General features: G+C 37.5%; 1 pseudogene across 1 annotated transcript; it reads left to right on the top strand.

The window, feature by feature from the left end:
• The first annotated feature begins 17,795 nt into the window (after positions 1-17,795).
• LOC309808088 (ferritin heavy chain-like) lies at positions 17,796-52,655 on the top strand (annotated as a pseudogene). Its single transcript has 2 exons — positions 17,796-17,885; positions 52,057-52,655. The product of its transcript is annotated as a ferritin heavy chain-like (transcript).
• Positions 52,656-72,089: the final 19,434 nt, after the last annotated feature.

Genomic DNA, 72,089 nt, shown 5'->3' with positions numbered 1-72,089 from the left:
TCAAAACTCCATAGAAAGTTTAAATAACATATTTGATAAAACTGAATTTGAATTTTATAAGTTGAAAATAAGCCAGAAAAAATTATGAGATTAAGTGAAAATGTGAATGATAAAGGAATAAAGGATAAAACGGAAGACCCACATTCATCTAATAATATTTTTAGAAGGTGAGATTAGAGTGAATTTAACAAGTATTTGAAGAAATAGTACTTCTCAGAGATTAAGTTAGAAATAAATCCTCAGATAAAAGAAGTGCATGGAGTCACCGGTAAAAGAAATGAAAACAAATATATGACTATATCCTGTATCGTATACCTCACCTCAGCCTGATCCTTCCTTTGTTCCACATTAAAAGAATGTGCAACACTGGCAGACTACTTATATATACAATCTGACAGTGTCTCACTGTGTTCATGATTCCAACAAATCTATCCGCCACCTCTCTCTTTACTCCAGCAGGTGAGAATATTCCTAAAGCAACCCTTTCAGTTCCCCCACAGGCTAAACCCATGGATGAATTCTTTCTCCTTTCTTCACATTCCCTCCCCATAATTTTGAGATCCAGTTTACAGAACTTCCAGAGGTCAAATCCCAGCTTGATCATGCATTCTCATATTGAATCGCCAGCCTCCCCTGCTTCACTGCTTTTGCCCTGCAATCCTGTTCACTTGCATTGTACTCTCTAATTAAATAATAGCACATAAACTCTTGGCCTGAGGCTCTGCTTTCTGGGGAACCAAGGCTAAAAAACAGCTGGTAAACCACATCACATAATGGCAAAGAGGAAAGTCTAAAAAACAATTTGGAAGAAAGAAAGAATATCAAATAAGAAGAGCCATTAGACTGGTAGCAATCTTCTCATCAGTAACAATAGATGCCAGAAGATAGCTGAAAGCACTATCCTTAAAGTACTAATGGAAAAATCACTCTGAACCTAGAATAGAACATTTAACTAACCATATTAAAAAATGAAAGAGAGGACATTTTCAGACAAAGACAGAAATTTCTACCTATAGACCCTCAATAGTAAAACTTCCAAGGAATAGGTTTCTTACTGAAGGGAATTAAACTCACCGTGAAGAAGTGGGATTAAAGAACAATACTGAGCAAAGAAAGTGATATACATGTAGATAAATCCAAGAAGGATTAACTGTTAAACACTGTGTAATTGTGTGACTAATTTGGGGGCCAAGTCAAAAATAAAGTGCAATTCAATGGAATATTACTCAGCCATAAAAAGAAACGACATTGAGTTATTTGTAGTGAGGTGGATGGACCTAGAGTCTGTCATACAGAGTGAAGTAAGTCAGAAAGAGAAAAACAAATACCATATGCTAACACATATATATGGAATCTAAGAAAAAAAAAAAGTCATGAAGAACCTAAGGGTAGGACGGGAATAAAGACACCTACTAGAGAATGGGCTTGAGGACACGGGGAGGGAGAAGGGTAAGCTGTGACAAAATCAGAGATTGGCATGGACATATATACACTACCAAACCTAAAATAGCTAGCTAGTGGGAAGTAGCTGCATAGCACAGGGAGATCAGCTCGGTGCTTTGTGACCACCTAGAGGGGTGGGATAGGGAGGGTGGGAGTGAGGGAGATGCAAGAGGGAAGAGGTATGGGAACATATGTATATGTATAACTGATTCACTTTGTTATAAAGCAGAAACTAATACACCATTGTAAAGCAATTATACTCCAATAAAGATGTTTAAAAAAAAAGAAAACTTTTTCTCTTAAGCTAGCAGCAATTGGGTAAGATACACCTTTGTAAACAAAGATGAAACATTTACTTTTTCTCCCTACCTGACCCTCCAGATTTGGGAAACTCTTGAGTATTCATCTCACGGCAATACAGTTAGTTATCTGCATAAGTGCAATAGATATCTGCTTTTCTTGTAACAGGACACAATAGGGAACTGATTATATTAACCAAGGCTTTGACTGGAATGTAATATTTGAGAATAATGTACATAGAATCAAATATGACCAGACAACTTTAAAAAATTAAGGGTGACTTTATGGAGCGAATAAAAAACCTTGAAAAGACAGCCTGGAACCTTGCTTACAGGGTTCCCAACAGCCTAATCAGGTGAGTAATGAACTTCTTGACAGGTGCAGTAATCTCAGGAGAATTGGGGAACCTCGAGAAGAGAAGAATTCACCTATATCTATAGGTATTGCAAGTGAAGTCAGATAGGAAGTCTTTGGTTTGGCTTCCTACCCTCGAGAGGCTTTTACAAGTTCAATCTGGGGAATTCCCTGGCGGTCCAGTAGTTAAGACTCCGTGCTTTCACTGCTGAGGGTGCAGGTTCGATCCCCAGTTGGCGTACTAAGATCCCACAAGCTGCAGGGCATAGCCAAAAAAAAAAAAAAGTTCAAAAGTTCAATCTGAGATTCCCTATGAAAAATTCCAGCAAAGCATGTTTAAAAGAGCTTATGTGGTCAATCACTATTCTTGTTGCACTTCTGTACAAAGTCAGGACAAGTTTTATTGAAATTAGACTTACTTTGCAAACAAATTAGTCTTATTTTGGTTTCTTTGTAAAAATGAGGGTGTAGAAATTTTTTAGAGAGAAAAAGTATGTTTCAGCAACACACCTTTGTGGATATTAGATTCTAGAGCTGTTTCTTGTCTTTGAGGTTTTATTATTTGCCTGTAAAGTGGACTGGATCTTTAATTCCTTCAGTTCCCTCAAATACCTGGCTACAACTCTCCAAACTAATATTTCTGATTTTCTCCCATCCTTAGATGGGAGAACAAGAGCTTTTTCCTGCACCCCTGCAAACAGAATGTGAATGACTTGATATAAACTTCAGAGGAATCACCACAATAGCTTGTTTAGACAATCGCCTTTGTGCCTGTTACTGCATGGGCCACTCAGACTGGTACACCCAGTACCCTCATCAGAGACATTCAAACTGCAAACCAGGAAAATCCATCAGATTCCCACTGTCTGTCTGCCCTCTCTCCATCTGAAGATGTTTCAAGCCTGATATCTAGATCTAGAGGTCTTCTTGACTGGCAGCTCTCAGGACTCAGACACTGGGTTCATAATTTGCTCCAACCATTAACCTTCGTTTTTCTTTTTCTTCCACAGAAACTCTCTATTCCATGGAAATCCTCTGATTAAATATCTGTTTCCTTGTTTATGCAATACAAGTCTAACTTTGGGAGCCCACCTGCATCATCCACCGCCTGAAATGAAACACAACTGTTAACTCAACTGACCTATTCTCAAGACTGAGACTGGGTCAACGAGATAGGCAGCAATCTATCAACTTAGCATCTGGGTTGTGAAACTTATTTGAAGTTTCAAAGGTGGAACTTAAGGGGAGCAACATTTGCCACCCCAAAATATGCTGCTTTGGCAGGAGGATTATTTTGAGCTATAAACAATCAAAACCCAACAGATTCAGGAAAAGCTCTTTACCTCTACCTCAAGTTCCTAAATTTACATTGGAAAGGGAGCCTATACAGGAAGAGAGCTATTACCAGAGATAACTTTTTACCTAAGAAACTTACCTGCATAATAGGATAACCATTGTTTTCTAAACATCTCCTCTGCATTCCTGTGAATGCCTTCCTTCCTTTTGTATCCCCAGACCCCTACTCCTTTCCTTAGCTCAGGATGTTATATAAGCTTCAATTACCTGGCTGCCTTTTGGGTCTCATATTTTATGGGACTCTCTTACATACGAAATTAAATTTGTCTTTCTCCTGTTAATCTGTATTATGTCTATTTGTTTATTAGACCAGCCAAAGAACTTAGAAGGATAGGAGGAAAGTTTTTCTACCCTTATAGCATCTTAGCCAAGAATCTAGAAGGGTAAAGGGAAAATTATTTTTCCTCCCATACAACACTAAAACTTTTCTTATTTTCCCCAAAATGTACTCTTTACTGCTCGTAAATTTCCCCATGATTCAATCTAATTCAACCATCAACCATCGTATTTTGCTATGATCAGGGAAATCTTCCATGATCTGGAAGAGTTGATCTATTGTCCTGTACTTCTAATTACATTGAATACTTTGCAGAGTCAAGGCCAGCTGTTCTTCAGTATGTTATACTTTCAGGATTCATCAGAGTGTGTTCCCATGTTTAAATTCAGACAAAATATTTCTGGCAAGGACACCACGTAGGTAATATTGTGTAACTTTCTCTGCATTTCATTAATGCCAGGTCATATCATAGTGATTTATGAGAGGGCCACTGATTTCTCTGTTGTAAAGACATATTTTCCATTTGTAATTAATTCGTAATTTAAGGGATTGTAAAGACCCTGTTCTCCACATTTCTTTACCATATGGTTTCAGCCATTGACCCTTAACTGAAAATATTATGACATCAGGAGTTACAAAACAGTGAGTTTCTAATTCTGAAATTCTTTTTACATTTACTTGCTGAGATCATTTGGTATGATCTTAAATCCTATATTTAAGAGATCATTTCCTATCTTTCCTATCCCTCTCCTCTCTTTCCAAAATAATTATGAAATTTTCTTTACTCTTATTCATAGATATTTATTATTGTTTAATGTACTACCATCATTATTCTCTGTAATGCTCACACTGTACCAAATGTATTCATTGGGCCCAACTTCAAGGCAACTACTGAATTTTTTGGATATGGTCTCATCTGTGTTTGAGCACTTCCTTGCTTTCTGGTTTACCCTGTACTTTCTCTGACCTTTCCTACAACAGGCCATATCTCCAAGGAATCCTGGTTCCTTTCAGCAAGGAATGATTTTTAAAAACCAAGATCTCAGTATTATTTATGCTCTTTGCTACTGGCAGGTCAAAATGTCAAAACCCTATAATCATGTATAACTCTCTCTTTTTCTTCCTAATTACTTTCTAGAGTTAGAATAGAATTGCTATAGTGAAGTACAGTTTCTTTAATGAATGACACAATGAAAAGAGGGTTATATATTCTGATTATGCATTATTTTGTTTCTGTAGGACCTCTAATCTCCTCCATATACTTTTTTCTTTCTCTTCATCTTCAAAAGTCCAGGGGATGCTCATCCCTTCCAAGTTGCTCCCTTTCTCCCAGAAGCAGTGCCTTTCTATGACTGTTACCTCTGGTCCCACACTTTTAGGTCCCTTCCTTTGGATTCTTAGTACCCAGTGTTTTCTAATTCTTCTCGTCTCTTACTTGTTTTTGGTATTTTTCCACTCAGGGTAAGACCTCATTTTTCTAGGAGAAATTTATCTGCGTTCTGGCACCAGTTTTATCCTGCTGCATGCTCGTGATTTTCAGCAGTCTCATCTGAATCTCCCCTTCACCCTGGGCTTCAAAATGAGTTTTGTTGGTTTCAGATGTCTTCCTATTAGACATAAACCCAAGTTGTAGTATTCTCTGACTTCTATGCTTTTGGCATAAGTTTCTCATGGTTTTATTTTCTTTCCTTGTTGACCTCTATGGGTTCTAGAGCATGTGTGGAAAGATTAGGATTTAAGAAGCTGCTATCATCCTATAGAAACTCAGAGGTCAGAAACAATCATTGTACGCTTGGAATTATTTTTATGCTTTATTTAAATAAGCTTTGCCTTGCCTTCTGAGCTATTCCGTATTCATAAAGGGGAAGCACTTTAAACACACATATAATACAATTTTATTATAAGATTAACAGTAACCTTAGGCTTAATTCCAGCAGGGCTTATGCCTCTGAACCAAGTTACCTGTCACTTTTGAGGTTTACTTGCACTGCTCTGAAAGTTTTAAAAACAGAAACACACAAAAAGTTAAAGAGCTTTTTCTTAACTTCTTTGGTCCAGCACTCCTGAATTAACTAAGAAAATAATCACTTGCTTATGTGCCTACTGACTAATGATGTGTTGGACATCAAAAATTAATTTTAATCTGTTTCTCATTTCTTTTCCTGTTTGGTCTGGTGTTTAGCTGGTTAGGCTGTCTGTAATCAGATGTTTGCATTCTTTTTAACTAAGAAACAGTGAATCAAGTTAGAATACAAAAAGGAAACAAATGACACTGGACCATTTAAAATTCCCAATAATACATTGTCAGTGTCCTCTTAAAATTTAATGAGTATGTTTTCCATTATGTCAGCCAGATCATTAATAATCAACTGCCTTTACCTCCAACTAGTATACAAGCTATAGTGACACTTCAGTGCTTGTTCAGAGAATCAAGGTTACCTTAATCCTGCTGTGGACCACAGACATATGGTTCCTTGGCTGGGAGGTGCTCTAAACAGATCATTGTAAAAGGAACAATGGGAACGTAAAGTTATAATATACTTTGTACCTACCTTTCCAAAGCTTACAGTCTTATGGGAAAGCAACATTTAAACAACAATACCAAAAATATGCAATTATAAATATCAACAGTTGTTTGACATAAAAAATGGGCTACTATGAGACACATAAATATAACACTGGTCATGATTCAGATGTGGGGTTAGCAATCTCTCTGAAGAAGGGAGAATTTCACCAGGTCCTACCAACAGGAATTAGGCAGAGGAAGGTACCAGGGGAAAACAGGTAAGCAGGAATGTAGATGACATGGCATGCATCCAAACTCAATCCTCCTTACTTTCTATCTCCTATTTGAGTGGCAAGAAGAGGCAGAAGAAGAAAAAAAAAGGACTATCTAACAGAGTAGGTCATCGGTTTGCTTAATGTTCCAGCCATTTGAGTAAAAGAGAAAGAACTACTATGATAAACTAAAATTTAACACATCCAATTCCAAAAGTAAACAAGACATTCATTCTAACCAATTCCTAAACTATCCTTCTCCCTTCAGACGTGTTATGTGAGGGATTAGGAAAGGGTCAGAAAGTGGACTTGAATCACTTCTCATGGAAGTAACATACCTGATTTCAAGTGTTTCAGCAAGAAACACTGCCTTTTCAGCCAGGCATAGCTCACCTCCCTGATCCCTCTGTAATGTATCTACAGTCATATCCACTTCTCTTACCTGTCCCACTAAAGGAAGTATTCTTCCTCATGACTGTGACAATCCTTCCATCTGTGCTCTGGATTCCATATGCTTTCATTTCTTCAATCAGCATAATTCATCTGATTTATATATCATTATCTTCTTCCTATCTACTGGTTCTTTCCTCTTCAGAATTTAAGAAAATATTCATTTAAGCCACTCAAATCTTCAAAAGCAACTCTCCATCTATTCTGCATCTCCCTCACCCTGCCAGAAATCTTACTATTCCTTTCATGTCCCTCATACTTTAGTTCTTTTGAAATGTCATCTAAATTCTCTACCTCTACGTTTTTTGTTTTTTGTTTTTAATAAATTTATTTATTTATTTATTTATAGCTGTGTTGGGTCTTCGTTTCTGTGTGAGGGCTTTCTCTAGTTGTGGCAAGCGGGGGCCATTCTTCATTGCGGTGCGTGGGCCTCTCACTATCGCGGCCTCTCTTGTCGCGGAGCACAGGCTCCAGACGCGCAGGCTCAGTAGTTGTGCCTCACGGGCCCAGTTGCTCCGCGGCATGTGGGATCTTCCCAGACCAGGGCTCGAACCTGTGCCCCTGCACTGGCAGGCAGATTCTCAACCACTGCACCACCAGGGAAGCCCCTCTACCTCTACTTTTTAATCCCCATGCACTTCCCAACCCACTGGAATTTAGCTTCTCTAGTCACTCCACTAGAAGGAATTACTAAAATCACCAAAACTTCCAATTTGTCAAAGCCAATTGAAAATTTTTGGAAACCATCTACATTACTTCTGAAACCTACTATACTGATTGCCACCCTCCATTTCTCTGAAATTTCTTCCTCCTTTGATTTCTATGACTCCTCTCCAGATGTCCCTTGCTTATTTTTCCTGCTGCAATGTCTACTTTTGATGTTTTCCAGAGCTTCCTTCTCAAAGCTTTTTAAATGTCAATATAAAAGAAATATTGTTCTGTGAGCATTCCCAATAATTTCCTATAAAAGAGGTTCTGATTCTTCTTTATTAGTGTTTTTGCTGATATCCATTCTCTGAAAGGGTTTGAACATTCACAGCCTAGTTCTTTGAGTTGCATGGGACATAAAATTAGGGCAAGAGGAACAGTTAAACAATTAAAAGAAATATATTATTGCTTAAAGAAAAGATATTTTGTCAGAGTTTTTAAAAAGAACTGTAGAGAGGGTTGGGGTTCTACTGAAGAGTTTGGAATAGATAGCTGAGAAATTTTATGGGTGAAAGGAAGTATAAGAGAAGGAAAATGGCATTTTAATAAGGGTTTCTCTAAACTCCATATATCTTTGCTAATGTTTTGTAAACAATTAAATAACTCCAATTATTTTGAAGTTCATTTAGTTTATGGTCTGTTTCTTATACTAAAATGCCACTCTCAGACTAGAATATATGTTTCATGTGTTCAAGTGAGTTATCTTCAGATTAAAATATACTGATGATATGGGTGTTTTATTTTGTGAAAATTCATTGAGCTATGCACTTATGATTCATAATTTTTCTAACTATACTTCAAAAATTTACCAATTTTTCTCATGCTGACTCTCTTACAAATCTAAATGTAAGCTCCAGACACACATTTTCAACCACTTACCAGATACCTCCATTACAAAGCATGATAGGCAACTTAAGGTGTTCAACTGAAAAACCTCTTCCTACTTTTTTTTTCCTATTTCTGTAAGCAGAACCACAGTAGAGCCAGTTTTTCAAAACAGATTTTCCTTCTCCATATAATAAAGGTCCTGAGTCAGGGACAATCTACATCCATGCCCTCTTCTCCATAGGCACAGGTACCATCTTAGTTGGTTCATGCAATATTTCTAACCTATATACTGGTCTCAATGAGGGCAGTTATGCATCCCACTATCCATTCATCTCAGTTATTCTGCAGGGATCCTGTTAAAGAAAATCTAAATATATACCTGTCCCTTCAGTCTCTTTAGCAGAGCATAATAGCAGCCAACATTCATATAGCATTTGTTATATGATAGAGGCTACTGTAAAATCTTTGCAGCTATTAACTGATTTAACCCCTAAATAACTTTATAAGGAAAATATTATTATCTCAATTATACAGATATAAATCTGAGGCACAAAAAGGTAACAGCGGGCAGAACTTGGATTTGAACTAAGGCTACACAACTTCTGAAACACATTACCTAACTTTATTGTGGTAACCACTTCACAATATATATGTATGTCACATAATCATATTGTACACTTTAAATTTACATAATGTTTTTGGTCAATTATACCTCAATAAAAGAAACTCTGCTTTAGCCAGCTCTCAAGATCTGGTACTTTCTGTTCTTTCTGATTTTCCTTTCCTTGACTTTCTTTAAATTACCTGAAAATATCATAGGTTTTATGTCTCTGAGATCTTTCACATTCTCTTCCATTCACCTGGGATACTCTCTCCATGGTCATGTCCACACCAACCTTGTGTATCTGATTAATTCCTCTTTCAAGAAGAAAAGTATATTACCTTCTCTAAAACATTCCCCTGACATCCTTATCTTTATCTTATGAGATGACAAGGATATCTGTACCACTGCATTTGTTACCTGCTATTATAGTTTTTTCTTTGCTTATTTGTTATCCTCATTAAGAAAAAGATTATGAGGCTAATCACTGTTTAACAACAGTAACTTATACATTACACGGTACAAAATGAACACACGAACTATTTATTTACTAAACTGATGAATACAGATCCAGAGAAACTATATTTATGAGAGTGATTGATTGTAAAATGAGAACGCTGCTTTGATGATAATTTTTTTTCTTATGGAGATTATATGAACTAATATATTTAGAACATTTTTAAAGTATCTGGCAGATAGCATGAGCTCAAAAAACTATAGTAAAAATAATAGTAATATAATAATTATAATAACTTTGAAATAGACCTCTAGGATTCCAAAATCTACTTTGCTTTCTGACCCCACCTTTGCAAAACAGATTTATAGAAAGAAAATGAGAAAGAAGAAAATTAGGAGTAGGTAGGGTAGAGGTGGGAAAGAAAAGTCTAGGAAATTTGCAATAGGGATAACTCTAAGTATAAGCAACACAACGAGGATAAAGTTTTGAATAATGAATACAAGATATAAGAAGAAAGCTTAAATATGGAAATTTAATATTCAACCCAGAAGTTGTATCTAAAACCCCTTGCATTTAGTGAGCAAAATATACATTTAACTAACTGAATGGTTGATTGTAATTAAATACTGAACTCTTTAGCAGATAACCTGAATCCTGGTTCTTTCGACAGTGAGGTTTGAGAAAAACAGGGTCTTCTTACAGTCTTCTAAATAAGGCTAAATAAGCAATAACACAAACGCTTCTCTCTCTCCCCCCCACCCTTTGTGTGTGTGTGTGTGCGCACGTGCGCGTGCGCGTGCATGTGTGTGTACCCAGAGATTTTTGTCAAAGCCATTTGTTGCTAAGCAAAAGATCAAGAAAGGGATTGTTGAAACTCATCTTTAAATGCTTAATACCTATATTCTCACCCCTGAACGTGCATATTTACCTCTTCTCTTAATAAGCAGGCACTTGAGTGCAGGTCATTTTGCTCTAGATACACTATTCAGCACTGAGGAAGGGGGAAGCTTTCTGTGGAAGACAAGGAAAGATGCTGGTTATTTGGAAACTTTTCTTCTGGCACCTCTTTACCTAGTTGGATGTTCCATGATCACTCTGACACAATCTAGCCAACTTTAGACTTCATCATACTCTCTCTTTCCAGCAACCAAAGCATCCACAGCAGGTTCCCAGGTCTGTCCAAGGTGAGGGACATCAGCCACTCTGAAAGGCAGTTCCAGGGACACAAAAAGTATCACAAAAAGAAAAGTTTCTTGATGATAGAGACTACTGAGGTCCAGATTTTTCTTTCTTTCTTTCAATACTTAAAAAATTTTATTGAGGTATAATTGATATAACATTATATTAATTTCAAGTGTATAACATAATGATTTGATATTTGTATATATTGTGAAATGATCATCCCAAAAAGTCTAGTTAACATCCACCACCATACATAGTTACAAAAGTTTTTTTTCTTGTGATGAAGACTTTCAATTGGTAATTTTATTTTAATTGAATTAAAGACTATTTGAACAAGTACAAAGTTTATCCTGTTAAAGATCTCACCTTCAAGAAGAACACAAATGGAGCAGTGAAAAGGAAAAAGAATAGGAAGTTCGGTCAAATAAATCTAAGAAATTAGGGGTAACAGAGGCACGGAGCAGAATTTCCCTCATATTAGATGCTAGGGGCTCAAAAAGGAACAACTCCACCAATGCTGTATCACTTCCAGTTCTTTGTAAAAAATAAGTAAATACATACATACATACAAATACAAACAACAGAATTTATTAGTATTGTGTCATTTATCCTAAAGATATTTAGAAATTCTTTTAGAAAATAAACTATTAATTGTTTAAATTGAAATCTGAGCTTTACCGGAGCCCACACATCTTATTGTTGCCTTGTATCTATGGATTACATACATAGCATGTGTTGTGAGAAATTTCAAATAATTTATTTATAAAGTCATAGTTTTAATCGTTTTTAAAACTCAATTAAATGCCACTAATAAAAATTACCAATTTCAGAAAGGCAATCTGGGAATGTAAGTGCAAAATTCTTGTCATAAGACACTAAAGTAGAAAAGAATATATGATCCCATCTTAAAGAAGTATTCTATCTTATTTGATGAATTTGTTCAAGCACAGATTTAGGTTAAAATAAGAAAAATGACATTAGAATAATATTAGGAAGATCCTAAGAATTTCCTTATTTTCTCTTATTTGTATTTTTCTCTGTATGTGTGTATATACTCAATATATATGTACTCATATGCCCTGTTGTAATTCTCTGTCATATATATATATATATATATATATATATATAAAATTCTCTGTCCTATATATATCCTAGTAGATGGAAAAAACCAAAACAACCAATATGAAACAAGAATTTTTAAAAAGCCATCACAAAATATAACATAAATTTGAAATGAATCATGCCTTATCACAGAAACAAAATGTACAGATCGGAAAACAAGTCTATAAGATTGTGCAAGTATGATATTCAAATTGTCCATTATCTTTTGTATTAAAGAAGAAAATGGATTCTATGCTATCTCATGGCAAATCTAAGGGCTGTTTACCATCAAGTCCAAATCTCATCTGTTTTCAATTTCACAGTTCCAAAAAGCTCTAGAAAAAAATATCTAAATGACTATGAATGCTCATAACACTTCTCAAACCACTTTTCATGCTCCTAAATTATCAAATCAATGCAAATCAGTGCTATTAATGCTACCCACTCCTTGGAAATTTTACTTTTTCATAAGTATTTATTTTAACCAAAATAATGTAAATATAATCTGTTAAAGCTCCTAGGAGGAAAAGATTTTATTTTCCCCATAAGTCAGTGAAGCCATTGCAAATAGAAGCAATACTGGGACCTAATATGACCAATGAGCAGAGTATACACAGTGTTGACTAGTCCACAAGTCTCCATTTACTTAGCAGTAAATCAGTGTAATCTACACTGTAATCCATGGTGTTGCTGCAGTCACAGTAAAGACTGAAAGGCCAGCTTTGTTCCTTTTGCTAGATCCCTTAATTAGAAGATGAAATATAGCGCTTTAATGGTCCAGTAAAAGAATTAAGAGATCAAATTTAAATTGCTCCATGATCAATTTTGAATGTTTTTTTTGCTGTTATTTATTTATTTATTTATTTTTGGTACGCGGGCCTCTCACTGTTGTGGCCTCTCCGGTTGCAGAGCACAGGCTCCGGACGTGCAGGCTCAGAGGCCATGGCTCATGGGCACAGCCGCTCCGCGGCATGTGGGATCTTCCCGGACCAGGGCTCGAACCTGCATCCCTTGCATTCGCAGGCAGATTCTTAACCACTGCGCCACCAGGGAAGCCCCTTGAATGTTTTATATATAGAATTCTTTAAGGGAATAAAAGCTGCATAGTACTTTGACACAGAACACATTCACTTGGATTCAGCAAAAATTTGAGATCGTATTATATGAAAGGAATTGGGCTAAGTACTGTGGAAGTGAACTAATAAAAAGGTAAGAAATCTTGCCTACAAAGAGCTCATGGAATAGTATATTAGAAAAGTATACATAAAATGACTCTAGAGCAAAGTTTAATGGGATAAGGACTATGGAAGAATTTCAAATTGCTAATATAGGCAGATGATGGAAATGCTTCTTTTGCCTCCTGAGAATGCAAAACGATTCATGAAGGAGAAGGTGGTACTTGAAGGATCCTTCAAAGACTGAAAACTCTTTGACAGAGGTAGAGGAAAGAGCCATGTAAAAAGGTTCATTGTAAAGGTAAAATTACTAAAAGGTACAGGGGTTTTCAGGACATAGTGAGTCATTCTCTATGTCCAGATTATCATGGAGAAAAAATGAAAAACAATGCTTGTAAGGCAGATGGCACATCACCATATTTAGAAAATGATCATTCATTGTTTAGAGGGTAATAAGAAAGCAATATAATTCAAGGAAGAAATGGATGCAGTCAGAATCAACCTCAAGATTATTCTCACGTTAGCACTTATGGAATGATGATATGAAAAGCAGACCCATTCCCCAGCAAAACAATCATAGCTGGTGAAAATGATTTTTTTTAAAACCACTTAAAGCCTCTACTCATAGGGCAGAGGCTTATAACAAAAGAATATACTCTGAAAGTAGCATTACCTTGCTGAAAGAAATTAAACACCTAAAGAAATGGAAAGACATCTTGGATCAGAAGACTTCATATTGTTGAGGGAGAAATATTCCTCAAATTTATCTACACCTTAAACACAATCCTTATCAAGATTCCAGTTAGCTTTTTTGCACAATTTGACACATTGACCCTAAATTCATATGGACATTTAAGGGACCCAGACTAGCAAAAACAATCTTGAAAAGAATGGAGGACTCACACTTCCATACGTCAAAACTTAAAACAAGGCTACAATCATCAAGAGAGTTTGGTACTGGCATAAGGCTAGACATATAGATCAGTGGAATATAATGGAGAGCCCAGAAATAAATCTTCACATTTACATTTAATTGATTTTCAACAGCACTGCTAAGATAATTCAATGGGGGAAAGAATAGTCTTTACAACAAATGCAGCTGAGATGACTGAATATTCATATTCAAAAGAATGAAGTTGGACCCATCTCTCATATCATATCATAGAAAAAAATTAACTCAAAATGGAAATGTAAGAGCTAAAGCTATTAAACTCTTAGGGGTAAATCTCTGTGACCTTGGATTAGGCAGTAACTTTTTAAATATGATACCAAAATCATAGCACAAGCAACAAAAGAAAAAAAATAGATAAATCAAACTTGATAAAAATTTTTTTAAAAAGACTTTTGTGCTTCAAAGGACACCATCAGGAAAATGAAAAGACAATCCACAGAATGGGAGAAGATATTGGCAAAGCATATATATAATAAAGGGCCTGTAATCTAGAATATATAAAGAACTCTTACAGATCAATAATAGACAAATAATCCAATTATAAATGGGCAAAATATCTGAATAAGCATTTCTCTGAAGAAGATATACAATGGTCTGTAAATTCATGAAAAAATGCTTAATGTCATTAACCATCAGAGAAATGCAAATTGAAACAACAACGAGATACCACTTCACACACCCTGACATGGCTATCATCAAAAAGACATAACAACAAGTGTTGGTGAGGATGTGAAGAAATTAGAACCTTCATATACTGCTATTGGGAATGTAAAATGGTACAGCTGCTTTGAAATGATCTCACACTTCCTCTAAAAGTTAAACATACAGTTACCACCATATGACCCAGAAATTCCATTCCTGGGTATATACCTAAAAGAACTGAAAATGTATGTCACATAAAAAAAGTATATGCAAATGTTTATAGCAGCCTTATTCACAGTAGAAAAAATAAAATATTGTATATCTATGCAATGGAATACTATTTAGCAATAAAACGAAATGAAGTATTGATATATGCTACAACATGGATGAGCCTTGAAAACATCATGCTAAGTGAAATAAACCAGCCACAAAAGACCACATATTCTATGTAATCATTTATATGAGATGTCCAGAATGGCAAATCTATGGACAAAAAGTAGATTTGTGGTTGCCAAGGGCTGAGGGAGATGGGGGTAAAAGGTAGTGGCTACTAATAGATATAGTGTTTCTTCTGGGGATGATGACAATATTCTAAAATTGACTGTTGTGATAGCTGCACAACTGAGTGAACGTACTAAAAGCCATTGAATTGTTCACTTTAAATGGGTTAATTGTATGGTACGTGAATCATAATCAAAGTAAAGCTGTTATTTAAAAAACAGAAGAGTAATATTCTACCATCAGTGTAGAAAGTGGAGGGTACAAACCTGACGTAAGAGAGAGCATGAGAATGGTATTTTTTTTGTGGTGAGACACACTGAAAATCTGATCCAGGAAAATGAAGGAAAACTAACATGTATCAGACTTATATTTCTGAAAAGATAAAAGGTGTTTCCTCTTTAAGGAATCAGAAATGAGTCTGTACTTTTTTATTTTTCCCTATATAAAGTACATTATTACAGGAAAGAATCAGTGCCTCTCATGATAGTTGAATGCTGAACTTCATCTTTTAACACTTTAATTTCTAAAATTCACAAAGTTTTGGTCTGTGATTAGTCACATTATGCTTTCAATGTTATAATGGCTGATACTTTTCTCCTATATAGTTAAACTTTACACAACACAGCTTCTTGGTTGTGTTTCCGTTTGCTAGGTCAGAAATGAATCTACAGTTTCACAGTCATGTTCTTTTCATGTGATTATTCAAGTAATAAAATATGAAGTTTCTTGATATTTCAGGAAGAACAAACTTTGCATGCTTCCACAGTGAAAATTAAGGGCAAAATTAGATGAAATTGAAGTTCAGAGAAGATGAACATAATGATGCATGCCTGGAATGATTTATAAAGAAATATTAAACAAGGGAGACGAAATTTGGAAAACTTGGAAAAGCAGATGACTAAGTAGAAACATCATTATATACAAATATTTGATCATATCAAAAGAGAGAGAAGTGACACATAGAAGCCAAGCATATAGAGAATTAACAATGTCATGTTGATAAAAAAATGGAAAATCAAAATGAAAACTAAAAGAGGAAGCTAGTATAATAATCTGATATTGAAAAGGTTTCCTAGACAACAAGGTGTCAAAAATGTTTTTATTGTGCGTTGGTATAAAAAACCAAAATTATGGTAACAATTACCTTTAAGATACAACATTAACATGCTCCCTAATACTTCAAGAAGCAAAACATGGGGCAATTGAGCAAACAGATGGGATCCTACATCGATAATCACTTTTCAGAAATATGGCTTTGAGAGATGTTAAACAACCTCAGCAGGCTCCTTTTCAATAGCCTTATCTCCTGATATTGACTTCCATGGCCAGAGTAGGATGGATAATTGGAAGACTCTGATTTTCATACAGTAATGTAATCTCTTTCATTTGAGTGAAGTGAGCTCTGAAAGCATTACTTGGAACACATGATGCTGATTCATTACATTTCACTTGATAATTGTAATAATGGGTGTGTGTAATTTTAATTGTACATCTCTCATCATATGGAAAAAGTATATGCCATATCACAAAGTGGGGAGATAGTGAACTTTCAAAGGTATCTGATTATCAGATGTTTTCCTAACTGGCCATTAACTGTAGGCAATTTGCTAATCATCTTTTCTTCTTTAAATGAAAATGTCACGTTGTCCTTGACCTTAAGTGGAGATGTCCTGCCTGTGATTCATACTGCAGGGAATAATAATAATAATAACAGTTACACACAATGGTCACTAGACTAAACCAAGTTCCCATTGAATCACGGTCACCTAAATTTTTATTCCTTTGCTTCATACTTTAGCTTCTGCACACCAATCTTAGGTCATCCTGGTTGTACTGACACATCTAATTCTATTTCACTGATTTGCAATCTTAACCTGCCCCACTCAAAACTTACTCCAAAAGAATGTACTTCAAGGATGAAGTTTGAACAAAATCTTTGAAATAATTCATATGACAAAATTTATTTCATCTGGCAAAGAATTGGTAGAAATTTTATTATAGGAAAACATAATGTTTGTATCTTTAATTGCAATAGTTTGAGGATACAGCACACTGTGACACAAAATGGGAACTTAACAAACATGTGTTGAGCAAACAAATGAAGAAAAAATGGATTTTAAGAAGAGATACGAGTTGCAGCCATGGTTGAAGAATTATATCTAATATGTAATTTGTGTATTGGAGTATTACTGGCTATGGCAAAAGAAGAGCTATGCTGCATCAAACTTGTAAAACACCTAATGTTGTATGCTAAGGAGTTTGGTATTTATTTCATGGATTTTAAAGTAGATAAATTTCATGAGTATTGGGGGAAAAGGAAAATAGAATGGGATGGATGTTAAGCGAGAACTCGGTTTCAATGATGTGAGTGTGAGCTACAATTTCTAAGGATGGAGATCAGTAAGAATGTAATAAGGTACAGATCTTCCTCAACTTATGATTGGGTAATATCCTGAGAAATCCATTGTAACTTGAAAATATCATATATTGAAAATGCATTTCATAGACCTAACCTACCAAACCACATAGTTTGTTAGCCTACCTTAAACAGGCTTGGAACACTTACACTAGCCTACATTTGGGCAAAATAATCTAACAAAAAGCCTATTTTTAATAAAGAGTTAAATATCTCATGTAATTTATTGAATACCGCACTGAAAGTGAAAAACAGAATGGTTAATGGGTACAGAATGGCTTTACGTGTACCAGTTGTTCCCATTCATGATAGCGTGGCTGACTCGGAGCTGCAGCTCACTCCTGCTGCCCAGCATCACGAAAGAGTATCATACCACATATCGCTAGCCTGGGAAAAGATAAAATTCAAAATCTGAAGTATGGTTTCTACTGAATGTGTATTACTTCCACACCATCACAAAGTCGAACCACGGTAAGTCAGGGACTGACGATATTTGATGATTTGGAAGTCATTGGTGACTTTTGAGAAGGTAGATTGACAAATAGGTGGAGACAAAGCAAGAAAAAGTCAATTACATTTTCTGTTCTGGCCAAAATAGAGTAACAGGGATCAGAGTTACCCTCTGGAACACCTAAAAAAAAAAGGGTAGGGAAATAAGACAACAGTTTGCAAGACACTGGACATCAAGGAGCAGAGACTCATTCCTGAGAGACAGGAAATAAATGATGTGAGCCTTATGGTTGCTTCATGTTACCTGAGTTTCCAGGCCACAGCTCAGGGAGGGGGATCCCAGGCAGAGACCAGCAGTCTCACTAAATAAAGGAGAAAGGGCTGAGAGACTCTACAGAACACGGTGGGTAGACTTTTCAAGACAGAGTACCAGAGAGGAGAATGATTCACAGAGAGGGAACTCCAGAATCTTGCACCTAACTATTCAGCTGTTTACTGTTCACTGATTGGCAATCTTAACTGTTCAGCTGATTACTGTTCAGCTAACTGTTCAGCTGATTACTGATCAGCTTATGTGTGTGAGTACATTACTAGAGGGCAGGAAAGGAACCACTTAAATGGACTATAGAAAAGAGTGCCTAGTATTCATATAGGGCCTGAGATACTGACTTTTCCTATCAGCCAGACTGTAAAACCTCAAGATTAACAGGGCAATGGACAATATACATGGAAAGGTCTTGCCTCGGTGGTTGGGAATATTTAACCATATATTATAAAAGAACAATACAGGAACATTATTTAGCCATATAATATAACAGGAGACTTCTATATTTCTTTCTACCAAATCTTTAAAAGGACCTAAAAGGATCAAACCATTTCCAAGCACCTTAACAGTATCCCAGAAAAAAAGGTAAAAAATATTTGTAAAAATAAAAAGTTATCCAGCACCCAAAAAGGTAAAATTTACAATGGCTGGCATCCAATAATCAATTATCAAGGAAGCAAAGAGGCAGTCAGTAATCACCCTTGTAATGAAGAAATGAAGCAATCAAAGCCAACTCATAATCGACACACATGTTAGAATTAGCAGAAATGACCATAGAACAATTCTTATTACTATACTCAAAAGGTTCAAAAAGTTAAGTTAGAGACATGGAATATATTTTTTAAAGTCCTAAATCAAACTGCTAGAAATGAAAAATGCAAAGTGTAAGATAATAAAAAAAACACACATTGAATGGCATCCATGACATTATTAGACACTGCAGATTAGTGAACTTGAAGACTAAGCAAGAAATATTAACCAAAATAAAACACAAACAAAAAGAAAAGATTTTTCAAAATGAGCAGAGCATCAGTAAACTGTTTGAAGAAAACTTCAAACAATCTAATGTATATATATAAAAAATTGGAGTCTCAAAGGAGAGGAGAGAGAAGGCAAGACAGAAAACATGTTTGACGAAATAACGGCAACTTTTCCCCGATTTTAATGGAAACTATGTCCCCAAATCCAAGAACTTCAACAAACTTCAAGCACAAGAAACATAAAAAAAAAAGGACAAGTCATATAGCAAACAAATTGTTCAAAAACCGTGATAAACAGAAAAATTTTAAAGCAGCCAGAGGGAAAAAAGACACATTACATACAAAGAAACAAAAATCAGGATGAAATCAGACCTCTTATCTGAATAATGCAACTGAGAAAAAGTAGACAGCCTCCTTAAAGAAAGAAAAAAAATTGGTAAACTTAGAATTCTATGTACAGTGAAAACATCTCTTTAAACCAAGGCAAAATAGGGATTTTTTTCAGTCATACGAAAGATGAACAAATTCATTACCAGCAGACATAAAGTACCCCCAAAAGAGTTGAATAATTTCATTTAGGCAGAAGGAAAATTATACCAGATGGAAATAAGTATCTAAAGGAATAAAGAGTAGTGAAATTGATAACTACATGGGTAAATAAGATTTCCTATATATTAAAATCATTGGTGATTCAGTATTTAAAGAAAGGTATTTTTTTAGGTAGTATGGAATTTGTAAGATACATAAGAGCAAAATGGATGTCAACAGTAGAACAAAATTGGGAGGAGAACTCAATCAAATAGAAGACAGAAAAAATAGAGATAAATCAATGAAGGTAAAAGCTGATTCTTTAAGAAGACCAATAAAGTATATTAACCTCAAGCCAGTCTAATTAGTAAAAAAAAAAAAGACTGCTAAAATCAGCAACGAAAGAGGTGACATCACTCTACAGATTCCACAGCTATCTAAAGGATAACAAGAAGTAACATGTATACTTTGACTATAATTTTGACAAGATAGATGAAATAGATATATTCCTTGAAATACACAAACTAATAAAGTTCATTCAAGAATAAAGACAATGTGAATATACCTATATCTATTAAAGAAGTTGAATTTTGCTTCAGATTCATCAATATTTTATCAACTATGAGACCAACATTCATATATACTCCTCTCATATTTTTGTAGTGTTATGAACATTACACTGTTGTATCAATTACTGGTGAAAATGAAGCCATAAGTAAAAGCAGAATTACTCTTAAAAAAAATGATGTAGTTGGGCTTCCCTGGTGGCACAGTGGTTGAGAGACCGCCTGCCGATGCAGGGGACGCGGGTTCGTGCCACAGTCTGGGAAAATCCCACATGCCGCGGAGCAGCTGGGCCCGTGAGCCATGGCCGCTGAGCCTGCGTGTCCGGAGCCTGCGCTCTGCAATGGGAGAGGCCACAACAGTGAGAGGTCCATGTACCGCAAAGAAAAAAAAAAAAAGATCTTGCTAAGTCACTACAGCATGGGAGGAATCTCAAAATAATAGTGTTGAGTAAAAAGAGAATTGTATAGCTCCACTTATATTAAGAGTGTAATGAAATAATTATGACAATTATTTTGTTAACCAAAAATTTAAACCTATGGTCAAAACAATGTTAACTCTCCTTAATAATGAAATTATTAACTCCCCTTTTACAATTCCATCAAGCCCCCAAAACCAGATTGAATACTACTTACTTAAATTGTCGGTAAAACTTGAGTTATGCCATTTTACCTTATCTCCCAACTAAATATAATTTTTAAATTTTACAATATTCATAAAAATTCACCACAAAGGAATATTTCCATATCCTATGTCACAGATACAGAACAGCAGGGTGCTTCAACTCCCTGGCAAATGTAGTTTGCAAAATAGACATCTGTGATCAAAACTACACAGCAACATCAAATATCCTCAGAAATCTATTCATATGCTTTGCATTTCATGAATAGCAATTTAAAATTCACTCATTAAGAAATCAAGCAACTCCTTTACATTTCCAAAATAACAGCTAAAACTGTCTGGGACAGGAAAATTTGTAGCTAGAAAAATTCATAGTGCAGACCTAAAGTGTACTTCTGTTTCCATTAATGAAGGAATTCATCTATAAATGGAAGTTTATGTATATATTTCATCCTTATAGCAGAGGATATCTGTTTATGTGCAAATATTCTATTTCAAATGAAGTTTGCCTGTGAGCATCGTGTGCCTGAAGAACCAGGTCCTTTCTATGTAGTTTTGGAAGCCAAAGCCTAGAATTACTCTCTAATCTAAAATTTCTCACCACAACCTTAAGTCCATAGCACTGCTGTATCTTATTTATGCAATGATTTCCAAATTAGCCTCTCTTCTTAAGTATATTTTTATAAAATGCAAATCTGGTCAAATTCATATGCTTGTTAATTCTCCAGGCTCATCTAAACTTACCTATACACATAAACACATCTCTCTCACACACACACAGCCACACAAACACACTCTTACATTCCAGATTCCAGTCAACATGTCCTTTTCATACCTCTATGTCTTTGTACATGAGCTTCCCTATTGTTAGGGTTTCACTCAGGCCACTGTGATCTTGTTTCAATGCTCTCTCCTTCGAGGCCAATTTTATGATTGGTTTTATTAAGATCTTATGTTTTTAGACAAGGACCCTCATTTGCCAGTTGCCTTCTACTGAAGAATTCATTCTAATACTCCAGACAAATGAGTAACTAACGCCTTCAAAATCTAGGAAATTGAGGCTTCCCGGGTGGCGCAGTGGTTGAGAGTCCGCCTGCCGATGCAGGGGACACGGGTTCATGCCCCGGTCCGGGAAGATCCCACATGCCGCGGAGCAGCTGGGCCCGTGAGCCATGGCCGCTGAGACTGCGCGTCGGGAGCCTGCGCTCCGCAACGGGAGAGGCCACAACAGTGAGAGGACCGCGTACCCCCCCCAAAAAAATCTAGGAAATTGAAAAACTTATTTACTCACACATCAAAGAGGCCAATATTATGCCCTCTGGCTCAGCATTATCTGGTTTCTGTGGCTCTTCATTCAAGCCTCTGACTTTGTGAAGCAGCTTTCACCCTTACACTATTCCATCCCATAAAATCTGCTTTTCCACATTTTGGTTACGTGACCTTGCATTTCACAGAACACATTTACTCAACTATAAAGTGGAAACCATATCATCAAACTCAAACTTTGGTGAGAATTAAATGATCACTTTACATAAGTCCCTAATATTACAAGCATCACAGAATGATACTCAGCAAATATTTGTAGAAGAGTAGGAGGGAGAGAGGAAGGAAGGAGAGTTCCAAAAAGGTACAGAGAACCCAAGAAAAAAAAAGCTTTAATGGGGTTTATCTTGTGTGATAGCCTTCAATTAAAGCTCAGTCAATCTTATCTATTAAGATGAAAAAAATGTATTTGCAAAATGAGAGTCACTAGAAAAGCTTCCTATTGCTTATTGGTGATGGCTACTTCCAGTGAAATAAACTTTCCTTGGAGAAATTATGTGGTTTTTTCCATTGCTGTAATTACCTGTATTGGTATAAGTTGTCATATAGAAATAAACAGGAGCAATGTTTGATCTCTTTGGATTTTTTTTTTTAGCATCAATGAGACTTTAAGAAATAACCTGCCCTCAAACCTGTAGTTTTTAGGAGAGAGAAACCAGGAGAGCCTTATATATCTGTGTTAGTGTAGCCTCCTAAAGTTTTCAAAGCCCATTCACAATCTTTGGGGTTTTTTTTGTTTTGTTTTGTTTTGTTTGTTTGTTTGTTTGGTTGGTTTTTTTTGCGGTACGCGGGCCTCTCACCGCTGCGGCCTCTCCCGTTGCGGAGCACAGGCTCCGGACGCGCAGGCTCAGCGGCCATGGCTCACGGGCCCAGCCGCTCCGCGGCATGTGGGATCCTTCCGGACCGGGGCACGAACCCATGTCCCCTGCATCGGCAGGCGGACTCCCAACCATTGCGCCACCAGAGAAGCCCATCTTTGGTTTTTTTGAGGTTAACGATATAGAGAAACCAGAGGGTATTATTGTCTTCATTTTAATAACAGAGAAAACTCCAGATAACTTGAGTTACCTAAAGTGTGAGATCTGAGTCAGTGTCTTCTAATTGTGTGCATTATTTCCACACTGACATTCAGCAATATTATGAAAAATGAAATATACATCTTGAAACCTTGGACCCCAACTATTGAAACTAGGGCAATAACATATGTACCAGAGCCTCTAATAAAGAAAACACAAAGATATACTTTCATTTTCTGGAATGAGTTGTACCCTGCTTTTCATCTTGCCTGTTGTTGGTCAGTTATGTGGCAGGAGGGGGGATAAATTCCTTTCTGGATGTAAAAGCCACAGACAAGGTGGAAGTGGACTGCATGGCCACTCATACTCGTATCATGCTCTCCTGATCTTTCACCATTTAAAAAAAAGTTAAGGATATTGTTCTCTTTCAATCTATCATTAGAGTAAATAAGGAACTTTTATTGTGCATAATAAAGACAATGCCTTTAAGTAAGCAAATATTTATGGCATAATTTATTCAACACATATTTCCATCATGAGGAAGAAACTGATAGTACATGGAAGAATTGAAAGGTAATGAATAGCCACTCCTGTTATTTAATGTCTTACAAAATGGAAACCTGTGATTTCTTAATTATCGCCCTTTCACTGCTTCTTTTTGCGCCAAGTGCACAGCACTTAACTTTTTACATCAAATTGTATCCTACTAAAAAAGGGAAAATATTATACCTCATCCTATTTTTTGAAACATATATTTTCTATTTGCTACAACCCTAGTGAAAACAAACACTGTGTAATTATTAAACATTGCTAACCAGGTTAATTATGCTCATATTAAAATTCTTTAAAATAAAGATTTGCTGAGGTTAGGAAAATAGGTTGCAGTAGGCTGGAGCAAACTTTCTCTCTGTTAAAATTCCCTTTGGTGGTACGTGTGTCCATGTGAGCCTCCACTTTAAGCCAGCCACGTGCCTAAAGTTGCTGGTATATTATACAAATATTATAATAATCAGTTGTATTACAGTGTCACATAAGGGGTAACAAAACCTTTGGAGAATTTTGTTCTAGGAATATGTAGTTTAATAAAGAAAAAGGAAATTGCTTTTCATTTCTGACACTCTGCATGAAACAGCATTAAAAGCCCAGCCTTTTGAGCCAGGCAGAAATGAGTTCATAGTCCAGCATTGCCATGTTGTTATCCTGCGGCTATAGGCAAGTGGCTTTGCAGAATATGTTATCTCGTATACATACATATATACATACATATATATATATATATATATATACATACATATATATATATACGTATATATATATATATATATACACACACACACACACATACATATATACCTAAATATAAAAGAATATTATTCAACCATAAAAAAGAAGGATCTCCTACCATCTGTGACAGGGCTGGACCTTGAGGACATGCCAAGTGAAATAAGCCCGACAGAGAAAGACAAACACTCTATGATCTCACTTATATGTCGAATCTAAAACAAAAAACTCACAGAAACAGCAGAATGGTGGTTGTTAGGTACTGGTGGGTGAGGGAAATGGGTAGATGTTGGTCAAAGTGTACAAACTTCCAGTTATAAGGTGAGTAAGTTCTGGGGACCTAAAATACAACATGGTGACTATGGTTAACAGTGCCATATTATATACTTGAAAGTTGCTAAGACAAACCTTAAATGTTCTCACCACATACACACAAACATTTAATTATGTGAGGCAATGGATAAACTAACCTTACTGTAGTAATCATTTCATAATACATACAGGTAACAAATCATCACATTATATACCTGAAACTTATACAATGTTATTTCTCAATTATATCTCAATAAAGTTGAAAATTTTTTTAATTAAGAAAATAAAAATTGGGCTTTCCTAGTGGCACAGTGGTTAAGAATCTGCATGCCAAACTTGCACAAGCCTCTTAGATAGCCTCATCCACCAAAGGGCAGCAACAAGAACAGCAGAAGCAACAAGAACTACAATCCCGCAGCCTGTGCAACAAAAACCACATTCACAGAAAGACAGGCAAGATGAAAAGGCAGAGGGCTATGTACCAGATGAAGGAACAAGAGGAAACCCCAGAAAAACAACTAAATGAAGTGGAGATAGGCAACCTTCCAGAAAAAGAATTCAGAATAATGATAGTGAAGATTATGATGCAGGACCTCAGAAAAAGAATGGAGGCAAAGACTGAGAAGATGCAAGAAATGTTTAACAGAGACCTAGGAGAATTAAAGAACAAACAAACAGAGATGAACAATACAATAACTGAAATGAAAACTACACTAGAGGAATCAATAGCAGAATAACTGAGGCAGAAGAACAGATAAGTGACCTGAAAGACAGAATGGTGGAGTTCACTGCTGCGGAACAGAATAAAGAAAAAAGAATGGAAAGAAATGAAGGCAGCCTAAGAGACCTCTCAGACGACATTAAATGCAACAACACTCGCATTATAGGGGTCCCAGAAGGAGAAGAGAGAGAGAAAGGACCCGAGAAAATATTTGAAGAGATTATAGTCGAAAACTTCCCTAACATGGGAAAGGAAATAACCACCCAAGTCCAGGAAGGGCAGTGAGTCCCACACAGGATAAACCCAAGGAGAAAAACGCCAAGACACATAGTAATCAAATTGGCAAAAATTAAAGACAAAGAAAAATTACTGAAAGCAGCAAGGGAAAAACGACAAATAACATACAAGGGAACTCCCATAAGGTTAACAGCCGATTTCTCAGCAGAAACTCTACAAGCCAGAAGGGTGTGGCATGATACACTTAAAGTGATGAAAGGGGAAGAACCTACACCCAAGATTACTCTAACCGGCAAGGATCTCAATCAGTTTTGATGGAGAAATCAAAAGCTTTACAGACAAGCAAAAGCTGGGAGAATTGAGCACCACCAAACCAGCTCTACAACAAATGCTAAAGGAACTTCTCTAAGTGGGAAACACAAGAGAAGAAAAGGACCTAGAAAAACAAACCCAAAACAATTAAGAAAATGGTCATAGGAACATACATATCGATAACTACCTTAAACGTGAATGCATTAAATGCTCCAACCAAAAGACACAGGCTTGCTGAATGGATACAAAAACAAGACCCATATATATGCTGTCTACAAGAGACCCACTTCAGACCTAGGGACACATACAAACTGAAAGTGAGGGGATGGAAAAAGATATTCCATGCAAAAGGAAATCAAAAGAAAGCTGAGTAGCAATACTCGTATCAGATAAAATAGACTTTAAAATAAAGAATGTTACAAGAGACAAGGAAGGACACTACATAAAGATCAAGGGATCAATCCAAGAAGGAGATATAACAATTATAAATGTATATTCACCCAACACAGAAGCACCTCAATACATAAGGCAACTGCTAACAGCTACAAAAGAGGAAATCGACAGTAACACAATAATAGTGGGAGACTTTAACACCTCACTTACACCAATGGACAGATCATCCAAAATGAAAATAAATAAGGAAACAGAAGCTTTAAATGACACAATAGACCAGATAGATTTAATTGATATTTATAGGACATTCCCTCCAACAGCAGATTACACTTTCTTCTCAAGTGCACATGGAACATTCTTCAAGATAGATCACATCCTGGGTCACAAATCAAGCCTCAGTAAATTTAAGAAACTTGAAACCATATCAAGCATCTTTTCTGACCACAGTGCTATGAGATTAGAAATGAATTACAGGGGAAAAAAACGTAAAAAACATAAACACATGGAGGCTAAACAATACATTCCTAAATAACCAAGAGACCACTGAAGAAGTCAAAGAGGAAATCAAAAAATACCTAGAGACAAATGACAATGAAAACGAGACGATCCAAAACCAATGGGATGCAGCAAAAGCAGTTCTAAGAGGGAACTTTATAGCTATACAAGCCTACCTCAAGAAACAAGAAAAATCTCAAATAAACAATCTAACCTTACGCCTAAAGGAACTAGAGAAAGAAGAACAAACAAAACCCAAAGTTAGCAGAAGGAAAGAAATCATAAAGATCAGAGCAGAAATAAATGAAATAGAAACAAAGAAAACAATAGCAAAGATCAATAAAACTAAAAGCTAGTTCTTTGAGAAGATAAACAAAATTGATAAACCAGTAGCCAGACTCATCAAGAGTCTGGAGGAGAGGACTCAAATCAATACAATTAGAAATGAAAAAGGAGAAGTAACAACAGACACTGCAGAAATACAAAGCAGCCTGAGACTACTACAAGCAACTCTATGCCAATAAAATGGACAACCTAGAAGAAATGGACAAATTCTTAGAAAGGTATAACCTTCCAAGACTGAACCAGAAAGAAATAGAAAATATGAACAGACCAATCACAAGTAATGAAATTGAAACTGTGATTAAAAATCTTCCAACAAGCAAAAGTCCAGGACCAGATGGCTTCACATGTGAATTCTATCAAACATTTACAGAAGAGCTAACACCCATCCTTCTCAAAGTCCTCCAAAAAATTGCAGAGGAAGGAACATTCCCAAACTCATTCTATGAGGCCACCATCACCCTGGTACCAAAACCAGACAAACATACTACAAAAACAGGAAAATTACAGACCAATATCACTGATGAACATAGGTGCAAAAATACTCAGAAAAATACTAGTAAACATAATCCAACAACACATTAAAAGGATCATACACCACGATCAAGTGGGATTTATTCCAGGGATGAAAGGTTTCCTCAATATATGCAAATCAATCAATGTGATACACCATATTAACAAATTGAAGAAGAAAAACCATATGATCATCTCAATAGATGCAGAAAAAGCTTTTGACAAAATTCAACACCCATTTATGATAAAAACTCTCCAGAAAGGGGGCATAGAGGGAACCTACCTCAACATAATAAAGGCCATATATGACAAACACACAGCAAACATCATTCTCAATGGTGAAAATCTGAAAGCATTTCCTCTAAGATCAGGAACAAGAAAAGGATGTCCACTCTCACCACTATTATTCAACATAGTTTTGGAAGTCCTAACCATGGCAATCAGAGAAGAAAAAGAAATAAAAGGAATACAAATTGGAAAAGAAGAAGTAAAACTGTTACTGTTTGCAGATGACATGATATATACATAGAGAATCCTAAAGATGCCAACAGAAAAGTACTAGAGCTAATCAATGAATTTGGAAAGTAGCAGGATACAAAATTAATGCACAGAAATCTCTTGCATTCCTATACACTAATGATGAAAAATCTGAAAGAGAAATTAAGGAAACACTCCCATTTATCACTACAACAAAAAGAATAAAACACCTAGAAATAAACCTACCTAGGGAGACAAAGGACCTGTATGCAGAAAACTGTAAGACACTAATGAAAGAAATTAAAGATGATACCAACAGATGGAGACATATACCATGTTCCAGGGTTGGAAGAATCAATATTGTGAAAATGACTCTACTACCCAAAGCAATCTACAGATTCAATGCAATGCCTATCAAATTACCAATGGCATTTTTTATGGAACTAGAACAAAATATCTTAATATTTGTATGGAGACACAAAAGACCCCGAATAGCCAAAGCAGTCTTGAGGGAAAAAAAACGGAGATGGAGGAATCAGACTCCCTGACTTCAGACTATACGACAAAGCTACAGTAATCAAGACAATATGGTACTGGCACAAAAACAGAAACATAGATCAATGGAACAAGATAGAAAGCCCAGAGATAAACCCACTAACCTATAGTCAAATAATCTATGACAAAGGAGGCAACGTTATACAATGGAGAAAAGACAGTCTCTTCAATAAGTGGTGCTGGGAAAACTGGACAGCTGCATGTAAAAGAATGAAATTCGAACACTCCCTAACACCATACACAAAAATAATCTCATAATGGATTAGTGACCTAAATGTAAGACTGGACACTATTAAACTCTTAGAGGAAAACCTAGGAAGAACACTCTTTGATAGATACCACAGCAAGATCTTTTTTGATCCACCTCCTAGAGTAATGGAAATAAAACCAAAAAGAAACAAATGGGACCGAATGAAACCTCAAAGCTTTTGCACAGCAAAGGAAACCATAAACGAGATGAAAGACAACCCTCAGAATGGGAGAAAATATTTGCAAACAGATCAACGGACAAAGGATTAATCTCCAAAATATACAAACAGCTCATGCAGCTCAATATTAAGGAAACAAACAACCCAATCCAAAAATGGGCAGAAGACCTAAATAGACATTTCTCCAAAGAAGACATACAGATGGCCAAGAAGCACATGAAAACCTGCTCAACATCACTAATTATTAGAGAAATGTAAATCAAAACTACAGTGAGGTATCACCTCACACCAGTTAGAATGGACATCATAAGAAAATCTACAAACAACAAATGCTGGAGAGGGTGTGGAGAAAAGGAAACCCTCTTGCACTGTTGGTGGGAATGTAAATGGATACAGCCAGTATGGAGAACAGTATGGAGGTTCCTTAAAAAACTAAAAATAAAATTACCATAGGATCCAGCAATCCCACTACTGGGCATATACCCAGAGAAAACCATAATTCAAAAAGACACATGCACCCCAATGTTCACTGCAACACTATTTACAACAGCCAGGTCATGGAAGCAACCTAAATGGCCATCGACTTACAAATGAATAAAGAAGACATGGTAATACATACAATGGAATATTACTCAGCCATAAAAAGGAACGAAATTGGGTCATTTGAGACGTGGATGGACCGAGAGACTGTCATACACGCGTATGTGGAACCTAGAAAAATGGTACAGATGAACCGGGTTGCAGGGCAGAAGTTGAGACCAGATGTAGAGAACAACGTATGGACACCAAGGGGGGAAAGCTGCAGGGGGGTGGGGGTGGGGGTGTGATAAATTGGGCGATTGGGATTGACATATATACACTGATGTGTATAAAATGGATGACTAATAAGAACCTGCTGCATAAAAAAATAAAATTCAAAAATTAAAAAAAAAAGAAACTGCCTGCCAATACAGGGGACACGGTTTCGAGCCCTGGTCCAGGAACATCCCACATACCGCAGAGAAACTAAGCCTGTGCACCACAACTACTGAGCCTGCGCTCTAGAGCCCGTGAGCCACAACTACTGAGCCCATGCACCACAGCTACTGAAACCTGCAAGCCTAGAGTCCATGCTCTGCAACAAGAGAAACCACCACAATAAGAAGCCCACACAACACAACAAAGAGTAGCCCCTGCTTGCCACAATTAGAGAAAGCCCACGCGCAGCAACAAAGACCCAATGTGGCCACAAATAAAATAAATAAATAAATTTATTTTAAAAAATAAATAAAAAATAAAAACCACTGAAATCTACTATATATTGTATGTTTGCAATCTTTCCTCTAATTTTTTTAAAAAGCAAATTTAGCATGATGAACCTTCAAAATTTTCACAGTACAGTACAGTGCATCAGTACCAATATTTAGTGGATCTGTATTCAGTGGACTAAAAAACTCCATAAGATCTACTACTTATTACACCATTATTATTGAGCCTCTGGGAGAGAAACATCTGTAATGGAAACACAGACAATATCTAAGGTTCCTTTTCTGCTGTTTTTAGAGAGACAAGACAGTTACTCTTGAAATTAAATAAAAATTCAGGACAATAATATAAGAAATGTCTAAAGGCCATATAAATGTAGCCCTTGATAAGCTACTTTTTGAAGTTTAGTTCCTCTGTCTCAAACTAATCTTCAGGATTTATTGATTCCAAAAGCTATTCACATGCTGGAAATGTGCTACCTACTAACACTTCTACAAGAAAAAATATAAATGAGATTTCAGGGACCAGCTGGAAAAGAAAAAAAAAAGAAAAAAGGGGGGAAAGGTATTATGTTAGCCTTCCAAACTCACAACAGAAGAACCTAAAGTTTAAAAATGAACTTGAGTTTTTTCATAATGAATAGACTACTTTATCAAGGTCAGTCTTTTAAAAATAATTGCTACCACATATTCATTGAAGCCAATGAGCTAAGTGTAACATTAGCATCATTTTAAATGAATCATCTAACTTAATACTTATAATATATGGTATTATTAGCCCCATTCTTCTGATGACTAAATCACTATATGCAAGTTCACATAGCTTGGAACAAGCTTTCAACTGAGGACTTTTTGACACAGAAGCCCAAGTCTTTCACACCTGCGAAAGAAATAAAGACTGCTTATTGCATTCATTTTGTACCTATATATCTTAAATGAAGGAGCAGTACACTGAGAATATATATAGATCATGAATTATCTCAATTCCCAGGGCTGCTATTTTATCATTAAGCTATTATTGTTAACTTTCTGCTAACTACCAGAATATTGACTATTATAACTAAAATTAAAAAGAGGACTTCAATTTACAGACAAGTGAAGTCACACAGTATATGTGTGTGGTGACATCTCAAATTTGGGTATTGACTTTTACCTTTTCAGTGTAACAGTTTATCAAATGACAGCATGGTGCTTAAAAGGTTTTACTTATAGGCTGTTTTCAAGAGGCAAATGTCTTGGGAATTTTTCTCACTTCACTGTTCTTTAGCATAGTGTATACCCTATGGCTCATTTTCCCAGTTAATGATCAACTTGAGCAATATGTCTTTTTAATGTGAATATGAAAGTTGTGTTCTGCAAGATGATGATGACAGAACACAGCAACAAGCTTTTCATTCATTTATTTTTGCTAGCCTTTTTAAAATTAAAGTCATCTTACCAATAGTTCATGAAATTATTATTTAGAGCAAGAACCTTATTTATTTACTCCTGGGTAAGAAAATGAAAAAGTTAATAAAGTTCATAAAACTCCATTACCTAATGAACTCTAGTTCAATAATGCACCACAGACTTACATACAAAGGGCCTTGCAAACACTTAACCATGAGTTAAATCAATCAAAATAAATACAGTTGCAACCACAAAATTGACTACACTGAAAATATGTATAACATTTCTGAGAATGTTTTGTCCATCCTGCTGGGTAAAAAAGTCACTGCTGTAAACAACTGTGGTTTTTCCTGTAATTTGGCAACAAAACAGTCAATATACAATACAGCTCTTCTTATTACAAATATATAGGCAGTCAATACATATGTTGACTGATTGGTTTTACTTTTAAAAAGCTATTTCTGTGGCCCACTGTTGATCTGATTATAATAAATTTTATACCAGAAATAATCTTAACACAGTGTTTTTTTAGACCCTGTCAACAGTTAGTCTCCAAACCGACAGATCTTGATTGAATACTGTTTTCCTAATAGTGATAAGGAGGAAAGCTAAAGTAAACTTAGTCAAGCCTTCCTGTAGTACTTTAATTCCCTTCATTTAATATAATTACTATCATCTAGAAAAAGACAACCAAACTTTAACCTGTCACCAAAATAAAGATGTGATAAATTAGTTTCAAAATCCTGGAGGAGGAAATGAAATGGGCATGGAGGAAAAAATGATATTCCCTTGCTCCTATCTTCATAAAGTACTTCTTAATTTATTTATTTAATACAAAGATATTAGAAATTTCCAATAATATACCAGATTAAATTTAACAAAATTTGATTGTAAAAAATGTATTTCCAATGCTGTATATTCTAAAGTGACATGGTTCCATTTCTTAAACGGCCCTGTGCCTTAATATGTTCTTTAATTTATAAATATTTTAGTAAAATAAATCTGAAAAATTCGCCCTATAAAATCACTTCTTAGAGTTTCCCAATGCCCATGAGTTCATTAAATGCCATTTACAATAACGGATTCAAGAAATAAATTTAATATTTGTTAAGCGCAGTGTTTCCTAAACTCATTTGACTTTAGAAAAGATTTTTTTTTCAAGTAATACCTATTAAACTCTCAAATATCAAGTGGAACATCCTTTGGAAATACACCAGATAAGAGAATATTATCTGTGTTTACAATTCAGATTAAGCAAGTTATAAAAATTAACACAATATTACATTTATATATTATAAATAAATAACTAAAATACTCTTTCTGGAATTTAAATCTTCAGTATATGAACTGAATAATGCAATGAATCAGGCAAAAGGGAAATAAAATTGAGGAAATACTACAGAATGTTAAATAAAAGTTACAGTGATTAAATATATGAGGGATAATTAAGAAATATGGTGATTAAGTCCAACACAAAACTAGCAGAAGTTCTAAAATCAGTTAACATAAGAAACAGAGAAGAAATCATCAGAGACATTAATAAAATAATATCCCTTAGCTGAACAAATATCTGAGTTTTCAGACTGAAATAGGTCCACAGAGTAATGTACAGAGTTCAAAGTGTTAAAAAAAGATTCATAGCGAAACATACGCTGATGAAATTTCAGAAACTTAAGTATAAGGCTTTCTAAAAAGATGTCAGAGCAGAAAAACAAGGGACCTACTAAGGAATCAGATGTACATCTAACCCTTTACCAGAACTGCTGGATACTAGACGTCAACAGAATAATGCCTGATAAAAACTATTTTATACCAATAGTTTATACCCAGTCAGATGACCAATTCTGTGAAAAAAGAAAAAAAATGCAAATGCGAAGAAAATTTTCCCACCACATGTTCATATTTTTAAAATTCTATTAAAGTATTTTTACAAAAAACTATTGCTTCAAGTTATGTCAGAGTGTTCTGCCTATGGTTTCCTCTAGGAAGTTGTATAGTGTCCACTCTTAAACTAAGGTCTTTAATCCATTTTGAGCTTAGTTTTGTACATGGTGTTAGAGAACATTCTAATTTCTTTCTTGTACATGTAGCTATCCAGTTTTTCAGCACCTCTTATTGAAGAGACTGTCTTTTCTCCACTATATATTCTTGCCTCCTTTGTCACAGATTAATTGACTGTGAGTATGTGGGTTTATTTCTGGGTTCTCTATCCTGTTCCATTGATCTATGTGTGTTTCTGTGCCAGTACCATACTGTTTTGATTACTGTAGCTTTGTAGTATAGTGTGAAAACAGGAAGCATGACTCTTCCAGCTCTGTTCTTCTTTCTCAAAATTGTTTTGGCTATTCAGGATCTTTTGTGTTTCCATACAAATTTTAAAATTATTTGCTCTAGTTCTGTGAAAAAAATGCCATTTGTAATTTCATAGGGATTGCACTGAATCTGCAGATTGCCTTGGGTGGTATGGTCATTTTAACAATATTGATTCTTCCAGTCCAAGAACACGATATATCTTTCCATCTGTTTCTGTCATCTTCAATTCCTTTCATCAATGTCTTATAGTTTTTGGAGTACAGGTCTTTGCCTCTTCAGGTAGGTTTATTCCTAGGTATTTTATTCTCCTTGATGCAATGGTAAATGGAATTGTTTCCATAATTTCCCTTTCTGACATTTCATTGTTAGCATATAGAAATGCAACAGATTTCTGCATATTAATTTTGTACCCTGCAACTTTACCAAGTTCACTGATGAGCTCTAGTGGTTTTCTGGTGACACCTTTAGGATTTCCTATGTATAGTATCATGTCATCTGCAAACAGTGACAGTTTTTACTTCTTCCTTTCCAATTTGGATTCCTTTTTTTTTTTTTCTTCTCTGATTACCGTGGCTAGGACTTCCAAAACTACGTTGAATTAAAGTGGCAAGCATGGGCATCCTTGTCTTGTTTCCCATCTTAGAGGGAATGCTTTCAGCTTTTCACTGTTGAGTATGATGTTATCTGTGGGCTTATCATATATGGCCCTTATTATGTTGAGGTAGGTTCCCTCTATACCCACTTTCTGGAGAGTTTTTATCATAAATGATGTTGAATTTTATCAAAAGCTTTTTCTGCATCAATTGAGATGATCATATGGCTTTTATTGTTCAATTTGTTAATGTGGTGTGTCAGACTGATTTGGGATACTGAAAAATCCTGGCATCCCTGAGATAAATCCCACTTGATCATGGTGTATCATCCTTTTAATGTATTGTTGGATTCAGTTTGCTAGTATTTTGTTGAGACTTTTTGCATCTATGTTCATCAGTGATATTGGCTGGTAATTTTCATTTTTTGTAGTATCTTTGTCTGGTTTGGGTATCAGGGTGACGGTGGCCTCAAAGAATGAGTTCGGAAGTGGTACTTCCTCTGCAATTTTTTGGATTAGTTTCAGAAGGATCCGTGTTAACTCTTCTCTAAATGTTTGGTAGAATTCACCTGTGAAGCCATCTGGTCCTAGACTTTTGTTTGTTGGAAGTTTTTAAATAACTGATTCAATTTCAGTACTGGTAATCAGTCTGTTCATATTTTCTATTTCTTCCAGGTTCAGTCTTCAGAGATTGTACCTTTCTAAGAATTTGTACATTTTTTTCTAGGTTGTCCATTTTATTGGCATAGAGTTGCTCATAGTAGTCTCTTAGGATCCTTTGTATTTCTGTGGTGTCCGTTGTAAGTTCTTTTTCATTTTTGATTTTATTGATTTGGGCCCTCTCTCTTTTTTTCTTGATGAGTCTGGCTAAAGATTTATCAATTTTGTTTATCTTTTCAAAGAACCAGCTTTTAGTTTCATTGATTTTTTTTGACCGTATTTCATTTATTTCTGCTCTATTTTTCGGATTCCTCTCCTAAAGTAAAGAAAATATAAGCAAAAATAAACAAATGGGACCTAATTAAACTTAAAAGCTTTTGCACAGCAGAGGAAACCATCCACAAAATGAAAAGACAACCTATTGAATGGGAGAAAATATTTGCAAATGATATGACCAATATAGGGTTCATATCCAACATGTATAAACAGCTTATAAAACTCAACATCAAAAACAAACAACCCAATTAAAAAATGGGCAGAACTGAATAGACATTTTTCCAAAGAAGAAATGCAGATAGCCAATAGGCATATAAAAAGATGCCTAACATCAGTAATCATCAGGGAAATGCAAATATTGGGTGGGCCAAAAAGTGCCTTCAGTTATTAAGGAAAAATAAAAGACACATCTTTCATTTTCACCAAGAACTTTATTGAACAACATATTCACCCATTTGTTCCACTACCTTCTGCCATTTTTCAGGCAAATTCATGATTCCATCTTCCCATAACATTTTATCTTTTTGAGCAAAGAACTGTTCCAGGTGCCTTTTACAGTCTTCCGGGGAATTGAAAGTTTTTCCATTAAGAGAACTTTGTAAAGACCAAAATAAACGGAAATCCAAAGGTGCAATGTCTGGTGAATAGGGCAGATGAATCACAACTTCCCAGCCCAGCTGTAACAGTTTTTGCCTGGTCATCAAAGAAACATGTGGTCTTGTGTTATCCTGGTGGAAGATTAATGCATTTTCTGTTGACTAATTCTGGATGCTTTTGTTGACTGCCACTTTCAGTTGGTCTAATTGGGAGCGCTACTTGTTGGAATTAATCCTTTGGTTTTCTGGAAGGAGCTCATAATAGAGGACTCCCTTCCAATCCCACCATATACACAACATCACCTTCTTTGGATGAAGACCAGTCTTTGGTGTGGCTGGTGGTGGTTCATTTCGCTTGTCCCATGATCTCTTCCATTCCACATTGTTGTACAGTATCCACTTTTCATCACCCATCACAATGTGTTTTGAAAATGCAACGTTTTCATTACGTTTCAGTAGAGAATCGCAGGTGGAAATATGGTCAAGAAGATTTTTTGCACTTAACTTATATGGAACCCAAACATCAAAGTGAGTCACATAACCAAGTTGGTGCAAATGATTTTCAGTGCTTGATTTGGATATTTTGAGTATGTTGGCTATCTCCCACGTGGTATAATGTTGATTGTTCTCAATTACTGTTTCGATTTGATTGCTATCAACTGCAACTGATCTACCTGACCATGGAGCATCATCCAGCGAGAAATCTCCAGCACGAAACTTCGCAAACCACTTCTGACATGTTCAATCAGTCACTGCACCTTCTCCATACATTGCACAAATCTTTTTGTGCATTTCAGTTGCGTTTTTACCTTTCTTGAAATAATAAAGCATAATATGCCAAAAATGTTGCTTTTTTCTTCCATCTTCAATATTAAAATGGCTACACAAAAATTTACCAATTTTGATAAGTCTTTCTTTATATGCATGCTGATATGACAGCTGTCACATACAATCTAACAAAATTGTTTTGAAGAAAGTTAAAGACAACTAAGTGCTACTAGAGCCATCTTACAGAAAAAACTGAACGAAGCTTTTGGCCCATCCAATAAAAACCACAGTGAGATATCACTCCACACCTGTCAGAATGGCTATCATCAAAAAGTCAACAAATAACAAATGTTGGTGAGGATGTGCAGAAAAGAGAACCCTTGTACACTGTTGTTGAGAAAGTAAATCGGTGTGGAAAACACAGTGGAGTTTTCTCAAAAATCGAATGGCAGAGATACCATGTGACCCAGCAATTCCACTCCTGGGTATATACCAAACAAACAAACAAACACTAATTCAAAAAGATACATGCATCCCAATATTCAAAGCAGTGTTATTTACAATGCCAAGGTATGGAAGCAACCTAAGTTTCCATCAACAGATAAATGGATGAAGAAGATGTGATATATATATATATATATATATATATATATATATATACAAATATATATATAATGGAATACTACTCAGCCATAAAAAAGAATGACATTTCCAGCAACACGGATGGACTTGGAGGGCATTATGCTAAGTGAAATAAATCAGACAGAAAGATAAATACTGTATGATATTGCTTATATGTATCATCTAAAAATACAGCAAACTAATTAACATAACACGAAACAAGCAGACCCACATATATAGAAAACAAACTAGTGGTTACCAGACATGAGGGGAAAGGGGAATATAGGGGTGGGGGAGTGGGAGGTACAAACTCTTGGGTGTAAGACAGGCTCAAGGATATATTGTACAATACGGGGAATATAGCCAATATTTTGTAATAACCGTAAATGGAAAGTAACCTTTAATATTGTATAAAAATTTTAAGTACTTTAGCAAAATAATTTTTAAATGAAAGAATAATATGAGAATTTTAAACAGTGGTGATACCATATGATCTGTAAGAAGAAAATAAATCTCCAAAGAAATAAAAATAAATACATTATGGCTGCAACTAGAGAAAACCCGCATGCAGCAACAAAGACCCGACATAGCCAAAAATAAATTAATAAATAAATACATTTTTAAAAATAAAGAAAATAAATAAATAAATACACAAGACTTTGGAAACTGAGACATTTACCTCTTAAGCAGTAGGTGATTAACATCACAGATTTATATTTGTTACTCTATAGATCCAACTGCAATCCTTGATTTTTCCATGAATAATAACAGTTAGATTTTTATCTCTTTCATGGTGCTTACAACAATGCCCATGAAAAAGCTGTTTTCTAAAGATTTGATTCATCTTGGATTATTCTTTTATCACAGTATTTTTCATGACAGAATTAATTGTTCTAAACATGTTTATTAACTTGTCAAGGGAATATTTATCATTTCCTTTGTTAGATGTAGCTGAATGATGTTTTCTACCTAACTAACAAGTATGCCTTAGTTTCTCCTTGTGAATGAGGAATGATAAATGCCTCTTTTGCCTCTGGCTCTTCCTCTGTAAACTGGACACAATATAGATTCTTTCTAAATTTCGTATGAAATCAAACAAATGGGTTATTTGTAAATCAATATAATTTATGTAACATGGTTTTGCATGTTATCTGTCTCAGAATAAGCATCCAGTATAATATTGCTATTTCATACAGTATAATTAGAATTAGAAAACAGAAGTAAACTATATTCAACGCATAAAGGGGAAGCAAAAGTCACAGAGATCTTCTTATATCTCACAAATATTTTCATTTATTTATAGGAATATGCTTTAAAGTCTCAAGACATTTAGTAGATTTCATGTTTATTTATATAGTAAGAGAATTTTCATAAGGGTATAATTTTAGCTTCCTTACTTAGAAAAATTCTGAGGAACTTATATAAGAGCCAATGTTTCAACCATTCCCTTAATAATACTGTAACTAGCAAGCTAATGAGTATTCACTTCTCTAAAATATCCTAAAGTTCAACTGGGCAGCTTCAAAATTTTTCATATGACTGTTGGTTAAAACTTTTATTTGTACCTTGTATCCATTTCATTTTTTTTACTTTCCAAAAGAATATATTGTATAAAGGACTCATATCTAGGATATATAAAGCACTCTTAAAACTCAACAATGAGAAAACAAGCAACCTAACTTTATATATGTGTGTATACACACACACACACACACACACACAATCTATAAGAACAAAAGAAAGAAAAATACATATACACATATTTTTACCAAAGAAGATATACAGATGGCAAATAAGCATATGAAAAGATGCTCAACATCATATGTCATTAGAGAGATACAAATAAAACCACAATGAGATATAACTACACACCTATTAGAAGAGCTAAAATCCGATAACTGACAATACCAAATGCTGTTGAAGTGCAACAAGAACATACATTCATTGCTAGTGAGAATATAAAATGATACAGTTATTTGGGAAGACAGTTTGACAGTTTCCTACAGAGCTAAGCATAGTTTTACAATAGGATCAGGCAATCATATTCCCCAGCTAATTGAAAACCTATATTCACACAAAGGCCTATACCCAAATGGTTATAGCAGCTTTTTTTATAATTGTCCCAAACGGGAAATAATCATATCATATTATCCTTCAACAGGTGAATGGATAAACAAACTTGGTATTCGAGATGATGGATACTTCAGGGGATAAAAGGGAAGAAACTATAGATTCACAGAACAACATGGATGAATCCTAAATGCATGTTGCTAAGTCAAAGAGGCCAAATTCAAAAGTCTACATATTGTATGATGCCGTTTATTCAACATTCTGGAAAAGACAAATTATAGGGATGGAAGACAAATCAGCATTTGTCAGAGGTTGGGAGTGAATGACTACAAAGGCCACTCACAGAGAATATTTTAGGTTGATGAAACTGTACTGTATGGTACTAGGCATAAGATACATGACTACGCATCTGTCAAAACACGTAGAATAGTACATCAAAGGGTGAACTTTAATGTATGCAATTTTTAATCAGAGTATCCTGGATGTAATGCATACTGGGACAAATAAATTTAACTGTATTCCCAATATATGATAAAACGGCACTGAAGGGGGTGGAGAAAAAGGAACTGACATAAGTGACTTTGGAAAATGATGTTATGATTGGTAAATCTAAGACTAGGTGCAAAAATAACTGTACATAAACACCATTTTAGTTGGTAAGTTTGTTTCTCACAGGAATACAGTTAAGAAATATGAAAACACATTTACACTAGTGTAGAACAAATAAGTAAATAAATGGTAAATACTTTGAGTCAGGTTTCTCACTGTTAGTAACAGAAGTTACAAATAAGCAAGAGGCAAAAGCTAGAATGAACCATGTGATACTGGATTAGAGTCAGACATTAGTATGAACTCACGTTTAGTTTAATAGGTATAGAGATAGACACCTATAGGAAGGATTATAGATATGTGTATACATTGGTTAATATACATGCATATATTCCATAACTCTGCGGAGAGACTAGAAACAATGACACCAAGTAGCAACAAACACAGCTAGCATCCAGGCCTTAGTTTCTAAACATGGTTCTCCAAAATGACAAAAACCAGACATCCTTGGAGAAATGACTAATTCTAGGCCTGGGGCAATGAAAACACAAGATCAGCCTGGAGCATTATGTAGGGACAGGAAATAAGGCAGCACTCAAAAATCAAAAGGATACAGGCAGATCAAAGGGACACAAGAACCCAACTGAAGGAGCACCTGATGGCCTAAGCTGGAACAATTTGAGTCATAAAATTAATTAAACTTTAAAGTTATAGAGAAATATAAAATAAATATTCATGAGTCCATACTGATAGAAATAAATGAATACATAGATAAATGGGGAAAAAGGTACAAATCTTTCTTACAAAGAATTTCAAATAACATATGTAAATACTCTTCCCTCCAGGAGATGGGGCTTAAGCTCCCTCTTCGGAGTATTGGCTGGATTCCAAAAAATAGATTATGGAAAGGGAACAATAGTAACTTCACAGTGAAGAAATCTGGCAGACCTCACCTTAACCAAGTGATCAAGGTTAACATCACCAGTAAGTCATGACTGACACAAGGTGATGAGAAAGACATTTCACCTCTATGGTAATCTTCCCCAAAACCCCCAAAACCCTGGTCTGTCTAATCATGAGAAAAACAGCAAACAAAGCCAAATTCAGGGCCATTCTACAAAAGGCTGGCCAGTACTTCTCAAAATTATAAAGGTCATGGGAAACAAGGAAAGGCTGGGAACCTGTCAGAGACCATAGAAGAGAGATGATAACTAAATTCAATGTGATATACTTGATTAGGTCCGAGAACAGAAAAAAGACATAATTGTAAAAAAAAATCGATAAATCTGAATAAAGTCTGGAGTTTAGCTAAAAGTAATGCACCGCTGTCTTTTTAGTTTTAACATATGTACTACGTAAAATAGTAACATTAGAGTAAGATGCGTGAAGAGTATATGAGAACTCTCTGTACTATTTCTGCAACTGTTTGATGAATCTAATATTCTCAAAAGAAGGTTTAGTTTTTGTTTAAGTGCATAGTTGCATTGCATTATGATGAATCAACACAGAATAGCTATTAAGCATAGTAGAAACTGTAGCTCCTGTAAAGTGCAGATTTGCAAAACCCCCTCTCTCCATATAAATTGTATCAGAATTTTCTAGAAATGGAGCCAAGAACCTGCATTTCATATAGCTATAGGTGAATCTTATGCACACCAAAATCTGAGGATTCCATTTCTAGAGCCCTGTGCCTTTTATAGTCCCAAAAGACTTTTAAAGGCTTTAAAAACCAAAGTAGTAATGGTATTATCCAAGGTAACCAAATTTGAAGAAAGTCAAAATTCAGCATATGCAAGATAGTAAGGAAAGATAATATGTATATAACTGGTGGGCACACAGGATAACAGGGTCATGATAGTTTGGCAAGTGGATTCAAAGTATGGTAAGTATCCAAGTGGCAGCTCAAAGACTAAAAGTGGAAGCAACTTGCTTATTCAATCAACCCTTCTTGGGTTGAAGAAAAGTGATATTGCTATGGAGTGCAGAGAAATTACAACGGGCCTGTTCAATCAATAGGCAACAACTGCCTTAGTATGAAGTGATACTACTCCAAAAATGAAGAGTGCTGTACTGACAACCAAAACCAACACCACTAAGCTAATAAACAAATGCTCAAGCAAGTTGAAAGGCTCTGACTGGAGTGTTCTATAATGAACAGATGAACAAGGGAATGAGAATAAACTATGAAAATCAACGTGATGAAACTCACTGGTTAAATGAAGCCTAATTGGTCTCAAGTATGACATCCTGTGTGTCTCTGCCCACCCTCAGTTGCCTACCACATTTACTGTGGTAGACTTCATGCTGGCTCAGGGCACCAGTTTTGAGCCCCAACAGATTCAAGTAGTCCACAACCTTGCTGCCTCCTCCACCCACACAGCATATGCCAGCCCTCCTCTGACACCCAATCACATTCCCTCTGAATGAACCCACTTCGGCATTCTTCTGCCTGCATCAGCTAGCCCTCACTCATGTTTACCATTTATGATGGTTAATTTTACATGTGAACTTAGTCTATGGTGCCTGGTTCTTTGGTCTAGAAGCTGCTGTGAAGGTGTATTTTAGATGTGATTAACTTGTAAATCAGTAGACTTTGAGAAAAGCAGATGATTCCTCCCTAGTGTGCTGGACGTCATCCAATCAGTTGAAGGCCTTCAGAATGAAGACTGAAGTCCTCCCATGAATAAAGAACTATGCCTCCAGACTGCAATAGAGAAACTCTGTCTGAGTTTCTAGCTTTGGGACTCAAGACTGCAACATGAACGTTTACCTTAATTTCCAACCTGCTGACCTACCCTGCAGATTTCTGACTTGCCAAGCCCCAAAATCACATAAACCAAAGCCAATAGACAATTCCTTAAAAGAAATCTCCCCTCCCCACATATATACATTTGATCCTTGGACAACATGGGGGTTAGAGTGCAGTTAAAAACTGCATAATCCGGTTCTGCGTCCGCAGATTCAACCAACCACGAATCGTGTAGCACTGCAGTATTTACTGAAAAACATCCGTGGATAAGTGGACCCACACAGTTCAAACCCATATGGTCCAAGGGTCAACCGCAATACGATAGCTTACCCTATTATATAAAATACAATAACCTATTATATATCCAATCCAATCCAATATAATATAAATATCCTATTAGGTCTGTTTCTCTGGAGAACCCTAACTAATACACTATTCTGATCATTTTTCTACCAGTAACACTGTAACCATCTTCTCTTATAATGAAATACACTGCAGCTATTTTACCATTGCTACACCCAATGATATTTTTTCTTAGTAAGGTATGATATTTAGATAAGTTATAATCAATATATAGACTGAGAGATTCCCATTTTGTTCTTTGCATCAAATAGCATAGAATCAATATTCCATATCCTGGCTGAGTATCAGAATCACTTGTGGCACTTCTTAAAAGTACAGTTGATCCTTGAACCACACGGACTTGAACCGGGTGGGTTCACTTAATCTACAGTACTACTCAGTCTGGGGTTGACTGAATATGAAGATGTTCAACCATAGATACGGAAGGCCGATTGTAAAGTCATACTTGAATTTTCGACTGTGTGAGGGTCCACACCCTTAACCCCAAAGTTGTTCAAGGGTCAACTGTACATATGCCAGAGTTCAACCCCGAACTTGCTGAATCAGAATTTCCTCAACTGATTTTGATTCACAGCCAACGGCTGGAATCCCTGGGCATAAAATCATTTGACCACAGTATCTGCAACAGGATCTAGTCCAAGGTCACTTTTTTAAATAGAGAACTTGAGGTTAAGGGAGAATAAATTACTTATTCAAATTCCCAAAAAGGGTAAGAATGAACAGTATCAGGCTGCTATGTTTTTCATATTTCTATTAAGTACCTTTTATTTTCTTATATAGACATTTCCAGAAAAAAGATAACAAGTGGCATTCCAATCACTCAGTGCACACAGTTATGCATATCTTATCATCTGATCCACAGCTCCAGTTCACTAATATAGATAGATTATAATATTTAGAAAATAAAAAGAGGCAGCTCTATTTTATAAGGTAGTTCATGCCATGTACACATCAAACTATCTGGTATATAGTTAGAAGACCTTGTAAATAGCTAAAATCTTGGCTATTAATTGTGTCATAATAAAACTTTGAGGACATGTAAATGGTACTATGTTATGTTTGATGATTTAATCAAAGAAGGGTGACCTCACTTTCCTAGTGATGGAACTTCGGTAGATGCATTCAAAGAGCTAACATAAATCTTAGCTTATTTTCTAGTAGCTAGCAAAAAACTTCCAAAATCACTTCATATTGTGGATATGAAAACACAAAATAATCAATAACCTCAGTTTTCCACTACCGCTGACTTCTAATACTCCATGGCTTCTAATACAACATTTGTATTTTTTAAAGAATTAAAAATTGACAAAGCATATACATACACAATCAGCTAAGATGCATGTTTCCACTAGTGTCTGCTTTACCTAACTAACGTCCAATATTGGAAGGGTAGGCAAAAATATTCAATATTATTATTATTTTTAAATTATACCACTCTAACCCTAATTATAAAATACAGAATACTATTTTATATTAATAATCATATCTCTTTATAATAATTTACTACATATATATTCATACTACAATCCACATTAAGGTACAAATTTTAGCGAACATTAACATTCGTGATCAAAGCCCAGTATGTACGTACGAATCTGTGCACTCCATACATACATACACACAGAATGGTTTTCTAAGATGTCATTGAACGTAGCGCAAAATGTGAATTGAGATGTTATTTTGTAGAGAGTTCTAATATTATATTATTACCTGTTTTCTCTTGTTCATTTGACCCAACAGCATTCTTTTGCAACAAGATAGTCTGAGGGATGCTCTACATCATCCAGCTATGAAACAGAGTTTTATAAACCCAAGTGTCCCATAGAGACATTTACTCCAAGGAACTGGTATAATTCAAAATGTAATCTAACCAAACATGCTTCATAGTCTGGCTAGGAGAAGCAATACCATGGTTTATAGAATAGTGTCTCTGGAAAGAAAAGGAAGTGGACTCTTGGTTCTGCATAAAATCTTGTTAATCCTATTTCCATTTCCGCCTCCTACATTTGTAACAACTGAATAAACTGATTTTTTTTTTATCTTGTAGCTGCAATCTCTGTAGACAGACTGATTAAAATACTACATTGATGTGATCAATACAGTTACCAATGAATAACGCTCCAGGAATTGATTTTTATAATTTGAGGAATTCTGCACCTTGATTCATTTATATGCTATTGTCTTTTTTCTAAAAATTAGGGACTGTTAATGTGGAAAATAAAAAAAAGGATTAAGGGGGAAGGGCCATGTAGGGAAAATTGCAGTTCTCTACAGCATAAGTGAGGAATACATGTGATTAAGGAAAAAGTGATGATTTAGGGGGGGATAAAAGCGTGGATAATTGATAGAGAACTCGTGAAAGAGGGAAGCAATTGTGAATAGATTATTGTGGATGTGGAACTGACATTTTCAGCTATCATTACTGTTTTTTGTCCTTGACAGTTAAGATCTGAGGAATGTTGAGCAATGTTTCAATAGCTGCATGTATAAGAAAATAATATTCCCGCCACCAGAAGCTGCTCTAGTACAGCTTCCCCCTTCTACTCCAGGCCACGGACTCTACCACACAGACACTCAAAGGCAAGAGTGTTATCCCTTAAAATTGTCAGTAGTTCTCTTCCCCTCAACTCCCAGTTCCAACAGCCTCTTCCCTTTCTAATGGGCTGCCTTTAGCCTCACCTTCCTTCCCAGATCCAGCAGTTACTCCACAATAGATCTGCATTGCACGTCCTGTAAAGGAATGCAAGGTTTTGTCTTGGCGTTCAGTCTCTCTTCCAAGACACACACACACACACACACACACACACACACACATAATGTATAAATTCATATTACTGCCAGTGGTTTCAAAGAATCACTTTTCTGGCAGAAGAAAATCAAGGGATTACATTACTAATGGAGCATTGAGTCATACAGCTGACAGTATTTGGCAGATTATTAATGAGCCTTTAATCCTGGGTTGTTTGTCATGTATGAAATCAGAACTTAAGAGCACCATCTACATTAGCAAAAGCAGGTTGACAATCTTTCTATTTAAAGAATGTATGCCAATCTTTTAATTCACTTTATAATAAATGAGATTTAAAATCATTTGGGCAGAAAGTTACTAAATATCAGATATTTCCTAGAAATTTGAAACTTTAAATAGGTTTAACTGACCTTAACTACTCAGATATATTTGGAAAATGGCAAAAGACTTCAAGAAAATAAGTCAAAAGGACATTGTTTATTTTTCATGTATGAACTGAAATATAACAAGGTCAGAGGAAAAGTAATAAATGTGAATAATACACAGGAAACACTTTACAAAACATTTACTTTGGAAACTGTGCTTTTTGCTGAGTTTAACAGTGGTTGGTTGATGTATCATATTTTTATAAAAAAGGAAATCAGCAAATAAGTCATTGAGAATATGGTTTAAAAGTTTAGAAAATTAGGGCTTCCCTCGTGGCGCAGTGGTTGAGAGTCCGCCTGCCGTTGCGGGGGACATGGGTTCGTGCCCCAGTCCGGGAGGATCCCGCATGCCGCGAAGCGGTTGGGCCCGTGAGCCATGGCTGCTGGGCCTGTGCATCCGGAGCCTCTGCTCCGCAGCGGGAGAGGCCACAACAGTGAGAGGCCCGCGTCCCACAAAAAAAAAAAAAGGTTAGAAAAGTAAAATGTGAGAGCACATTACTCATGTCAAATTATGAAGAATAATGATTACATTAAATACAAGCTTATTAACACATTGGGTTAATAGTATAGTAAGGTATGGAATCATAAGGAACATTTTATAAGGATTTTGCATTTTTTTCCTAACTTGTTTGGAAAAACTTACACTTGATTTTAGTGAAACAAAGTATCTACACCTTCAACCAAGACATTCTGGATTTGTAGGTTGACTAACACCATTCCACCAAAATTATTTTCCCTAAACCTAATTGCTATGTAGGAAAAGCTATGAGAACGTCTGTAGCAATTTCTGTATCTGTGACGATAGTAGTAAAGATTTCAAACAAAATATTATTGAATATATATGAATATTTCAATATATATATACATATTCTATTATCAACTCATTAGCATCTAATTTTACATTCATCACATATACATTCTGTCAGTGAACATAGTGAACTGAAACCGACTCTAGGGCCCATGAGATTAAAGTCAACGCCTGTTGCAATCATTCAGCATTTAGCACAAAGCTGGAATATGTTAGGTCCTAGATAGTTATTGACTAGATATACGGTGTGTCCATGCCATTCTAACTCAGTGTTCTCTACCTGTATTGGTGAATTCCATGGATCTGTTCTTGTGTTTACATCCAAATGAAAAATGACTGGAAGCATTTTCAGAATTATCTGGATCTGTCTATAGCTCAATGCAGCAGCACAAACTCACTGTCCATGCCTGTGTGTGTGTTCTGAATCACACTGAGTGTGACTGCTGCTAGGCTGGCATGTTCTAGTGTAAAAAGGACAACTGTCGCATGTCCACCCTTATAGTCACATTTTACCAGCTGCAAACACTAAAATTTCCTTTTAAAGTGATGACTGGGAGGTGAAAAATAGTTTAATAGAATGAAACTCAAAGGGAAGAGTGTTATCCCTTAAAATTCTGTCCGTAGTTCTCTTCCCACTCAATTCCCAGTTTGAACAGCCTCTTCAGTTATTGAAGTTACTGAGGCTTTTAATGGTATTTCATGAAATCAACAAACTGCATCAGAATTACTTTTCACAAACTAATGAAAAAGAACATGGACAGACACTATTTGAATGATGACTTCCACTACCTGAAAGCAAAAGTATATTATGAATCATCATATGAGCTAAAATACGTCATGTCTTCAGTAAAGAAGGGTGGTAGAGCGCTAAGATCTTTCACGGATGTCGGGACACAGACACGGCGCACTCGAAAGGCAACCTGCATCTTGTCAACTAGTATGTTCTCAGTGACAAGGGACTGTGTTTAAGACAAAAAGCATAATCGGATGCATAATTGGAACTTCTGAACTTTAATGTTAAGAGTTTTATAGTTGTATTTGCATATATTTACAAATTGTCTGGTTTACAGTTATAAAAGCATACCAATTTCTATGCCTGGTTTTATGTTTATGCATATTAAAGTAAAATTATAATACTAATTTATCACCATTGGGTGTCTTTGATTTTTTTTTCCTTCTAAAGGAAATAGAGTTTAAATATATATTCAACATCTACTCCCACTCATTTTTTTAATTTGGAGAAATAATGAGACTAAAGCTTTTCATAGGCCACTCAATATTTTAATTTATAATCTTGAGCCCCTACTATGTGAAATTTAGCATCACAAGTTGAACAGTCTTTGTTCTAATGGAGCTCATGGTCCAGCCAAACTTCCCAAACTACCTAGAGCGGAATCCAATTCAGAGTGTCACTCTCTGCTATTTATAAGCTCTGTGTTTGATCATGTTACATACTTTAATTCACAATTTCTTTATCTGTAAAATATGGGTAATAATAATCAAATATAATCCAGTATCTGTAATAATGAAGTAATGCAGAGTGAATAGCCCAGAGATATAGAATATTGATGTATCACTTTTCACTACCTCTCATTAAATGATTGATTTATACATATGTATACACACACACAACACAGAGAGTGAGATAAGCCACCGACTGCTGCTACTTATGGTCTACTTCCTTAAGATTATACCATTGATCCTACTTCATCTATTAATTTTCAAAGAAGGAATTATATGTAACATTTACTCGCACTTAGCTACCAAAGAAATACAAATATGAGGAGCTTATAGAACAAGTTTTTATGTTAGTACCTATAAAATACCTGTCATATAATAGGTGCTCAATAGAAATATGCTGAATGAATGAATGAGAGCTAATCATTGACACGGAGTCAGAACTTATTGTCTAATATCAGTTGTGTAACTATTAGTTCTGTAACATTTGTAAATTAATGAAGGGAACTGAAAGTCAAAACAGTTTTTGCAGATTATAGCATGAGAATTTTTATTTGTTGACTCTGCATTTCTCATAATACTGTGATAGCTAATTTTTATATGTCAACTTCAAAGGGGGTACCCAGATATTTAGTCAAATATTATCGTTTGTGCCTGAAAGGGTGTTTTTCCATGAGGTTAACATTTGAAATAGTAGACTAAGTAAAGCAGATTGCTTTCCTTAAAGTCGATGAGCCTCATACAATCATTTGAAGGCCTGAATAAAATAAAAATGCTGACCTTCCTCTGAGTAAGCAGGAACTCCTCTTGCCTGACTGCCTTGGAGCAGGGACACTGTTTTTTCCTGCCTTCAACTTGAATTTCCTGGGTCTTGAGCCTCCTGGCCTTTGGACTGGACCTACACCATGGACTCTCCTGGTCTCAAGTACAGCAACTGCAGATTTTGAGACTTGTCAGACTCCATAATCACGTGAGCTAATTCCTTATTTTATATAATATACAAATATATCTTCTATTGGTTCTGTTTTTCTGGAGAATCCTAACATAATACCAACACTGACCACAAACATTTCAAAGAAACCTTCATCTTATAGTCCTATATTGATATTTTAAAAGACATTATCTTAGCACAGACCAAATTATAAACTATAAAATTTGATTATCAAATTTTTTTAATTTCGGGGGCTTCCCTGGTGGCACAGTGCTTAAGAAACCACCTGCCAATGCAGGGAACATCCGTTCGAGCCCTGGTCCGGGAAGATCCCACATGACACGGAGCAACTAAGCCCATGTGCCACAACTACTGAGCCGGCATGCCACAACTACTGAAGCCCAAGCACCTAGAGCCCGTGCTCCGTAACAAGAGAGGCCATTGCAATGAGACGCCCATGCACTGCAACAAAGAGTAGCCCCCACTCGTTGCAACTAGAGAAAGCCCACATCCAACAAAGACCCAATGCAGCCAAAAATTTAAAAATAAAATAAATACATTTAAAAAATAAAATTTAAAATTTTTCTAAAAACATCATCTGCTCTGAAGTTTTTTCATTCTGTGTTTGTATTTAGCTTTACATTCCTCATTAAAGAAAAACTGGATGCAATGTTTTTGTTTAGATATATGTATATTTCCTTCATGGAAATTTGAGGTTCCAGTTCATGCTAGTTTATTGATTTCCCTTTAAAAAGTTAGATTTTAAACCTTAGGTTTCTCTTAGTTATAACATGTATTTTAACATTATCTTCTAACCTAGGGAGTAATGATGAGGGATAAAAAATCTGAGAAACACCATTATCACCCCTTAGTAGACATACAACCATTCAATAGTATTATTTTAATATTTGAAGAGTAAAGTTGTCCAGATAAATTAATTATTAAATGATCTTGGGACATAAGGAGAAAATGTTCTACAAAATCAAGATTTCTTCTATTTAAATAGATTCTTCCAGTGAAGTCTACAATGGACTCTTCCAAGGAAATTTTTGAAAGATTGCAATTATATTAAGACTAAACACTGGTGTTAAGCAAACATAGAATACAATTTTATCTCACTGAGAAACTGATCATGTAGTTCTTTTCCATCTCTAATGTATGATCCTATCATTAACATCAACTTATCAAATAGACATTGTTATTATTCTATTTCTTTACAGACTCAACAATTAAATGCCTCTAAAATTGCTCAGATAAGTGTACAAAGTGACAGTTGATATTTGATCCTTTGCTTCCTTCATAAACAATGATTATAGCACAGCATGAGCTTTCAAAGAGAAATAAAGGGACCCCCCAAAAAAGTACATTAGTCAAAGTCATGGTAATAAAACTGTAAGTGAAAACAGCTATTTTATCCAAAAACTTTAAAACCATTGAGAGCACTTAAAACAGTCCATCACTCTTTCTTGTACCTTGAGAACAGAGACCATGTCTGATTCTTCTGTGTATCTCCAGAGTCAAACACTGACACATATTTGAAATACTGTCTAGAAATGGCTGTTGAATTAATTAATTATAAATACCTAGATTGGTCTTATGTCTTCCACTATAACATCCTTAACTTCTAAGAAAATATTGACTTATACATGTGTAATATCTTATACGTATTTACTGGAGACAAGAAAGGGAGAAAAACAGTAGTTTTTTGTTTTGTTTTGTTTTGGTCTGCTTCTCCACTAGAATACAAACCTCATGGGAACAGACTTTGTCTTTCTTTGTTACTAATATATGCCCAAATCCCATACCAGTGCCTGGGCCATACTAAGTAATCAATAAATATTTACTGAATGAATGAATGAAAGATAATTTGAGATCAATGGTATTTCCTACCACTGTGGCTCATTCCATACAACATCATTGAGGGGTTAAAAAAAATGCTTGCTGAGTGGCAGTGAAAGGACAAATGAGGCTGGAGGGGATAAATACATCCACACAGTTAAGCTCTTTCTCTAAGAATACACCTAAGCCTTTTGTTTTCTGACAAACAAAAGAGAAGTCTGCACTTACCCAAGACGAAGGAAATTGCTAAATCACGTGAAAGGGACTCCGAGACAGGTACCGCAGGCCCCGCGGCTTCGCCTTCACCTTGGCCTTCACACCCACCACGCTGCCCGCGCCGCCCTCGCAGGTGCGCCAGAGCTACCACGCTGACTGCGAGGCCGCCGTCAACAGCCATTTCACCCTGCAGCTCCACGCCTCTTTCGTGTGCCTGGCCGTGGCCTTTTACCTCCACCGCGACGACGTGGCCTTGAAGCACTTCAGCCGGTTCTTCCTGCGCCACTGTGGGCCCGGGGCCTGAAGCGCCTGCAGAACCAGCGCGGGGGGCCGCCTCAACTTCCAAGACATCAGGAAGCCAGTCAGTGACGAGTGCAAGAGCGGCCTCAAGGCCATGAAGTGCGCCTTGTTCCTGGAGAAGCTAGCGACCCGGAGCCTGCTCCACTGCACCAGCTGGCCACCGACAAGTGCGACCCCCACCTGCTCCACTTCCTGGCAACTCACTACCTCAGCCAGTAGGTGGCGCTCATCAGACAGCTGGAGGGTCATGTCACCACCCTGAGCATGATGGGGGCCCCAGACATCGAGCTGGCAGGGTAACTCTTTGACAAGCTCACCCTGGGCGACAGCGACAAGAAGAAATGAGCCTGGACTGGACTTCCCCAGAGCCACGGGGTGACCAGAGCCCTGGTCACCATGCCTGCCATGCAGACGGCAAGAGTGCCCTTGCAGAAGAAGTTCACTTAAGTTTTGGTTTTGGTTTTTTTTTTGGCAACAAGGGCAGGACTCTCTTTTCCTGGACTTTATTTTATCACTTAAGTTTTTTTCTTCCAGTTTTTCCGTTTCTTCCAATAAAGTTATTGGTTCATAAATAAATAAAGGTCTCTGGTTGATTCATGTGGGCAAATCTCTCATTTTTTAAGTTTTAAAACAGGTATCCAGGAGTTTCTGAACACAGCCATACCCCAACCAGATGCAGCTCAGGATCTCCACAGTGGGAGGGAGAAGGTGTTCCATGGGGCCCTGGAAAACACAAAATCAGTCTTCCCCTTATAAATAATGTAGGTATATGGGGGTAGACTGGGGTGGGGTGGGGTGAGGTAGGGGTACCTGGTGAACGTGGGTGCATGTGCATAGTGAAAGTATAGAACCATAGCCTGAAAATCATGATTGCAGTTGCCTCTGGGGAACAAGTGAAGGGAATGGGATTGGGCAGGGATTAAAATAAAGGGTGTCTGCAGTTTCACCTGAAATGTTTATGTGCATTAATTATGCAAATACTAATGGTTAAGTATGAGTAGCAAGATGGGGGGTGGAGGGGTTTGGAAGTCTGAATGGTGGAGTATCTCTTTGACAAGTTCACTCTGGGCAACAGTGATAATGGAAAAATGAGTGTTAGGCTGTCTTGCTCAGAAACACGGAGGTGACCTCCCATGGTCACCAATGCCTGGCATGCATGTTGTAATAACAAAACATCCACTTATATATGTTTTCTTTCTTTGTATCATATGTATATATGCATGCTTGTGTGTGTATACATATATATATGTATAAACATATATATATATATATATATATATATATATATATATATATATATATATATTTAACTTCAACAAGCAGCAGAGCTCATTTTGAAGTTCATTAGGAAGACGCCCTTTGTTGAAAAGCAGTTCGGCGATCACATTACTGGAAATGATATAGCTGCTTCCTAGACCTTTCCTGAGCCTGGCTGTATTTCTGCCCTTGGGTTTCACATATCCAACTTTGATTTAGTTTTTGTTCTTTGCTACCAAGAGAACCTAAGCTAATATGTCTTATTATCAACACACTTTTACCAGCCTCCACTGTATTTACACTAGAGTAAATAGCTCTTCTAGGGTAGTAAATGACATTCTCCCCTTTATCCCTACTACAGAGTCCACTGAAAGGAAAAAGGATCAAGGGTGGAAGGGATCAAATAAGAACAATTTCCCGAATGGAAATACAGAATACTGAAGCCTGCTACCATATGCATCTCTTCTCACCTAAAAGTGTTTTCCTCATAATTTACAGAATTTTAATTCCTTAGATCAACCTTCCCAAGACTGTGTTCAGTATCAGCCAGTGCCTCAAAAACATTCACAAGTGTTCAGTGGAAAACTTGTATTAATCGAATTAGCAGGATTTTTTGGTTTGTTTTTTCAGTTTTTGTTTATTCTAGGAATTTTAGGTCTGATGTAAAAAATATACATTTTGAATGTATAACGTGGGGATAAAATATTCAGTGTTTCCCAAACATTCTGATCATGGGATTCTTTTTCTACCAAATCTCACAGAACAGTATTCCAAAGAAAATAGCTTTGGAACAACGTTAAAAGGTCCCACTGTGGGCTTCTCTGGTGGCGCAGCGGTTAAGAATCCATCTGCCAATGCAGGGGACATGGGTTTGATCCTTGGTCTGGGAAGATCCCACATGCCGCGGAGCAACTAAGCCCATGTGCCACACTACTGAGCCTGTGCTCTAGAGCCCGCAAGCCACAACTACTGAAGCCTGTGCACCTAGAGCCCATGATCCGCAACAAGAGAAGCCAGCGAAATGAAAAGCCCATGCACCACAATGAAGAATAGCCCCCACTTGCCGCAACTGGAGAAAGCCCGCATGCAGCAACAAAGTCCCAACGCAGCCAAAAAATAAAATAATATAAAAATAAAATAAAATAAAAAAATAGGGCCCTTCGTGTGTTGTTCCAGAAGCACACACCTGGTAGCTAAACCTCATTCACTTTCACTTAGAGGTCATTATGAGGAACGGGAACCTTTGCTGTGAAGGTTTCAGCACAGTAAGCTTTAGACAGTAAGTGTAATGCAGGGCCCTCACCATGACAGTGGGTAGATATCACACACATCCATTTTGTTTCCTGATAGGTAACTCCCAACACTGTATTTTTCCATCTGTTCTAATTTCCATTTCTAAATGAATGGTCTCTGGGAATGATAACATTGATGTTTCTCCAGCACTTATATCAAAGTCAAGAGAAACTTTAAGGCTGCTAAGTAGTTTATATTCTTCACCTCCCTCTACCTATGTATTCATCTCACCAGCAGCAGAATTCTTCATTTATTTTCCAGACTAGATGGCTGAATTTTGGTCAGTAATACACCTTTGGGTCAAAAACAGTCTGTGCCTGCATCTTTTTGAAAATAAGATGCCTGTTCCTCTCACCAAAGCATGCTGAAATTTCTCAGAATTCAGACATTTAACTATAAGAAAAGAAATAAGGCATACATACTACAAAACACTGTAGTAATAAAGTCCAAGATTGTTAAATAAATATATAATAAGTAATGTGTTTAATGTGTAGCATGTTTTTCCTCCAGCAGAGATGATCAACATTATTCACATCATTATTTGATTTTTGAATGAGCACCTTATGGCAATGCATTCCTCTTTAGGTTCAATGCAGGACTTATCAAGTTTCTCTCCAGCCCTAAAATACATGATGCAATTCTATAAATTGAAACTGCATGATTCCCAAACAATATAGTGGGCATGAGACAATATCAAAAATCTTGTATATTTTTAAAATTTAAATGTGTTCCCACAACAACCCTTAGGTATCAATTCTCATGACACCTCCACTGAATTTGATAAGGTGTCTATTTTATTCCCAGGCAGATTCAGCGTAATACAAAACTATTATTTTCTCAATATGAGAAATATTCTATCACATTAATACATGATTATATAAGGCTGGAAAATAAGAAGGTGATTAAAGCAAGCTTCTCAACAAGAATACTATTTCAGTCTGGCCCATCTTATTAACCACAACTTTCATTTGTCTACTGTTTGGCTGATTAATTCGATTCAACAGGCATTCACTCTTTTTTTTAAAATAAAGTCCAATATTCTCGACTGTTTATTCTATTTTATTTTATTTTATTTATTTATTGGCTGCGTTGGGTCTTCATTGTTGCGCATGGGCTTTCTCTAGTGGTGGCGAGCGGGGGCTACTCTTCGTTGCACTGTGCAGGCTTCTCATTGTGGTGGCTTCTCGTTGCAGAGCAGGGGCTCTATGCATGTGGGCTTCAGTAGTTGCAGCACATGGGCCCTAGAGGGAACGGGCTTCATTAGTTGCAGCATGTGGGCTCAGTAGTTGCGGTGCACGGGCTCTAAGGTGTGTGAGCTTCAGCAATTGTGACTCACGGGCTCTAGAGCGCAGGCTCAGTAGTGTGGCGCCCAGGCTTAGCAGCTTCGCGGCATGTGGGATCTTTCCAGACCAGGGCTCAAACCCGTGTCCCTGCACTGGCAGGTGGATTCTTAACCACAGCACCACCAGGGAAGTCCCAAGCAGTTATTCTTAATAAATGAGTTTGTGCTGGGGAATCAAAGTTAAATAAGACATGTACTTGGTCCAGTTAAACTAAATAGATTAGCACTTTGCCAATTTTCTAAGAGGAAAATACAAGTCCAATATGAGGTTATTTTAATAAACAATTAAATCAATAGTATAGCTAGGGAGTGTTTTCATTTATTACTCTCCATTTTAGCTTTATAAAGAGGTATGCTACCCAGTCGTTCAACAAACTCACAAATGGGAATGCAGCAATTTTTAATAAGTATGAGAAATAATGTAGGCCAGCTATTCTTCCTCTCTGAATGGTGGACTCTAAATGAATCTAAAGCATCATCAAAAAAAGTAAAATAAATCAAAAACAAATGAAGCATCATCATAATGACCATCATCTGGGTAAATTATGCTGTCGAAATAACATGTTAAGGAACTTCCTCTTCCTAATAATAAGGAATGTTACCTGATGGAGAGAAAGAATTTGGGGAAGAGCAATAATACAACATGATCAACAGACTAAATTTTAGCAAACAAGGACACTCATTTGTTTACATATTTTACACTGCTGTTCCCTACAGACAGAGGAGGCACCTGAAGGTATATTTTACTAGTGTGGGTCACATAGGAGTCTTCTAAGGAACTGGTTTAAAAACATCATTCCAAAACTAGTAAAAAAAAAAAAAAGTTATTTCCACTGTAGATTTGAACCTGTAAGTAATCTATAGGTAAATGTAATCTAAAAAATATTAGGGCAGCCTTAATGGCAGTTCTTTATATAAGAAAGAAACACATACTTGCTGAAAGCTTTTACAGCATCACTAGCTTGCATCCAATAATAAAAACAGCTTACACTTTTTATTTTTACATCTTTATTGGAGTATAATTGCTTTACAATTTGGTGTTAGTTTCTGCTTTATAACAAAGTGAATCAGTTATACATATACATATGTTCCAATATCTCTTCCCTCTTGTGTCTCCCTCCCTCCCTCCCTCCCACCCTCCCTATCCCACCCCTCTAGGTGGTCCCAAAGCACCGAGCTGATCTCCCTGTGCTATGCGGCTGCTTCCCACTAGCTTCTATTTTACGTTTGGTAATGTATATATGTCCATGCCACTCTCTCACCTTGTCACAGCTTACCCTTCCCCCTCCCCATATCCTCAAGTCCATTCTCTAGTAGGTCTGTGTCTTTATTCCTGTCTTACCCCTAGGTTCTTCATGACATTTTTTTTCTTAGATTCCATATATATCTGTTAGCATACGGTATTTGTCTTTCTGACTTACTTCACTCTGCATGACAGACTCTAGGTCCATCCGCCTCACTACAAACAATTCAATTTCGTTTCTCTTTATGGCTGAGTAATATTCCATTGTATATATGTGTCACATCTTCTTTATCCATTCATCCGATGATGGAAACTTAGGTTGTTTCCATCTCCTGGCTATTGTAAATAGAGCTGCAATGAACATTTAGGTACATGACTCTTTTTGAATTTATGGTTTTTGAATTATGGTTTATGGTATATGCCCAATAGTGGGGTTGCTGGGTCATATGGTAGTTCTATTTGTAGTTTTTTAAGGAACCTCCATACTGCTCTCCATAGTGGCTGTACCAATTCACATTCCCACCAGCAGTGCAAGAGTGTTCCCTTTTCTCCACACCCTCTCCAGCATTTATTGTTTCTAGATTTTTTGATGATGGCCATTCTGACTGGTGTCAGATGATATCTCATTGTAGTTTTGATTTGCATTTCTCTAATGATTAAAGATGTGGAGCATTCTTTCATGTGTTTGTTGGAAGTCTGTATATCTTCTGTGGAGAAATGTCTATTTAGGTCTTCTGCCCATTTTTGGATTGGGTTGTTTGTTTTTTTGGTATTGAGCTCCATGAGCTGCTTGTAAATTTTGTAGATTAATCCTCTGTCAGTTGCTTCATTTGCAAATATTTTCTCCCATTCTGAGGGTTGTCTTTTGGTCTTATTTATGGTTTCCTTTGCTGTGCAAAAGCTTTGAAGTTTCATTAGGTCCCATGTGTTCATTTTTGTTTTGATTTCCATTTCTGTAGGAGGTGGGTCCAAAAGGATCTTGCTGAGATTTATGTCATAGAGTGTTCTGCCTATGTTTTCCTCTAAGAGTTTGATAGTTCCTGGCCTTACATTTAGGTCTTTAATCCATTTTGAGCTTAGTTTTGTGTATGGTGTTAGGGAATGATCTAATCTCATACTTTTACATGCATGTACCTGTCCAGTTTTCCCAGCACCAATTATTGAAGAGACTGTCCTTTCTCCACTGTACATTCCTGCCCCCTTTATCAAAGAAAAGGTGACCATATGTGTGTTGGTTTATCTCTGGGCTTTCTATTCTGTTCCATTGACCTATCTTTCTGTTTTTGTGCCAGTACAATACTGTCTTGATTACTGTAGCTTTGTAGTATAGTCTAAAGTCAGGGAGCCTGATTCCTCCAGCTCCATTTTTCGTTCTCAAGATTGATTCGGCTATTCGGGGTCTTTTGTGTTTCCATACAAATTGTGAAATTTTTTGTTCTAGTTCTGTGAAAAATGCCAGTGGTAGTTTGATAGGGATTGCACTGAATCTGCAGATAGCTTTGGGTAGTACAGTCATTTCCACAGTGTTGATTCTTCCAATCCAAGAACATGGTATATCTCTCCATCTATTTGTATCATCTTTAATTTTTGACTCTTAATGGACATTTCGTTTGTTTTCAGTTTGTGCTAATGCAAATCATGGACAGGAATCCTGCTGTACCGGTTATTCTGGTGCATTTACACAGGGCAGGGGTGAGGGCTGCTGGCTCACAGGCTATTTATATACCTTCAGTTGACGGAGAGGGCTAAATGCTTTCCGAAGTAGTTGTGTCGATTTATACTCCAGTATAAGTAGGGTAGAAGATTCCCATAGTACTCGAGGTCTACAATACCTGATACTACCAGATTGTATGTATTTGTCCATCTCATTGGCATGTAGTTTCCTTGGTTTTGACTCACTTGTCTCTTATTACTTAACGAAGTCGTACGCTTTTCTCTGTTTACTGGCTGTTTGGATTTCCTTTTTTATGAGGTTTACATCAACTATTGTTATTTTTTATTATTATTTTTATTATTTTTATTATTTTATTATTTATTTATTTGTGGCTGTGTTGAGTCTTCGTTGTTGCGTGCAGGCTTTCTCTAGTTGCGGCGAGCGAGGGCTACTCTTCATTGAGGTTGCTTCTCTTGTTAGGGAGCACAGGATCTAGGCGCACGGGCTTCAGTACTTGTGGCACGTGCGCTCAGTAGTTGTGGTTCGCAGGCTCTAGAGCGCCGGGTCCGTAGTTGTGGAGCATGGGCTTCGCTGCTCCGCGGCATGAGGGATCTTTCTGGACCAGGACTCGAACCCATGTCCCCTGCCTTGGCAGGCAGTTTCTTAACCACTGCGTCACCAGGGAAGTCCAACTATTGTTATTTTGAATTCTTCTCCATTTCCAAGTAATACTCTTACATGACTATTTTCTCACTAAATTGGAGGCATTATCTCTTCATTTTCTAACTTACTAATAAGTAAGGGTTTAGTTCCTTTACACTCTTTCCTATGTCCACACTGCTCAGTAAAGTTATGTCATCGTGAGTTATTCCACTGCTCATGATCTCTTTGACTTGTAGTCATATACTTAAAAACCTACATTGTTGATCAACTAGAAACTCTCTCAACGTCACACTTTGTAAAATGAGGACATTCATACCATCTTCCCTTTTTTCGACCTCCTGTCTACCTTCCAAACCTAGTTGTCAAAGTTGAAATTTATATTCTGTTCTATGTGCAATTAAGTCTTCTGTTATTTGAGAGTCAGTACGGAGTAAGGTTTAAGAGAACAGGCGGAGAGCCTGAACTCAAAGGCTCGATCCAACCTTAAATTAGGTACAGCCTGGGCAAGTTCCTTCCCTGACTTAGCTTCCTGTTCTCAAAAGTGGGAATGATATTAGCACCAACCTCATAAGGCAATTCAGAGAATTAAATGAGTTAATATATGCAAAAACACTTAGAGCCTAATATATACTAAGTACATACCAGTATACAATACATTTCAGTACATACCAAGTTAATACTCATACATACTAAGTACAGTTTACTTTAGTTATTTGTGTTTACATGCAAATTGACAATAAAAGCTGCAAACCAAGACAGTATTGCCATTATTACAATGAAATTAATATTGCCCACTGCAGATGTACTGTGTCTCTGTGTATAGACTACACCTCGTTCCATACTGTGCCAGTGTCACTGCCCTTGTGCAGGGTGACCACATACCCCAAGCCGCCTTGGGCTGTTCCAGTTTATACCTGTTGTCCTGATGTTACAGCATTAGAGTGCCTCCTTACACTATTGAAGTGTAAGGAGTTTGGACAAGTTCTGGTTTGGACAACAAATTAGATACGTGGTCATTACCCCTGTGTGTCACTGAAAAGGGGGACATCTATAGTGTCACGTGGAAGTGGATTCTTCCTTTCCTCACCAATACTAGGTTAAAAATCAACCATAGTTTAGTTGGCTTTATGTTTATGTCCGTATAGCCTTTTCTCCTCTGGAGTTCAAGTTCCTTCTCCTCTTCCTCTCCCTCCTCCCTTCCAACAGTGCCTAATACCTAGTAAGTACAATATGCCTCAAGGTGTTTCTATGCTCTCAATCACACAATCAATAGAAGCCTCTCCACTCTAGACTAGCTGCAATCTGCACTGAATCCCCTATTACCTTCCTTCTTGGTTTATTGCCTCATTTTGCTGGATTATTTCTATTAATAGCTTAAGGTGTAGCACAGGAGGTCAATTTTTCAAATTTCTTTCTGTACAAAATATCTTCTTCAGCCTCCACTTATGACTCATAGTTTGGCTGGATACAAACCCCTAGGGTGAAAAGTATGTGCCTGAAAAACTTTGGAGGTATCTTTCTAATGCCTTCCAGGATCCATGGTGCTCATGACAAGTATGATAAAGTCAGATTTTAAATTTTCTTTTTAGGTGGCCAGTATTTTTCTCTCTGGAATGGATGTATCCTCTCAGTATTTTATTCTATTTTAATTTATTTTTTCAGTATTTTAAAGTTTCACAAGGAAGGGTGCCTAGGTATGAGGCTATTCTTGCTCGTCTTGTATAACTATTTTCAGTCTGAGGCCTGATGTCTACTTTCAGCTGTGGGGAATTTTGTTGCCCTTTGATAGCTTCCCTCCAGTTTTTTTCTGGGTCTGGAGTTTCTAATAGTAACATGTGGGATCTCCCAGATGCAGCCTCTCTAACATATTTCTATCACATTTTCCATTGTGTCTTTCTTTTTTATACACTGAGAAATTTTTTAAATTCCTACTGAATTTATTTCAGCAACCATATTTTCATTTCCAGGAGACCTCTCTTGATTTCTGACCATTCTCTTTTTAATTAACTCCCTAGTCTTATTTTATAGTTTCTAGCTGTTTTTAAACCTCTCTCAGGATATTAATTAAGGTTTTTCCTTAAATTATTTTGTTCCCTAAATTGTCCCTGGTCCTACTAGGATATGTTTTCACTCTTTTTCCCCCTCTCTGATGTTGTAAGCTTTACTCAGCTATCAGGCAAATGACAGTTATTTTCTATTTAAGAATGAGTGCAGAGAGCTTCCCTGGTGGCGCAGTGGTTGAGAGTCCGCCTGCCGATGCAGGGGACACGGGTTCGTTCCCCGGTCTGGGAGGATCCCACATGCCGCGGAGCGGCTGGGTCCGTGCGCCATGGCCGCTGAGCCTGCGCATCCGGAGCCTGTGCTCCGCGAAGGGAGAGGCCACAGCAGTGAGAAGCCCCCGTACAGCAAAAAAAAAAAAAAAAGAATGAGTGCAGAAAGCTCCCTGAAGTCAACGATTGATTGGCTTCTTATGCAGGAAGAAGCGGGGAGTAACTGTAACAGGATCCCCCCCAAACACAATTTTCTCGGCTGTAAAAACTCACACTAGCTGCCCTAGATCTCGCCAGTTTCACTGTTTTCAAAATGAAATCATCTCATTTCAGGAGGGTGAGGGCGGGGCTGGGTGTCCACTCCTCCAAACACAACCCTTCAATGAGCTCCCCTATTTCAGTCACACTTTTAACTAACTCCACCCTCTCTCATACATGCGCATCAAAGCACGGAGCTACTTCTGCAGGTGGGGTCAGAATCCTCCTCAGTTGCACGTGGTCCCTGTGCATATTCTAGGTGATGCTTTTCCTCTGTTCTACTGCTTCAGTTTCACCCTCTTCCACCTGTCTTCCGTCTTTCCAAACTATGTTGAAATCTCTTGATTGTTGTGGGCTTATATACTTAAACACTTTGATACCATCATTTTTGTGTCTTGTCAAAATGGAGAAGAGCTAAAAGGGTTCTCAGTGCATTCTGAATCTGCTATTCTGTGGTCCCAGTGTTTAAACTTCTTGGTCTTCCCCAGTGTCTATCATTGCTTTTAGAAATACAATCTCCTGGTCTACTCGTGAAGGAAATGAATACACCACATCTAAAATGACAAGGAATGCGGGTTACATGCTCTAGGGTCTTGTCGTACTCTGCCATTTACTAATAAACCACTTACGTGCTACAAATTGTAGGTGCTCATTTATAAAACGAAAGGGGGTAACTCTACATGAACTAAAGATTTCTCCTGCTCTAAATCATAATTTTCTAAGTTCTTTTCTTAAAATTTCTCTATATTATCATTAATTTTCATTAAAAAAATAAAAATCGGGCTTCCCTGGTGGCACAGTGGTTGAGAGTCTGCCTGCCGATGCACGGGACACGGGTTCGTGCCCTGGTCCAGGAGGATCCCACATGCGGTTGAGCGGCTGGGCCCATGAGCCATGGCTGCTGAGCCTGTGTGTCCGGAGCCTGTGCTCCGCAACGGGAGAGGCCACAACAATGAGAGGCCCGTGTACTGCAAAAAAAAATTAAATAAAATAAAAAAATAAAAATCTAACTTTCTCTTTTGAAAATCAAAGAGTAATTCCCATAGTCCTACAATAATGGGATAATTAGTTCTGAAACCTGTCAAGTTTCATGTTTCATATGAAAAGAAAATCACATTAAATAATTTTTAAATTTAAATAATTAAATTTAAATAATTTTTAAAAATTAAACATGGACTTTGTAGCACAAAGACAGGGTCCCCCCAAATGGTATTGCTTTATTTACTAGAAGTGTTCAGCTCTGCATTGAAGTTGAAATAAAATAAATATATTAATTTTGAGGTGCAAAAATTTCTTATGAAAATCCATTTTTCTTTTCTGTCTATACAAACAAAAGTATGGAATGACATTAGAGGTCAGGTTTATTTGGTAATAGAATGTAGCTTCTTGGGGCTTCCCTGGTGGTGCAGCGGTTGAGAGTCTGCCTGCTAATGCAGGGGACGCAGGTTCGAGCCCTGGTCTGGGAAGATCCCACATGCCACGGAGCGACTGGACCCGTGAGCCACAACTGCTGAGCCTGTGCATCTGGAGCCTGTGCTCCGCAACAGGAGAGGCCACAACACTGAGAGGCCTGCACACTGCGATGAAGAGTGGACCCCACTCGCCACAACTAGAGAAAGCCCTCACACAGAAACAAAGACCCAACACAGCCGAAGATAATAAATAAAATGTGACACCTTTATAAAAAAAAAAAAAAAAGAATGTAGCTTCTTGATATTTTTGATTTTAGGAAAGGAGAATATCAACATCAAAACGTTTTTCAACTTTACTTTTATTTAAAATGAGGCCATATTTTCCTCTTACAAAAAGAGAGTTCAGGGCCTCCCTGGTGGCGCAGTGGTTGAGAGTCCGCCTGCCGATGCAGGGGATACGGGTTCGTGCCCCGGTCTGGGAGGATCCCATATGCCGCGGAGCGGCTGGGCCCGTGAGCCATGGCCGCTGGGCCTGCGCATCCGGAGCCTGTGCTCCGCAACGGGAGAGGCCACAACAGTGAGAGGCCCGCATACCGCAAAAAGAAAAAAAAAAAAAAAAAAAAAAAAGAGATTTCAACTAGAACTGTCCATTTTCTCATCTGTAAAACAAGAGCACTGAATCAGCTGACTGTATTCATTCAGAACTCAATTTCCTTATCTTATGATCACTAAGCTTCTCCCTAAATCTAATATACTAAGGTTCTAAGCAAAGGAAAATATATTACTAACGACATGTTTTGATTATAGTTTCTTAGATTTCAAATGTCCACCATTCACCTTGGTCTAAGCTTAAGGAACCATTCAAGGGGATACAATGCAGGTGGGAGGAGAAAACAGAACCCTCACACAAGCTGTGCTGTGTTGCGATCAGCCTTCCGTTTGAAAAATAATCTTCTCTATAGCTTTAAAGTGATAACTTTGTACCTGCAATGCTTCTTGTTTCAAACGGATTTTCTCTGGCTCCTCCTGAACACGTTCTGAGGAATCATCGACCTCTTCGATTTCTGAGGAGGAAGGACTCTCTACTGCCACAGTCACAGGAAATTCTGATGCACCTGAGTGTCTGAGGAAGAAGATACGAAATCACAGAGTTGTTACACTAAAGTGCAAAGAAAGAAGACAAGATTGTAAAATAGATAACACAAGCCAGATCCAAATATGCAAATATGAAAGGGCATTTAACAAAAGTGATCTGCGGTATCATTATTTATAAATGTCTCTCACTGCTCCTTAGTCTAAAACAGGCAATGACTAAGTAAAATTACGGGAACTTATTTTTGCTATGTTACTGTACAGACCTCTGTTGTACGTGGTTAGGATTAGTAATGGGAATTGCCCATACTATTTTATTAAGTTTCTTTCACAGAAGCCAAGTGAAGATCCAAGGTAAACATTTCTTCTCAGATCAACTTTATACTGCAAATGAAAAATTTATTCTTCACCATCAGACAAAAACAGTCTGGAAGAAAATGTAGTTTTTCAGAGGAAAATACATCAGTAAAGGGACTGATGAATAATCAGGAAGTCAACATATCTAAGCTGTGAATAATAGAGATTAGAATTTTAAAAAATAAATCACATACACACACACAACTAAAACTGACCCATCAAAAACTTCATCTTCTCACCACCCTTAAGCCAAAACCAGGGCAACAATTCTCCCAGCAAGCTTCACTGCCACTGCAGTGTTGTTCAACAGGACATTTCCAAACATTTAAAACTGACCTGGCCACAACCCCATAACAGTCTACACATCATAAAGAGCTGTGCTGGGATTATATAACCACGCAGAGGACAAGTCACTAGGACATCATGTTGACAACAAGCAGCAAACCCTGCAGCCTAGGAAAACCCTAAAGGAGAACGAGGTGCACACCCCTCTCTCCGGGAACGCAAGGCCAGGACTGACACCCAAGATGCTCTTCTCTCAACCTCAGCAGTGGTGCCTTTCACAGAGCAACTATGCAGTCTCCCAAGACCACTGGGAAGGAGAATCTGATACTGACAGTATTCACTTGCCACGAGGCCATAAGCGAGGGAATGTGTGTGGCCTTGGCGAGAGAGCAGAGGTTTGGGAGATGTTGCTTTATATTGGCTTTCAGATCAGGAATTTGTACATACAGCCCTCAAACAACGTTTCTTGAAAACATGTGAACATTCTTGAGTATGACAGCTCCATGTGAGGGGTCAGAAATGGCAGTCAAGTTCGTCTCACTGGGTAACAGCTGATTTGCGGACTGGAAAACAGGCTTCCTTGTTTACAGACATCACCACAAGGCTGCCCGTTGTGTGCCAAATCCACACAACTACACAGTTGCATTGGGAGAGCGACCAAACATGTTTTACATGGATTTATTTCAGAGAGGGAAATGCTTCATGTAAGGCTCTGTCAGTTTAAAAAGCAAGAAGAATGACCATCCACCTTTCCCAATTCAAGCCCTATATATCATAAATGTGATAGCTACACACCAGCAACTGATTACATACATCACAAGCTTTGATGAATGGAAAGCCCCTAAAAAGATATCAACAAGACGAAGTTAGATCTTCATGTAAATACATCACCAGTTAAACCCAGTTAATACAACTATTTAGTATTATGTACAGTATCCATACAGAATTGTGTATAAAAATAAATAAGCTCAAAAGAAGGACCTGGAAGGCTCTGCTATGGAGAAAACTGAACAGCATTAAGCCGACTGGCTTGGTAATAACTCTCTGAACGGCTGAGAGCCCCCTTCAGTTCCTATGTTCAGGATGGTTGAGATTTCAGTCTCACTTCTTTAAATGGTGGTATTAATTGTTCTCTAATTTACCACGCTGTGTAACGAGGATGGACCTGAGATTAAGTGTCTCAGGAAGAAGATAGGAAACCACAGAGTTGTTAAACTCAAGTGCAAACACTGGGGATTCAACACTATAGTTTAGGCAACAGCAATTCACATCACCATTTGGTCATATTCTTTCTACAAAACAAAAGCTGCACTCACATGTATGAAAAGACAAAAATTAACTGCCATCTGTATCAATATGTTAATGTGCTTCAATCACATATGTTTTCATGAAAGTTTAAACATCAAATCACCTTTAAGATCTTGACCATGTGATCTGTTCCCTGCCATGTCAGATTATACCCTGTGAAGTTTACTGTCTTAACAGTGATAGAGTTCTTTATACCTTGACAAGTAACTAAAAGGAAAAAAAACACACACACACAATAAGATGAAGAGCCTATACATTTGTCAATCTTGACTTATTTGCTTTTCTTGAGTCAATTGGAGGTTTATAGCCACATTCTTAAAATCATTAACTACAATCTTCCCAAACAGGTAATTGATGAACTGATGCATCCTAAAACTCATCAGTAACAAAGTGTTATTCCAGTTTACAGCAACAGTTTAATTCTATTTAGGTACGAAAACTGAATACACTGAATACTGCAAACTTTATTCCCAACCACTCAGTAAAGTACTACATACTTTTGAGACAAAGGAAAAAAAAAGAAAAACCTAAAAAGCATAAGACTCCTCCGATTTTCATTTCCAATGATACATGCCAATCTTGATGATCAATCAGCGATTTAAATGTCAACTATAAACCCAGTATTTTATTAGCTGCTATGCAGTATACTAGAGCAATAGAAGAGAGAGGACCTCAAACTCTCTGTTCCCTCAGATTGAAAGGCAGGCTTCCTGACCCCTCCAGACCACTACTGGACACAGGGAAGGCACACTAATCTTTCAGGACCCTAATCAAGAGTCACCTGCTTTGTGATTACTTCCATGACACACCCTCACCAACACCACTGAGTTTGCTGCTCCTACGGGACGTTACATATATTTCTTATTTTAACACATACCACGGTGCATCATAATTATGACTGCAGATAGATGTTCTAACAATTGAAAGAGAATGATGACTTTTTTGCTCTTCATCTTGCTATTTCCCTTCCCATAATACTTCTTGAAGAGAAACCATAAAAATATAAACAAACAGAGAAAACAGAAAATATACAAAACATGTAGTTTGTGGCTTAACACAAACTTAAGTAAGATTAATTCTGACAGTATCCAGCATGACAAACTTCCGTGGTACAAATGAGAATGGACCAAGGTTTGAGCAGGTACAGGAGACAATCCAGGCATGAACACTACCAACAAAAGGTAGACAGGAAAAGGTAGACAGACATGGTGTGTAGGAAATCACGAGACCAGTCTGATGGGAAGACACTTAAACAAGACTGAAACCCACTTTCTAAATCTCCATCCCCAACTGGACAATTCACAAGACACAGGTGCACCAAAGAAGCCAATTATTCAATCCCTTTAATGGGGAGGAACAGTTTAAACTTTTACTGGCTTAGTTAGCCCCAAAAGCAACTATCAAATGTTGGCAGGACACAATGAAGGCTCACGTTTGTTAACATAGTGAAGTCTCTCTCTCACACAACTAGCCCACTTAGCTCCATGTTCCTTAGAGCACCCGACGCACATACACAGCATTTATGAGCTTTACACAACTGAAAGGTCACATTTTTATTTCTTATCGCAGGAACACGACTTCTGTAAACTCTTTTTCTGTCACAACCTAAAGCAAAATTATTGTAAAATGAGTGATTTAAACCATACATTTTATCATCATTAAAAAGTATCTAAATAAAAACAAAAGCATCTGCTCTGGGCTAAGGATTAGAAACGACTCCTGCTCTTAAAGCCTTCATTAAGGAGGAAGATGTATAAACTCAAAATTTCAATCACATGAGATAAATAAACGTAACCTTTATGCACAGAGCTTCCTATGGAGGCAAAAAGTTATATCTAAGTGACGGCTTCATGATAACCCTGAAGTACAGTCTGGAAAGATGAGGCTATGCAGAGGTGGAGTAGGAGGTGCATTAGCTGCAGAGGGAACATGTGTGAAAAGACACTCAAGCCTGACTCCTGCTGGGCACTGTAAATGCTGCAGGTGGGGATGACTAAAGGCCAGGGGTCCAAGTGTGAGAAGAGACAGAAATGAAAATAGAGATGTTGGTCCAAGCAAGCCTGGGAGAGAGCATGGCTTGTATCCCACAGGTGGTGAGACCTGGGGCTACCACTAGCTGAGTAAGAAAAAGGCTCTCTGCTGATTAGAAAAAGGCTCCCCGCTGCTGAAGGACCGACTAGATAAAGGGAGTGATCACAAAAAGCTCCCCTTCCTCAGGGCAAAGAGCCCTATAAGGCTTGGCCGAGCACAGTTCATACTACTCGCCTCCGTGCAGAGCACATGCTGGGCGGCTAGTATGCACTAACTCTGTGTGGGAAAGCCATTAGCAGCATTATTTTAAGCACATCTTTTTCTGTTAGAAGATCACTTAACCCGAGGAGGCAGATGAACTTAGAGGAACTGAACCCAGGGGCCGTGAAACCACCCAGGAGTTTCTGCCATAGCCTGGGCAAAATGTAATATGGATGAAGAAGCAAATTTAGGAGGAGGCCAAAATTTACAAGCTAGACCCACTGGATGCAAGACATAAAGAAAGTTCAGTGAAGGAACTCTGAAGAGAATGGGCTCTACAATAAATTTTTCTTACATTCAATGTCAAATATCAGGCAAAATTAAGTACAGTGGCCTTTAAGGTCCCTTCCAGCTCTAATTTCTTTTGATTTCTAACTTATTACTCTGGTTAAGTCAAGTCCCTTCAGAGGTACAGAACAGTTCTTATACCTGAATGGGACGCAAAGAATAATCTGACTTCTCTTCACCAGGGGAGGAGTTGAACTATCCTTGCAGAAGAGATAACAGATGGTGTGAACCCCAGATCCTAGAAAAGGGCCAGGCACACGATAAGTATTCAGCTTTTCAAAATCAAATGAACAATCATTTCCTGTCCTAGATCTTTACACCCTTCCTCTGCTGGCTACTTTCTCACAGCTTATAAACATCCTCAAATACACCCACTTAAAAATCTCTCAGACCTATGATTCTTTGGATCTTCTTGTGGATAACCTAAGTCTCTACCATGCCTTCAAACACCTGTCCTCCCAAAAAGCCCAGATCTGTACCTTGGGTCCAGACCCGTCTACCAGGCCCCTCTAAAGCACTGAAGATGAAGTAAGATCCTCTCGCCACCCCCAATCCCTTCCTACTGGGCTCTGTATCTCTCAAAAAGATGCAGCTGTAAACTGTCACCCACGCTTGCTGCCCTCCCTTTTCTAACTGGTCACCAGGCCCTACCCATTCTCTCTCAGATCTGCAAAACCCAGTCCCACCTTTCATAACTTCAGTGGGACCCTCAGATTACAATTCACCCTGCACCAGATCAACTGCCTCCCACATGGAGGTCCGAGTGAGCCTCTAAACCACAAGTTCATCTCACTGTTCTTTGGTGTTTCCCACAGCCTTCAGGATAAACATCCAAACTTCTGACAGGACAAACAAGGCCCCCTTCTCTTGGGCCCCACTAAGTTTCCAGTATCAACTCTCATTTCTTTCCCAAACCCTGAGTTCCAGTCCTGTACAGTAGTTTTGCCATATTTTCTTATATTTCTCAAACTTCAACACACACTGCTCTCTCCTGCCACCCCAGGAGCTTCTACATATCCTTAGAAAGGATGGCACCTCCTCCAAAAATCCTACCCTGAACTTTCCCTTCCAAGATTCTGTGCTCTATAGCACCAGAACTCACGTCTTCCAGAGCACTGACTACTGTGCTTGTGTTTACTTGCTGCCCAGTAGAAGGGAAGATTACCTAGGGCAGAAGCATCGTCTCCAGCAGCCCTTGGTTCTGACAACTCATTCAAGTGCCAGGCTACTTTACACACATAACCTGCTTAATTAATTCTAAGAACCCACAGAAAGAGTGGTTATTAATGTCATTTTACAAGTGTGGGGATTGTAGTGCAAAAGAAACCTGCCCAGGCCACAGACAGCATAAGCCCTGGAATTCAAACCCTAGGCTGCCTTCACACCAGTGCTCTTTCCACTATATGATACGACTACTGAAAAACAGATTTTTTCTTTCCTGAGCCCTGTTCTAATGGAAAGGAAATGAAGCTGGGATATATCCATTTCCTAATCGCTTCGGTGTGTACCAGGCAAAGTCATTCAACAGACCAGGTAACATCTGTGCAACAATTAACGATGCTCCAAACTGTGCTAAGTGTTCTACTTTGTAGAGTCTAGAAGCATTAACACAGTGCATCCTTGTAACCGCCACAGAGACTGGGTCCTGTTAAGCCCACGCTACACATGAGAACACTGAGACCTTGAAGCCTTAAGGCACTCGGCCGGGGTCACCGAGCTGGCAGGAGTCCTAGGCCGCACGCCCCGTCTAGTGCACGCACACCCGGTCACTGAGCGCTAGATCTAGTGCCCACCCTCCACCTTGCACCATTTAAAACCCCGCTTCTCAGCGCCCACACGAGGGGCCCTGGAAGCGGGAAGTACAAACCTGTCTCAACAAGCCGTGGCTGGAAGAAGCTCTGGATACAGATCAGGGGCAGCGGGTGCTCAGGAGCGGCGCCCAGTGCACCCCGCGGAGGCGGTCGGCCTTAAGTCCAGCAGGCCCTCCTGTAGGGAAGCGCGCACGGAGGGCAGAGGCACCGAGTCCTGCAGCGCGCACAGGTCCTCAGAGCGCGGAAAGATATCGGCCACGCTGTCCCGGCGCAGCTTCACCAAGGGATCATGGCCCGAGCGCGGCCTCGGGGACGCTGGCTGCGGACACGATGCCCACACCCGCCTGGGGGCCCCGGCTCGCCTCCTGGCCCCTCGGGCGCCCACCGCCCGGCGGCTGCGGCCCCGCAGCGTGCGCAGGACCGGCGTCGCAGCCAGAAGACATAGGGCCACGGGCCTCAGCTACGCCAACCCCCCACCCCATGCCGCGCTCCGGACACCCCGCAGGGCCTGGTGCTGGCGCACGCATCTACGCCCTCCACGCCGCGGGGCTGCCGTTTAAGTCAGCGGGCGGGACCGTGGGGGCGGGGCTCGAGGACGTCAGCACGCTCGCCGTGCGTCGCGTCCGCAAGCAGCCTGTCTCCCATGGTGACGCGGCCTGAAGAGTAGGGGCTTGAGCTCTGAGACTAAGGCAGCGCGAAACGTTGGAGGTGTGGAGACTTTGGGGTTTCCAAAAAGCGTTTGCTGACTCATCCAAACAAAAGTGAGACCTGGTTGTATCAACGCATTTGAAAAGTAAACTCCCGTAAGTGTCTGTGCTCCCCCCGCCCAGGAGAGAGCGTGTATTCCGTGAGGGACACACGAAAGGCTGAGTGAACGTCTGCCTGTGGTCCCTTACCTGGTGCACGGGTGTGTGAATTTATGCGGAGAGCTCTTAACTTCTGTAGTTTCTGCTA

This window comes from Mesoplodon mirus (assembly GCF_964341445.2).
Source record: "Mesoplodon mirus genome assembly, chromosome: 7".
Classification (NCBI taxonomy): Eukaryota; Metazoa; Chordata; class Mammalia; order Artiodactyla; family Ziphiidae; genus Mesoplodon; species Mesoplodon mirus.
This window is presented reverse-complemented; position numbering and strand designations above follow the sequence as displayed.